Source organism: Empidonax traillii, unplaced genomic scaffold (assembly GCF_003031625.1).
Source record: "Empidonax traillii isolate 1590-97213 ecotype Southwest subspecies unplaced genomic scaffold, ASM303162v1 scaffold125:size1524877, whole genome shotgun sequence".
In the NCBI taxonomy this organism is placed as follows: Eukaryota; Metazoa; Chordata; class Aves; order Passeriformes; family Tyrannidae; genus Empidonax; species Empidonax traillii.
In genome coordinates, this window is record NW_020955318.1 from 1,294,471 (window position 1) to 1,366,377 (window position 71,907).

Genomic DNA, 71,907 nt, shown 5'->3' on the forward strand with positions numbered 1-71,907 from the left:
CTTTGCATGTTGGATAGTAATCACACTGATTTTCATGGAGCAGTTCCTAAGCAGATTTACCCTAAAAATTGGGATCCAAGTGTTTCAGCAAGACAGAGAGGCAGACCAAAGCTAGAATTAAAGTGTCACAAACACTGTGTCTTACTCAGCACCTGACGAAATTCCCTAATTGCCATTTACACTTTTGGGGTGTATCAATATTTTTACATGGCTCAGTGTCTAAGGACACATTACCACGGCATAAACAATCAGCGTAATTACAGGAGCAGGTATTTTGCAACCAACACCACAGGTGGTAGACTTGGGTTTTTTACACAATGCAAAATGCATAAATTACAGGACACGCAAACAATTTATGGACCAAATGCTGCCCCTGGTGAGGCAATATGTGGCCAGAATTGACATTAGGAAAATTGGTGCACGTGTGTGCTGACTAATGCAATGGCCTCAGGCACTGGGTCTCAAAGGGTTGCCAACTGAAGGCTGGCTCTGCTGTTGCTGTGTAGTACAAACATACAGTATTAACTCTTGCTTCTTGCTTCCAGTTGTTATATTACCTGAAAATATATTCCTAAAGATACCTATCAGTGCAACTTCTCTGTCTTCCTCAAAGGCTGTGCTAGAACAGTCAGAAATACTCCCCAGTGGAGTGGGAAGCATATGGCTGCTCCCTCCCACTAGGTGCAGAGCATCCTTTGGTCTGTGCTTGAGGACAGGTGTGACATAAGGAGCATTTTGGAAGAAACTGGCAGTACCATGGCTCAGATTGTGGGCTCTTACGCTGGAAGTGGAAAGAAACTGGTCAGAGTTATGTCCTGGGGAAATCTGCTGAGCCTGGTTGCTGCCTTTGGCCAGGCGGGGAATGTCCTCACTGCCCTCAGAGCTGACACCTCTGTATGGAAAGATGAAAGAAGAAAGGAGCAGGAAAAATCCCAAGAAACTCATCATGTCTCAGGTGGGACAAACCTTTGTACCTGTGACAGCCCTTCTTCCCTCCCCTCAAACATGCCAATGCTGCTGAAACAAGGAACCCCCCAGCTGATGTTCACCCAGCTTGGGAAAAGTAGAGCCAGGGAATGACATTTTGTTTTGCCCCCTCCCTCCCTCCCTCACATTGCAAGCCTGGGATGTTGGGGCTGGAAGAACAGAGATCCAAAATAGGCCGGAACTTCCAGGGGTGGGATGAGTTGGAACTGATACTGGGGCTGACTGGTTGGTTGGACCTGGTGGTTAAATGACTTCATGTACATCTCAGCAGGCAGAGATTAGTTGGTATTCATCAGCAGCAATTTCAACACTACCTTGAATCACATGGAAAGGATTACCTTTTACTTCCTTTGGAATAAAACAAAATGCCTGGTGAGCCTAGCAAGGCATCCTAAGCCCAGATGCGCAGAGCTGGTGGTCCTTCTCTGGGTACCTCATGGTCATGGATATGATGGAGCACCTCCTGTCCACACCTCCCCGTCAGGTAGGAGACCACCACCCGTGCATTCACAATCTCAACAAAGCCCTCAATAAGATGGGCTCAAAGCATTCACTGAAGTTGCTCAAAGCAAGAAACTCAGTGCTCAGGGGCACCCCATCCCAGCAGTTCATCTTGGGCAGGGGTAGAGGAGGCTTCTCAGCCTCAGCAGGACAGCAGCCAGGCCACCTGTCCTCGGGTGTGCACACGTGGAGGGGTGCTGCTGCCTTGAGTGCAAGTACTTCATGTGGGTACATTTGGGATGTATGTCTGCAGCTGGAAGATTGACCTAAGTGAGACAGCAGTCAGATACCGGTGGCTATAAAGCTGAGATATTACAGGAAGGAAAACAACACTGTTGAAACCAGTAACTGAAAAAGAGTCAGAGAGGTTTGTGGATCATTCAAGGTCACCGTTAACTCCTCTGGAGAATGAGAAGTCTGGTTCTTGGCAAATTTGGAAATTCTGATTCTTAAGTGGCCTTCCACTGTTGCAGTGAGCTGTGCTATGATGGATATGGATATATCCTGATATCCATATCAGCTCTAGGATCCACAAAGGCAAGACGCAACCCCTGGGTGTGTTAGGGCATTTGGAGGGCAGTGAAGACCCAGGAACTGTGGCAGGATGCAACAGCCAGGTATGTTCTCCTGAGGCACTCCCACACTTGCCCCATCAACATGGTGGAGCTGTATCTCAAGGACACCCTGGTTCTTGGGGCCTCCAACATCAGGACTCAGGGCTTGGGGCTGGCTCAGGCACAGGGCAGCATGGAGAGGTAGATCAGCAAGGGTTCTTCCCTCATTTGTTCCATCATAGATTTAAGCCAAAATGTCAGATAGATGAATTTTACGATACTCAGTGCTTTCTTATCAAATTCAGCATTTGAAAGGTTTAGCAACCTTTTAAAAACTGACAAGGGAGACTGGATGGCAGAATTCCTACAGCATACATACATTCAGCATCTTCAATGAAGCAAAATATTGTTAATGGAGAATATCACAGTGCTGAGAAGGGATTTTGCACCTGATACGTAGAAAGAGCCATTTCAACACTACCTATTGATATGTCCTGGAAATTCTCCTAAATGCAAATCCCAGAGGAATTTAAAATTGCCTCACCTGGGCCAAGTACCTCACTCAGCTCAGGAGCACACATCAATATTGGCCTCTGTAGGGCACAATTTTCGAAGTGTGCCTATACCTGAATGTGCACATTATATGATAGGCAGTTCTTAATCTTGGGTCTGCAAATGACTAGTAAGATAACTGGTGCTGTGTAAGATGTCAAAGCAGTCAAAATTGTTGTTTATTTTTAAGTAACCACATGTATTTTTACACATACAAATAAGAAAATAAAGTAGAAATGAAAAATACCTAAATAGCCCTCAAAATGTTACTTAATATCTATTGGATTACAAGTGAATACCATTCAAGGTGGGCCGGAAAACTTCTTTTTTCACTAAAAGCTTCAAGCAGTTTTTCAGCTTAAAAAGGATGAGAAAATTGCCCTAGAGAGATAAAGTATCGCAAAGAGCTAAGTCAGGGCTCCTGGGGCACAGTTGGTGAGGATTAAAAGTAAAATCAAATGATTGAAAACAGCTGAAAAGTGACTGAAGAAAAAACCCTTTGCAATGGGCAGTCAGCTTCTCACTTACTGGTATGAGTCAGAAACAGTTCTGTATTTTTGAGTCTGAAGGTTAGCTCATGGTAGGCAAGGATGTTCTTGGAGACACACTGTCTAAGACTGTGGCCATTTAATGTGAGGTAAGTGTTTAAGTCGTTTTTATTTTGGTGCCTGTTAACTTGGTCTGATCCCACTGTATTGTAGCAGGAAGAAATGAGGTTTCTATTCAGAGTATTTTCTTGAACCAGAAGAGATATGTGAGAAAGGAACGATTTTTTTTTTTCCTTGGGCATTTCAGTGATGCTCTGAAGGATGAGGATCTTTTTGTTGATTTTTTTTTGTTGTTGCTGGAGTGTTATTTTTCTCTTTCCTGGTCATGAGCTAATTTCCATGGAAGTTTTAAGCACAGGCAGAACTAGCTCTGCTAGCTGTGTAGTGGGCACAACGGGAAAACACTAGTTAAGAATTTGTTGCTTCCGTAGGAGAGCAAAAAAAAGGAGTATGGCAATAGATATCTATACATACTTATTATTTATGATCACTATAATGCTTTAGGGACATGGATCAGATTTTTGTGCTTTGGGTGCTACTAAATACAGGGTAGAATGCTTGTCTTTCTGAAGAAAGCTTGCACACTGTGTCATGTGGAAGATGGCATAAAATGAGTCTAAAGATCACTACAAAATGTGGCATACCATGTTAGGTTTTTCCTGAAAGATTTTTCACTAAAAATGTATGCAATATTCTGGATTACAGAAACAAAAAGTCCTTTGGGAAGAGCATTAGGTGCATGTGTCCCAGATCAGATGTCATCAGTAAAGAAAACCCCAAAATCCACCGCCCCTAAATGGACAGATCTTAGCCCTGTATTGGTTTCCACAGGACCATGCAGAAACCGAGAAAACTAATGAACACCAGCAGGGCTCAAAATGCTGGCTCTGGGTTAGGATAGCAATGGAGGGTAAAACAACTCCTGATAATGTTTATGGAGCAGACACACTCTGAAGCCAAGCTCCCATTTATATCCCTGTGGCACAAACACAGGTGATGTTGACATGACTTTCACATTTCCCTCTGATATATCAATAATTTGTAGGGGCATGGCTGTTTTGTCTGGAGCGAGAGATGAAGACGTGAACCTCCTTGGACTAAGAGGCTCTTGAGCTCTGCTTCATCATGAGTAGATTCCCTGGTCACAAAGCTGTTTTTAACAATAAAAAATATGCCTTTTTATATGAAGACAGTAGTATAATCACATAACTCTATCAGTGTGTTAGGTATACATATTTTATTTATATATATGAAAAAAAGGTAGCAATAGAGTAGCAGGTTCTCAGACATACTAGATACTGGGACACCTTCACACTGACACTTTTTTGGCATTTACAGTAACAAGAGGCTGTAATCATAGATAGTCAGAAAGATGTACCACAAATGCCTCTGAGTTTTGAGTTCCTTGGTACTATTTCTCTGAGTCTTCAAGAGTGCTGGAGCAAATTAGAAAAATATGAACATATGCTATTTCAAATGGATGTGAGGACTTATAATTGCAGATGCTAACAAATTTAGGTGTCCAAATTTATGCTGTAAAGCAGAAAAAGACTTGGACTGAGAACTGAATTATTTTGAATTTGTAAAAATTGATTACCTGAGTGTTACCTTTGTGTGAATAAAAGTGTTAGAAATACTAATCGTTAATGAAATTGGACATTCACCTCCCAAATTTGTACTTTAGCTCCTGAATACTCACACCTGCCTAGGCCTCTGGGCCTTTCTCCCATGGTCTTTGAATAGGAAAAATACACCTGTAAAGGCTCAGGTTTACCATCGGGTCTAGCAGAGTAATTCAATTTTCTATCACAAAACACAAGGACAATCATATGAAATGTCTCTCTACAGTGAAGGGAATTGCTCTGGAGAACTGTTTTATTTGTGTGATGGTACAAAGTCCAGTCTTTCTGCAACAATAACCCATTTCTATCAGAAATTGTCCTTCATGTTGTATGCAATATTTCATCTGGAAGTCAAACATCCAAGGAAACAGTCTAATTCATTACTTTTTAATTGGTGGGACACAAATTCTGAGGACATGCTGTTACATGTGCTTCTGGCAAGCAGAAGTATTGAAGGAGGACACTAAGAGAGTGATTCTATGTTCTGAATCTAACGGAGGTAAATCAATTTCTGTTGTGATGTAGATTATGCACCTCATGCATTTGCTTCCCCTGTGCTTATAAATGTACATTAGCATGGACTGCCCTTCAGTGGTTGAGATATATGCTGGGGCAGTGGCACAGAGACTATGGCAAGGCTAAAAATACAGAAAAGGTACTGGGTATAAGCACCAGATCACAGTCAGCCATGTCCTGGGCCAGTTATGGATGTACAAACTCTGTGATGCTCCCTGTGGCATTGCCACTCAACATCAGCCGATCTAACGCTGCTTATGACCTCAAGTTGGGTCAAGCACTATTGCAGTCTGGACTTCACCCATTATTGTTGGCTGACAAGGAAAAGTTATCTCTGCACTGTGGAGTGGAGGTTAACTTCCTAATAGCATCTGGTATAGCCCATGCAAAGAACTACACCAATGAATCCTTTTTGAACTACTTTGTCTTGACTCGTGGTACACAGAGGCTTCCAGGTGAATATTCTGTGCTGTTGTAAACAAAGTCACTGTATTTATCAGAGAAATGCACTAAAGACCCAGAGAACTGCTCTTTTCTTTCTGGATAGAGAAGTGATGGAGAATGTAAAATACTTTGAAGACTCTCAGGACTCCAGCGACTGTTATGTTTGGGTTTTTTTGTGTGTCCTTGTCCCTTTTGTTTTTCCATTGCTTTAATTCATTCATAGCCAAAAAAAAAAAAAATTAGCTTTCTTTTACAGCTAGCCTCAATTTTAAGCACCAGACACTGAATAATGGTTCTGTGTGTTGTGCTGGTCTTGGCTGGGGTAAAGTTCATTTCTTCCTTGTAGCTGGTACGGGCACATGTTCTGGATTTTTGCATAACAGGGAGATGTTTGTATTATTGCAGAGCAGTGCCTATGCAGTGTCAAGGCCTTTTCTGCTCCACACCCCACCCCACCAGCAAGGAGGTTAAGGGTGCATAGGGACTTAGGAAGGGACACAGCAGGACAGCTGACCACAGCTGACCCAAGGGGTATCCCACACCATGTGACATCATACTCAGAATATACAGCTGGGGCAAGAAGGAAGGGGAGATGCTTGGAGTGATGATGTTTTTTTCCCCACATCGCCTTTATGTGTGATGAGCCCTGCTTTCCTGGAGATGGCTGAACACCTCCCTGCCCATGGGAAGTGGTGAATGAATTCCTTGTTTTGCTTTGCCTGTGTGCACAGATTTTGCTTTACCTGTTGACTGTCTTTATCTCAGCACATGAGTTTTCTCACTTTTATTCTTCCAGTTCCTTTCCTCATCCTGGGGGGAATGTGTAAGGCCGTGTGGGCCTTAGTTGCCCACTGGGGTTAAACCACAACATGTGTCAAGGAGATCAAGGGCAAGACAAATATCTGAGATATTTCAGATGAATTATTCTTTAGTTAAGTAGCACTGATACTGTGTATCTTCAAAAGCCACATATTTTAAGCTGAACTTCTTTATCCTAGGCAAGTAGTTGTTAAACACTAGTGCAACCATTTAAATGTTTCAAAGAAAATCCTTTTACTGGATTCTTATTCTTTCTGATTCTTTTTTTTTCTTTGTTTTTGTTTTCTCTCTCTTGCTGAGTTATCATGTCCAAGCTTTCTTGGAAAAGTCCATAGGTATTTTAAGATGCACGGATGTTCTATTACTCAAAATGCTGAACAAAGTAGTTTTTATCCCTGATATCACCAACAGTGTGTCACACTATTCCTCCACACAAACCCGTGCAAGGCTGGTAGTATGCAAGTGCCAAGGATATCCTGGTATTCTCACCGGATATTATTCAAGATATGAAAATTAAGCTTTTTATCTCCTTTTAACATTGGAAAGGCACAGAGGGTATGTTTGCAGAGCACACTAATGCAGTGCCACGTGGGACAGAAGAATTTGCCCTAGGAGAGCCAGAAAAACTGGCTGGGCAGCAGCAAGGCTGCCAGAAAGCCTCTGGCCCCAAGAGCCGCTGAGCTCGCACCTGCACTTGCCAGGGTTATCTCTGCATGGCTGTTACTCCTGTGGTGGATTTCGGGCTCTGTAAGGACATGCTTTTAATCAGTGCAGATAACCACTTTTAACTCTGTTAGTCCAAATTGGGAATCCAAATAATGTGGCCAGAATTACTCTAGGCTATGAAATATTTGGATTAATGTCTTTAATTTGTGGCAGCTTTTCAGGTCAGTAAATTAACTATTAAACATTAGCTTATTGGTGCTTCTGAAGGCTGATGGTGATTTTATGTATAACTTATTGCTTGGGATCAGACACAGCTGATCAGTAAAGCCTTAAAAAGATCTAGGGGGAAAATTTCTCATCACAAAATCACAGAATTGGGTAAGGTTGGAAGGGACCAGAGTGTGTCATGTGGTCCAACCTCCCTCCTCCAAGCAGAGTCATCCCAGAGTACACAGCACATGATTGCATCCAGATGGTTCTTGAATATCTCCAGTGAGGGAGAGTCTGCAACCTCTCTGGTCTGTTCCAGTGCACAGTCAATTCCTGTGCATCAGTTTCTGCCCATTGCCTCTCATCCTATTGCTTGGCACCACCGAGAAGAGCCTGGCTCCATCCTCTTGACACCTTCCCTTCAGGTATCCATAGACATTGATGAAGTCCTTTCTGAGTTATCTCTTCATGAGGCTGAACAGGCCCAGCTCCCTCAGCTTTTCCTCATAGGAGAGATGCTCCAGTCCCTTAATCATCTTTGTTGCCCTCTGATGGACCTGCTCCAGGCTCTCCATGTCCCTGTTGTACTGAGGAGCCCAGAACTGGACACAGCACTCCAGGTGAACCTCACTAGGGCTGAGTAGAGAGGCAGGATCACCTCCCTCAACCTGCTGGCAATGCTCTTCCTAATGCACCCCAGGATACCATTGGCCTTATTAGCCACAAGGGCACACAGCTGGATTATGGACATCTTGTTTTCCAGTAAGATCTCCAGGCCCTTCTCCACAGAGCTGCTTTCCATCACGTCAGCCCCTAGTCTGTCCTGGTGCATGGGGTTACTCTTTCCCAGGTGCAGGACCCTGCATTTGCCTTTGTTGAATTTCAGTCAGTTCTTCTCTGCCCATCTCTCCAACCTGTTGAGGTCCTTCTGAAGGACTGCACAGCACTGTGGGATATTGGCCACTCCTCCAAGCTTTGTGTGAAACAATACTGGGCCTAGTATTGAACCTTGAGGAACAGCACTAGTGACAGGCCTCCAACCAGACCCTGTGCCACTGATTATGTTCCTCTGGGATCACCATTCAGCCAGTTCTCAACCCATCCCACTGTTTACTCATCCAACCCACATTTCCTGAGTTTGCCTATGTGGATATTGTGAGAGACAGTGTTGAAAGCCTTGCTAAAGTCAAGGTAGGTGACATCCACTGCTCTCCCCTCATCCATCCAGGTAGTTATTTCATCATAGAAGGCAATCAGGTTGGTCAAGCATGATTTACCTTTAGTGAATCCATGCTGACTACTTCTGATCACCTTCTTGTCATCCATGTGGATAAGAGATGGCCTCCAGAATGTGGTACTCCATCACCTTTATCTGACTGCAGGCAGCTTCATCTACTTCCTTCTCCTGATCAGGCTGCCTGATCTTCCAAAAATTTTCATATTTGTGTAACAAAAAATAGTTTAGAATTTTCTACATTAGAGCAAGTGTATCTGGGTTTCCCCTCTTGGTATTGTAACCAACAGGACTGCACTGGTCAACTTCTTTCCTAGGACTAGCATGCTGTAGTTGACTCAAATATGAAATCAGAAGAGCTGTCCATGCACAACTGGAGCTCATCCATTTGAGAAGAATTCTCCTAGGCAAAAAATGGCCAGGCACCATTAGGGGAGGTTTATGGACCAGGACTAATTCCAACAAGCAGCAGATGAGTTAAGTGAATATCCAGGAAGAATTCAACTCTTTGCAGCCAGGCAGCAGAACCTGACCTTGATTAGTTCATTAATATATATCTAGGCAGGGAGATTTGCTTCTAACTTGCACAATTACTTGCTGTGTAAATCCATTACTCAGGCTGTGCCGTAACGAACAGACAGAAAATGCCAAGCAGGTATCTCGGCTTTGGCAGACTGTCATAAAAGGGCTCTGGGTTCTGCTAATGGACTTGTGCATTTTTCTGCTCACCTGGCAGAACTGATAAGAGCAAATAGCAATGTTGAGTATTAGGAGCTATCTAGGAGGTTGAAAAGTGATTAATGAGAGGTCACTGGGGACAAACGGAAGAAACAACAGGAATCAGAAAATGCAAACTGGGGAGGGAATTAAGGTCAAGGAGTACGTTAGCAGAAAGATCACTGAGCACAGTTATAAACAAACCTGTTGCAGCCAGTTTTCTTCTAAGGGATTATTAAGATGCCCAAAGGTGGATGGGTATCTGATAGCACTTGCCAAACAACCCAAGTACCTTAAGTCAATGGGCACACAGCATTTCTGGTGCAATTTTCATTTGAAACAACAGTGCTTCAGAATATCTAATCTGCTGCAGGTGGTTGGGTTTTTACCTTTTTTTTTTTTTTTTTTTTAAATACATATTTAATGTTTACTGTAACTGTAACATAAGCATATACTGCAATTATGCAAGTGATCTTCTCCTTTCCATTTTAGTTACTCATTACTCCTGATCTTGCCTAATTTTCATGCTCACTTATCTGTATGTGGCTGCTCAGACACCTTCTATTTAGCAATAGACTCACCGTTACTTTTCTTATTCCAAACAATATTTTGGTCTTTTGGCATAGGAATTAGGTATTTAGGTAAACATTGAAGCTGTGACACATTTCTTCTTTTTTCTTCATTTACAATGTTCTGTTGATTATTCAGGAATTGCTCCTGCCACCTACATCTTAGAAGATAGCATAGGAAATTGCTCTATGCTTGGGTTCCCCTTGATATTCTTTAGTTTCCTTACCCCTAGGCTTTTTCTAAAAAAATTCCAGACTTTTCTTTTACTTTTGTTCTCTTCCCACATCCCAGTCTTCTACTGCAGCTCATTTATGGAAAGATGGAGAGGGTATGTGGGTGGAATTCTCCAGGCAAAGCTTATTCAACTTGTTTTGTACCTTTGTGCTGTCTTTCATGCAGGATAAGGGTCAACAGCCAGTGTTCAATGTCATAGTCCATTAGTCAATGGGGACAGCTTACATAGACAACTATCTGCTATAAATCAGTTCTTTTCACAGATAATCCATGTTTCACACGTGGTTTTTAAAGACCATTTAATCTTTCCCAGTAGCTCAAATGGGAGCTATATCAATGAAGGGTATACTTATAATAGGTAATCAGTACACCAGGACTAATGACCATATATTGTCCCCTTTATAACTGAATAAAATTGCTATTGCAAGATATTAATACAGAACTTTGAATCCGTCCTCGTGCCTATTTATTGGGATGTAATGCTCACGACTGCATGGACTGGGAAGCAGCACCATGCAGTCAGTGGTCGCATCCACTCAAATAAGGATGCCCCCTACATTCGGGGCTCTCCTGCTACTACCATACTGTGCAATTCTTAAATGAACAAACTTTTCAGCGGTTTCAAATCTTTCATAACTGGTTTGAATTGCCTCCTTCATAACCTTGTAGCTGTTAACTAATCAGAACTATTCAACATTGATTTATTTTTTTAAGCTTATCTTCACATATCTAATCCTCCTGTCTTCCCATAGGGCTTTGATACGTTGCATGTAACAAATTCTCTCCCTTGTCGCTTGCTGTAACATGCCAATTGGTTTACTTGCTGCAAACTGCATTAATTTCAGATAACTGGGCACCTATTTTGTAAATAACACAAAATGATTTTCTCTGAAATTCTCTGTTGTCTCTAATTCATTTGCTGAAGATGACTCTGGGCTAAACCAAGGGAGAAAGAGAAAAATGGGCATCACTTGTACTGCTTACACATGACCTGTGTTGTTCAGAAGACTGGACTGCTATGAAATTTGTATAAGCCACGTATACAGAGCATTTTAGCTCTATAATGGTGATTTATTATTTCCTCGTCCCCATCCTGACCACCCAGCACTGGTTGCAGAAACAATAAACTTCAGTGATCTTATTTCATTTTATGAAAAACAGTTTTTGATACAGCATCTCTTTTTGCCTTTCCCCCTTCCCCCTCCCCCCCCCCCAATCCTTGTGGATGTAGCAGAACTACGTGGCTGCTTTGCTTAACTAACCATTCTCTATTTCTCTCTGAGAATTGGTTGATTCTCCGGGTTGTCGAACAGTAGCCCCCTGGATCTTACATTATTATCCTTCACCTCTTGTAACTTATTATTTTAGCCTTAAGGATTGCCAGTTTATTGTGAAGAGCTGCTTATCTTAACATACTTTAAGTATACTTTGGTAGAACTTCTGATGTAATAGGTAACAATAAACAAAGACTGAACTATTAACTGCTGGCGTCAAGAAATATATTGCAGCTTCAGCAACTGCCTTCTGAAATACAGATGTGAAATCATGTTTCTGGCAGACCTCCCCAAGTTAGTTAATTACTAGAGTAGAGAACATTGGCTTTGGAGAGGAAAATGGAGTCAGCCTAACTGCTAACACTTAACTCTGACCTGTATGTACACAATCTAAACTCCTGGATTGCAACACAGGGGTTGCAATAACACCACCACCACCACTGACAAACTCCCGTGGGATTAATATTTCACCAGGGGCTTCAATTTTGCTACATGTGACATTTGTAGTAAAATACACCTTGCACGTGTAGCTAACTGCAAGCAAGATTTGTCATATGCACGTCCAAATAGCTTTTTGTGACTATTTAGCTCTACTTGCCATTTGGTACCTAACACCACGACTGTGTCGTGACAATTGTCTACTTCTCCTCAACGGCTACACTTGACTTTCTGCAATATTTCAGGGTTTACCATCTAAACCTGTCCCAGTTTTAATACAGATGTACACTGCTTTTCTTTTATTAGGTGATAAAAGCAAAGTTGAAAGAACTCTTGAAATATCCATAAATTTGTGTTAAGGAATTTGATGTAATCAAATTTATCAAATTCTGCAACTCAAAACAGACTCAAAAATAATCGGAATCCATTTGAAGTGGATATCAAAAGCACAACATCTAACCCCAGCAACTCAACAACAACTTAGTATGTAAGAGTCAAGCTCCTTTGTAACACATCGCAATACCTACCTATACATAAAAAGAGCAAAAGAGGTACCTACAACTTTAGTAAGAACAAAAAGTACTCTTTGCATAGTTCTTGATCAAATAATGAAAATCTCAGTACCATGGCCCATTATTTACTTTCTGAGCTGGAGGAAGGGGGGACCTTCAATATCTTAATTATTTTCCCATGACTTGTCAACAGAACTGCTGCCTCAAAGCATCAACTCTTCTCTCTACACTTTTTAATTTTCAGTTTTCAGCAAGTGAAACATGCCCTGATGATATGTGTGTGCAGACACTTTATATATATATATATATATAGATATATATATATATGAATCTCTCTTGAAGGTCAGAGCTCTTTTTCCTTTTCAATCATTCTTTTTTTACTGAAACCTCCTGTGTCTTGCTTGAAAAACAAAACAAAAACTCTTCCAGGTCTGGTCTGTGAGAACACTGTATTCCTCAGAGAAAGCGTGGCTGATTGTCCCATTTGCAGCTAAGAAAACAGACATGTAAATAATGATCTGGAAAATTTGCAACTATTTCATTCGACCGGTGCTTTAAAAGAAATTCTTCCACATACAGGCTGAATTAGAAAAATATTTTTATTTACAAGAGTAAATAATGTAGTGCAAGGCGAGTGGATTTAACCCTCAATAATGCATAGATTGATGCAATTTATAGTCTGTGATCTACATCGTTTTGCAGAGGTGATTGCACACCTGCTGTAAAGGTTAGACCTTTCCTACAGCCACTTTACAGACAGCTTTAAATCAGACAGAAGGTATTTGCACTCCATACATGTTATCCATCTATCCCATCCACCATTTATCAAATTAAATAGGTGCCTTTTAGAGTTACTGTAAAACACAAAATAAATCCTTGCCAGCGTTATCTATGGAAGAATCCAAAAAGAAAATATTTGTTCACTTTATGTCACCTGATCACACTTAAATATTCTTTTATTTATTCATTAGGGGAGCTACTTTCTCTAATCAGTTGCTCTTGGCAGGGAAGGAAATATTCTGTTGTGTCCACCAGGGAACTGCTGATGCTGGTAAAACTTTGACTAGGGCTTAGCCAGCAGAACTACTACATTATGACCATACTGCAAATATTCCTGGTGTGCTTTCTTTCAAAATAAAACACTTTTTGCATAATAAAAATAGAATGCAATATAAAATGCAAAACCCCTAAATGTTACCATTGCATGTACTGAAGTCCTGGCTGGTGTGCCACAGAACTTGGAAAGTGCTGGTCACTGAGTTTCCCTTTTATGTAATTTCCATGATTCCAACCTGGAAAACTTTGGTAACTTCACCAAAAAATAAGCTCAAATGCAGTAAAGGCAATTTAATAAGAGATTAGATGTGTAAGTAAAACTTCTTCATCAACACCTGTGGGATGTTTGCTCATTCTTCAGTTAGGCAAAGACTTTGCATATTTCCTTCCAGGTCCTTCCATGACATCCAGTATGATCATGTGTTTGGTACAGTGAGACACTCTGCATTATCTGTTTGGAGTGTTAAATAAATTACAGGGATAGTTTTCCTCTATAACGGAGAAATCAGATCAGTGAATTTCCCTACAAGTTCAGCTGTTGGGCTGCATTATTAATGCCACGTACAGGGTTGGTTGCCAGTTCTTAGATTTGTGGTTGCTCATATCCCATCTTCCCAATGGATGTCAACCTTGAGAAAACTACACTTCAGCTTGCAACAAGAGGATTCTGAGGGTTTGACTCCTGCTGTGCTAAATCATTTGAAAAAGTAGTTTCATCTTGCTGTACAAGTCTGGCAGCATCCTCGCTGCTATTCCCTGAAGAAGAAGGGGCATCATCTGACAATGGTTCTGATCTTCTTCCAGGAGAATTACGGGCTTCAGAAACATGTCAAAAGAAATTATTAAAAAATACCCCACTGTGCCCAGGAAGTCTATTAACCAATGTTTAAATATTACGTGGATATAAAGTTACATATGAAGGTAATATTAAAAGGTTAGGAAATATTGACAGAAGAATATCTAACTATATACTTTATACATATGTTGCATTATTCCCAACCTACATAAATTATAGCTAGTAAGAAAAGAAAGCAGAATTTCAGAATTACTTTCATATTCAGTGCATTATTCACAGCTATATGTCTTAATTCAAATAATATTTTGATTTAATGGTGTTGGTTTTTTTAAAACTATTTCCTATAGGTTTAGGTTGTCAACATGAAAGTAATTTTTTTCTGTATTTTATTACAGAAATATGTCAGAAAACATTCTTTTCTGACATAGAATTAAGCTGCCTACTGGGCTTAAAACACAATGTAAGAAAATTTATTTAGTGGAAGAAATTATTTTCATAACTGGTCATATTCACTTCACAATTTCCTGATCGAGATCAAGTCTTGTGATTTGAAGTGAAACACTTGATTGAAGCTGGAAGTGCTTTTTAAATGATTCCTCATAATTTTTGCATGTGATGGTAGGGGTTTTCTCCCCACTCATCAGCAATGCTGTTTTGTCTGTGATATCTCTTTCAATGTGGTAAAAAAAGTGATGTGTTAACAGACTGAAGTCTGGCATTTGATTTTCTGTCCCTTAATATTCTCTATCTCACCAGAAGAGACAACACAGAGTAAAACTTTCTAGTTTAGGACAGAAGAAATCTGCAACTCCTGACTAGATGCATTTACTGATTCTATTACTGGTCAGAAAAGGCTGAACTGACTCTTCCTAAGTTACTCCAAAGTACCAGCTCTTGGCTGGTACTTTTTCTCCCACCTTGTACCTGAATGGATCCAGTCATATGCAACAGACAACACAGTTGCACTGCATATTGCAGAGACAACAGAGGAAATCAAAGTCATATAATTACTCTAACAATACTGCACGCTGAGAGATAGGAAATAATCTCATGCAGTTTGTATATATAAAAACTTAATGTTTTTATTAACCACGTCCTCTATCAAGGGAAATTGTCCAGAAACCAACAGGCTTAAAGCTAAGCTTTGCTTCATCCACCCTTTTTCACCAATAAAAAAATGACTTGCATGTCAAAGAAGCTACTGTTTAGAGGTATCTCTCTCAAATCTAGAATTCCTACTTTTATTTTTGAAGTTTTTACTGAAATAAAAAGATCACTCCTCTTTCTACAGTTTTACTGTGACACATACTTACCAGATAAAGACTGAAAAGACTGCACTGCAAATGCAACGAGAATCGATAAAAGGAAGGTTCCCATGAAGTATATCTGTGACAGTAATTTTAAAAGACATAATTAAAGCAATGCAGAGCGAAGATGGTGTTCCAAATGAACTGTACCTTTAGTAAAAGAGCAATACATACCAGAGTAGACTGTAAAATATTGTTCCAGACAACTCTCATGTAAAAATAAAGCAATGCTAATGAGCACGGACTAATTGATTCTTGGTTACTACTATTCCAACACCTACAAGAAGAAGATTAAAACAACTCATTAGTCCTTTCTACAATTTTGTGGTATCAGTCATCTGAGAATCTCAATGGGTTTGCAGACAACCTCAATAACCCAGAAAAACAAATAAATATCATCATCACTACTTCATAGATGGTAAAGAAAAAATCAGAGAAATTCCAGATTAAACTTACTAAGCACAGAATACCTTACCCTAGGAGTGTATTTTTTATATTCTTATTAGTCAGCAATGGGTCTAAGCATCCAAGCTACGCTTCCCAAGCAGTCAGAGTACAAGTTCTACTAATGTGAGCCAACAGCAGTAGGACTTGGATTAGACATACAAATTTTAGTTGCCTAAGCAGGATGCTGGAGCCTAAACCTCCTTTAGAGACAATGGAGCACGACAGGATGCAGTTAGAGCTTGAAGAGTGCTTTCGGTGACTAGCACAAGGTATCTCCTGTGGGGTGAGCTGAGCAGCTCTCTCAGTTCTATCAATTAGGACTTCACCTACTAGGGGAGTTAAGAAAGTTAAATCACAGGCACCTATTTTAAGCTTCGACTCTTTTTTTTCCCAGCTGAGGAAGCAGGGGTGGGGTGTCCATATTCAGAAATATAAATTTTCTATATTCATTTTGTTATAAATATACATATAAATTAGTTATAAAGTCATAAATTTTATATATAAAATATATAAAAGTACATGCCCTTCTGGACAAAAGTGTATGATGATGGAAAAACCCTTCAGCACTGTCAGCTCTGGAATTACTCACACAGCAAAGCAGGTGGATTCAGCCCAAGTAAAGGCAGAATTCAGACTCAAGCTTACAATCCCAGATGTTCCAGAACCCCTGTTTATCTAACCAGCAGTCCCATATGGAGTGAAAGTAATTTAGGGTACAAGTTCAGGCTAACTGCAGTGCAGAACAATTTCAGGAGATTGTTGGAGAATAGACAAATGAGGTTTTCATGTCGTATCATCTCCACTTTTTTGGGGTCACACAATACTCAGTAGCAAAACAGATGACAAACCACTTATTCTTGGTTCACACAGTCATGTATTAAACATTAGCTTCTCCTTCCTTAAGTACTTGAAAGGGAAATCCACCAAAGTATAAACTTTCCATTCCCACTGTGCTTTCCAACACATGTTGCTTTACCCAGGTCAAGGAAACCCAAGTTCTACACCAGAACCAGAGCTCACAGACCAGGTGGTTTGTGCATAAATAGCGCTGGCACAGGTAGTTCAGGCAGCAGACATGTAACCTTCTCAGAAATCTAATGCTCTGTGCCACAATATCTGTAACAGGCTGGAACATCTTTGCAGAATCATTAAGGAAGGACTGCTAGTATACCAGTTACACACTTTAAAGTTCTGTATTAAATTATGCTATATTTATCACTGAAATGTTGGTTTGAACTGCACACAAACCACCAGTGCCTAACTTAGGAACTTAAATATATTGAACTGGAAAAGACCTCCTGGATCATTAAATCCAGTCCTGCTATTCCAGGCAAGCACATATAATCAGGTCTCTTTAACAGGCATAAACTGAAACATATTTAGGGAATTCAGGCATTTTGAGTATGTCAGCCTTAACCTGCCTTAAATCATAGAAATGAACAGAGTTAATAATTACAGGAGTTGCTGTTCTCCAGAGTAAATGCTATTTATGTGGAAAATCAGAAGATGCTGATTAAGGGGAAAAAAGACTCACCTGTAATAAAGTTCCTGAAGAAGTGATGTATTACTAGAATGCAATGCTTGATCAATTTCCAAGTGATCCAGAATGTAGGAAGGTATGGAGTTGCCTTCTTCTAGAACAAGGGCCAAATTAAAGAAACCCTAACAGCAAAAAAAGCATGCATGCTTTTTAACCATCAAATTTTCATATGTATATCTAAACATCAAGAATCTAAATAATTATAAATTTCTTTTATAAATTCATCGAATACAATGTGATATTCACTGAATAATTATGAGACCCTTTTCTCCTAACCATATGTGCAGGTAAACACTGAAAATGCAAAAGAAGCGTTTAGATGTTATGACACTATTTTCTTAGAAACCATCAGGAAAAAGACACGAGCTTTATTATTTTTAGTTGCTCTTTAAACACAGCCACCATATCAAGCTGTCATCTTTCACCTACTATGGGAATACAGACTGAAAGCAGAAATGGATTTCTATTTTGTGCAACTCCCCTCCAGTTAGCTCTACATGTCAACAGCATCTGGATAGTGAAAGTGAGTGCAGAAATTTCCTCCAGACAACTTAAGTCCTTAGTCTTACAGTTTTGCCTAGTTGGACAAATCTTATGCATCCCTATGTCTCTTCAGAACCATGAAAATGAACACACAAGACATATTACAGGATTCCCCATCAGTTTGGCTTTCATAATTTAAAGTAACTGTTCATGCATCTCTTCTCTCCTTTGGTAGTTTAGCAGTAATGTCTTGTCCCAGTATCCTCAAAACAGAACCCAACTATGCTACCTCTAATAACTTCACATACATACAAGATACTGTCTGGAAACATTGGCATAGGGACAGGGAGAACAGAATGTTACAACCAGGACAGTTCAGGAGGGTCTGAGACAGGAAACTCAGTGCTGAAACACTGTATGTCTTTGGTAATGTGACATGGTGAATCTTTTAATTATAAAGCATTTTAAGATGAAGCCTTCGTGGTGAACAAATTCACCCTAGGATTTACTCAATATACCAAGGGAAATATGCCAGTCCTCTTTTTTATATTCTAAAATGGCAGAGGATTGGATTGGGATAGAACTCAGCAGTCTAATAATTCTTCCCCTTGTAATAGCAAAAACGCCAAGGTCACAACTGGGTCAATCGTGCCAAGATAGGTAGCACTGAATTAGGCCTTTCACCTTTAGCTGATAAAACAGACTAATTCTAGGACTATCTATTTATGCTAATTTTACCTTCTATTATCCTGAACCAGCAACTACTGACTCACAAGGTATTCTGAAATAATTGTAACTTATTGTAGCAGGTTTCTTCGGTGCAGATGTAGTCAAACAGAAGCATCAGTCTCAGTTGAATTCTCAGATTGTTCTAAACTCCAGTGTTTTATAAACACTTCACAACTGCAGACCCACCTGTGAATCCCCCTCCAGTGCAGCTTGTGCGTACATCCGCATTGAGAGCTCCAGGTCTTTAGACTGGTTCTGGTAACCGTAGTAGTAGAAATCGCCCATCTTCAAATAAGCTGTGCAAGAAACCAGTAGAAGGTCATTTAGAATATTTGTAGGAATAGAATTAACCAACTATTAATGTGATGGAGAAGTTAGTAGTAATTATATTTAAAGGACAATACTAAAAAACAAAATTACTCTTTCTCTCTGGTTGTCTCTGTGGATACTTTACATCAGCCTCCCACTGAAAATATATATATCCTGCATGAAATTTCTCATGGTCTAGAAGCAGTCAATGTCCAGAAAATACTGGACAAACATCTTTCTGTGATATTGCCCAGTAATGAAATGCATCAAAAGAGAAGGCACTGACCCAGACAGGAGCAAGCATGACATCGCACTAAGCTATGCTAAGGAGTTTAAAAACTCCCAGGACTGTGTCTGACCTAAACTTTCCTCAAATGGGTTGAAACATTTCTACACCTTGCACTGTGCATCTGTAGCAGCTGCCTAGAAATCCCACCTGCTTTTTGCAGTGGACTACAGCAGAGCCCTTCCAGGAAGCAAGTTAGTTACCAACCCAACAGCAAGGGCAGAAAGGCTCATGGATGGGCTGGAACGGATGCAGTGGAAGGCCATGAATGCTGTAGATAATCATCAGGAAGAGGGATCCCCTCATCTATACCAACGGCATCATTCCAGGCCTGGCTTGGAGTGCACTCTGCAACAGGCTGTGGACTTGAGGTCACCCTGCATTGCACTGATAAGGTAGCCCTGGAAATCTCCACTGCCAGGATTACACTCTTCATCCCAGGCCCTACACTGGGGATTTGATCCTACACTACTGCAGAGAAGGGTCTGAGATAAAACTCCCCTTCTGCTACTGAGGAAGAGATGAAGTAATAAAATTCTACCCCTGTTGAACCCAGCAAGTCTTCTCTCCTTTACCTGAATGGAATCACAGTCCCATCCCACGAGTCTAACCTTTGGAAGTTTCTCTAACGTAAGATTGTACCAGTGGATCTACTGAAGCGTCAACCAAACTGCACCTTGCTAAGGTGCCTACAAGCTCCTCAGGAAAGCTAAGAGGGTTTGTCAGCTCCTGTGGCCCCAGGCTATATATATCAGTGTTCAGTTTCCACACATTTAAATTTTCCACACTGTGTATTTAAACAAATAGCTTGAATTATTTTTACACTCCACTTTCTCACGTGCTTATTACAAACCACTTAAATGCTCTTGTGAGACAATCAGATCAGTGTTTTTAAATGTTCAGTAATGCTTTCAAAGGCACCAAAATGGCTCAGTTACTAAAGTCATAGATGTAATAAAGTTTAAGGCCTGAGGAATGTAACTTATACGTAAATAGACCTTTTTTTTTTTTTTTTTATCAGAGAATCCTTTAGTTCCCTAAGGTAAGTTCTGCCAACATTGATAAACTCTGTACCCGAACAGAAAAGCTAGTAATAAATTAGATAAGGAATCCTTTAGCCTTTATTAGTTTCTCATGACTCAATTATGGAACAGAAGTATATTTGCTTTTGGATTTTCCCTTCCATAAACTAAACAGCAGGAGCTCCTAAAGTCTACTGCTTTTTTTTTTTCCTTAAACTTTAAACTTCTTAAAATGAGTCAACTGCTCAAACTCCTAAATATCTAGCTCCTCCTCAGGACTTAGCTTTTTTACCTTATTTTATTTTATTCAAATTTTATACATTTAATGCCATAAGAAGGAAATTTTCAGAAAAGGTGTGCTGAAACACAATACGTAAGTTATCTTTTCTTCCTCAAAATTCCTATCAAAACATTAGAAAGGAAATGCATGATTAACAGGGATTAATCTTCCCTTAACTTGCTCACTCACAAAGAAGTCGTGACACAGTTTTTGAAATTTAAAAAAAAGCAAAATTAAAATTCAGAAATAATTCCTTATACATACCAAATGATGGAGCATTGACTTGAGAAACAGAGAAATTGTAGTATCTCCAAACACAATCAGTTGCTAGGTATTTCTTTGCCAGGTCCTTTAAAGAAAATAATTGATTCCTTAACATCACAGGTAAGAGATTAGGATCACATTACTATTAACAAGTGTTCCTTTTGGGATAATAAGTTGTGAATACATTTACTCACTGGTCTTTCTTCACAGATGTGTGCTAAATTTGACTGTGACACTTCAATCCCAGTTTCAGCTGCTAAAACGTAATGCAGCAGAGCTTCATGCCTAATGTTAGATGAAATAAATTAATGAAAATCTAACAAAAATAACATGAATTTTAGTTACAGTAAAAAAAAAAACAACAACTGAAATCACTAAATAAATTTATAAAATCACCTACGAGCAAACTTTTGGTACATAGTAAGAGCAAGAGGCTGGGAAACGCATGCAACAGCGACATGTACTGGCAGTGCTCGGCATAACCAGCCGTGCCGGACCTCGGGAATTCGAAGCCTTCTCCCTCTTGTATTGCAGCTACAACAGCTCGAGTATGCATTTACTCCAAGTGCCAGGCTGACGATAAAAGGGAATTGATATAAAGCCCAATTGTCTATCTAAATGTTTCAGATAAAACATTCTTAAAAGACTCTTCTCTATTAAGAAAAAATCCATAATTAACTCAGCCGTGTATGTACCTGTCTAACATTTATCTGAATACTTCTTCAGTATGCTTTACTGTGTTATTTATATGACTTGTTTTGTTTTGTCTTTTTAGACTACGGGCTTTTTGAAACAGGCTTTGTCTCTCAATGTATTTGTGTTAATAAAACATATCTCAGTCTCTTTAAGGACTCTTGGCACCTCACTGACTAAAACAACTAAAAAAAGCTAATATTGCATTTGCAGTATAGCAATTCAGTATTGTGATACTAGAGGGGAGCAGCTCTCATATTCTCTGTCACTCATCTATTCTATATCATGAAGACTACACATTTAAAATTAAGAGGAAGCCTTTAAAATAACGTGTGTACTTTCAAAATTACAAGATAAACAAAAAACCCACTTGGTGTACTTTTTTCCTGCTAAAATTTACTATTAAAGGGTCATGCTTCCAATGATTTTCTCCACAACACAAAGCTATAGCAAGTTTCAGGTTTCGATGGCTTGTTATACTGGAAGTGAATACAGTCAAATACACATTTGTTCAAGAGTAGGTGCTTAAGCAAATGAAATTATGAAAGCAGTTCTCCTGCAGTTCACTCCTGCAGAATTAGCAGGTGTAACCTCCTGTTTCTGCAAGATTACAAATTACTCCTTGTACTTGCCCTGTAAAAACATCTAGGACTAGGGAGACCTGTGACTACAGAAAGAATTTGGAATTCCTAAGCTGAGAAATTGATTCATCTGATTCTTAGGTCTCAAAGGGCAATTCAGAAAAGAAATTACATTTAAAGCCTTTAAATCAGCCTGTGAAGATCAAACTGCCTGTACCATGTACTGACAGATGTGTAGAACACGTGTCTGCAAACACCAGTGACTGAGGAACATATATAACTTGGTCTGGTTGGCAGTGTTATAATTTACACCTATGCAAGGTACATGAAGAATTGTTCAGGAGCAAACATTTCAACATGACCATACTCCTAAACCCAGAGATGAGTAAGACCAGTATTTATAAGTAACTACCAATCATTGGCATCTCTTAAATGGTGCTCCAGCAGATTTTTCCTCCTGGCTGTTGAGCCCAGACTCTCTGGAATCACAATGATTTACCTGTAATCTATCTGTGGATGTTCATGCTACTGCAAAGTGAGCTGGACAGAGTCACAGGTTTGTACAACACAACATAGTACAAAAATATCAACAGAGTTTTTCAGAGTTGAAAACTGAGCTCAAGCCTCAGGAGAAATGTCTGTGATGAACTGAGTAAAAAGACACTTCTAGGAATGGGTTACTCCAGAACAGTCCACAGACAACTCCTTGTAGATCTCCTAAGCCTGAAGCACTAATTAAGTACTTGCAGGGGGACACTGTAGGACTAAATGAGCCATTTTAGTTGTGTTTTAATCACATATGACAGTCTGATGCCAGCACGTACAGTATCTGATGCTCATGCCTATAGCATTGCCTGGAGGCTATTTTAAAACCTCTTGAGTGGCTCATTGGATATTGTAGCCTCATATTTTACTTACAGAAAAGATAATATTAACCATACACAGAAAAATGAACAAATCTAATTCAGCAGACTGAGTTTTCATGACATGGAATTATACGGAAGAAAAGAGAAAGCAAAATACGGGGTTTGGAACAAAGAGAACCTTTAAAGTGAAAGGTGTTCCTCTGGTTAATCCAGTGCACATCGGACGCCACAATATTATGGACTGAAAACCACGATGAGCTGATTCAACTATTTCACTTTACAAAATCCTTATTTTTCCCTTGATTCTGTCAGAACTGTTGAATTATGCTTTGGGTCAACTCCTCCTTCCCTTTATGTCACTGGACGCTTTGCAAGTGATTTCAGCGGTGCTACTATTTTGTTCTTTCTTTGAGGTGATCCCAAATATTAATTATTTTATCATGCTATAAGTAAATGAAAAATAGAAAATAAACTAAAAGGGAACAGGAGAAACATACCATGAAAGTTCCAGATATGCATTGAGAGCTCTTCTGATTACGTGACCTAAGTAGCCATTCTTCTCTGCAATGTGTTTTGCCCATCTGTGAAAATGATCAAACAAAAAATGAACAGTTATACTCCAGTACTGTTATCCCACCTCAAGCTGATTCAGTGAACACAAAAGGATATGGGATCAACTTCTGACTTCTTCTGTAAGCCAAACTGTGGGATTTAATTGTAATTGCTCATCAGTCTTGTAACAACTGACTGAAGTGAGAACATGATGTCTGTTCATCTCTATGAGCGTGTTAGAGACATCCTGTTTTTTTCTTGGCAATTTTTTTTTTGAGAAAACAAATGTAAGTTAAAAAGTGCTATCAGTAGTTATCTGTCTTTTTTTCCATGCAAAATACCAGTTCTACCAGATTAGGAGTCTGATATTTCTTGAAAATCAAAAAAAGCGCAAGGCTTTGTTAGATATAACCTTTCCAAGTAGTTTGATACGATCTCTACAAATTGTTCTGGAAAACATAAAAAGTACTAGAAGTACTCAAATATCTCTCAAAATCTGCTGGCCATTTAAATAATACACACAGTCACGCAGATCAAACTACTGCAAAAGAACTTTTTGTCAAGGAGGTAAGCACCATGAAGTACAAAGCTTTATTTAGACTATGGACTTAAAAATCACCAGTAACGAAAATATTCCCATCAGAAATATATTGCCATTTAGTAAACGGTCTCATTCCTTACATTACAGCTTTTTCTGGATCTCTAGGGAAGTCTTCCATGTTTCCTGTGATGTAGTACAGAGAGCACCGTAAGGTCCCTTCTATATGTCCTCCTTGGGCAGCTTTATAGAAGTAGCGTGCAGCAACTGTCTGTGAAGAAGTAAGAGACAATCAGCAACTCTGCACTACTAATATTTATTGAGGTTTTTTTCCTCAGGACTTGTTCCACCAAATGAATTAAAATAGGCAATTGGCTAATGAAGGCAAGACAGTTCAGCTACTTTTAATGTACTTAGATGAAATTAATTCCTTTCTTCTAACTTTTTAATAGTTTAGGCCAGGAAAAGTTTTGAAAAACATATATTCTGGTAATATAGGGATCAACAAATAAAAAAGTGTCTAAATGTGTAAATAACACCTGGTATTGAAGCATAAAAGTCTTGTACGTACTGACAGAAGTAAAATTAGTTATTCACTACTAGGAAGATTAACAAGGGATCCTGGAGAACAGGACTTTTGCACTGGTGATGCCAAGTAACAGCTGTGCAGCAGCAGAAATGCTCAGTGTGTCCAGCAGTGCACAACCACTGTGCTCAAATCTTTGAAACTGGTTTATAAAAGATAACACAGGTTGAGTAAGCAGGGCCAGAACTACAAAAGTGGGAGGGTTGTGTGGCTCTCCATGTTTTACCCTCAGAAACAGTAATCTATAAAGTAAATCAAAACAGCATACAGCCTGAAATAATTTATTTGAGGAAATTATTAACCATCAATATATGTTTTCTGTGACTGAGTATAGACTTCAGGGTGTCCATCATAGCCGTAACTTCTCCTTGCCCTCGGCTTTGGTGATTAAAGAAACCTGGGTACTTTTAGGTGTATTCTTGTAATCAGTCCACTCTGAAATGTGTTTTTTGGCCTCCAGGAAAGAAAAAGGTGTTTGCCAGATACACATGTTGTTGAGCTCCACTGCTGCTGGCAGCAAAAATGCTCACTGACTGGAGCATATCCAGATCTCAGAATTCACAAGCCACACTGGAAACATCTTTTAGCTCAAAGCATGAGGTCTGCCTGTGTTTATTACAGCCTACTTCACTGTATTTGTGCTGTTGGTCATAAAATACCTAGTTAATTAAAAGAAATATAACTAAAGTAGACCCTTCCTATTGGGGGAAAAATTATTTCTCACATATCGATGAGAAAAGTTAAGGGGTGGTTTCACAGAAAGACAAAATAAAATACTGCAGTCTACCAGAACTGTAATAAATAGTTACATTTTCAAGTCTGGAAAGAAGGCTCTTCACTGCAGTTCTGAGGTTGGCAGAAGCTACGAGAACGTAGCATAGTTGTTCACGGGTTCAGGGACAAGGTTGTGCTGTTTCAGTTAGTGTGGAATTCTTTCCCTATATACTTTTCAATCTAAAACTGAGAGAAGCCAAAAGATCACGTGATGTGAGAGCACACACTATCTTTCCTGGCTGCTGCCACTAGAAGGAGGAAAGCAGAGGCAGTCACTGGAGCAAAACCTGAACCTGTTTTGTTTCTAAATAAAGGGAGTACAAACACATGCACACAATTCTGACTATTTGAGTAACATCTCTAAGCAATCTGACTGAATCCCCCAGTAAAACCTTTCTTTGTGATAAAAGCTATCACAATCCAATTCAGAGTGAACACAGTAATCTCAAGAAAGAAGAAAAAACTTCTAAAATGGGCCCTAATGTAAGAAATAGTACTGTTAAATATTGACTTACTTGATTTCTACCAGGTACTCCAGGGTAAATCCCATCTAAATATAGGACACCAAGGTTGTATGATGCATCTGGATTTCCCAATTCTTCAGCAATTAACCAGTGTTTGGCTGCTTTCCTGTAGTCTCTTTTAAAGTTGTGGTAATACCATCCCAATCCATTCACTGCCTGGGGCAAGCCCTGATGGAAGAAGAAGAGCAGCCTCAGGTCACACGTTTGATTCTGCTTTGGGTCACTTTTGAAACTAAAGGTTATAAAGGTTTGCTGACTTTTTTTCCTCACTACTCTTCCTCGTGGCCTCATATTTAGAGTGAGGAATAAGGCTACAGTGTTCTCTTATTTGTCTCAGCTGTGTCTGCATTCAGACTTTCACTTGTTGACAAGAACAAATTGTGACAGATTTTTCACCTGTTTCCTCTGCAAGTACAAAACAGGACACTTATTCTTGTGAACTCCCAGAACCCAGTTAGTAGGATTAGCAATCAGAAAACCCAGTTCACTTAAACTAGAACATTTCCTTAAGAATAAATAGAAAGCAATGAATACGGACCTTTTTAGTGCTGCTTTCAAATTGCATTTGATCAACATCACACAGATCTGCTTAAGATATTGCTACTTGCTATTACCAAATTGCGTCTTTGCATCAATAATTATGGATCAAGAGGAGAAAACCTTTTTGAGACAGTTTTTATTTTTATTGCAATGAGTCACCAGCTCCTTGCATAAACTGGTGGATCATATGGGGCTGGAAGTATGACAGCCTGTTATTAATTTACCCATTAGAAGGTAAAAGTAGTTAAACTTTTCAATAATTGTGGTGTTGTTTTTGAATAGAAAATGTGCTCTGGAGTCTCTGAGTTCAAGGACAGCAAGGAAATTGCTGTCGCTAAGATTCTTCCTGGATATCTGTTCCTCGGGTCCTGAGTCAAGGGAATTTTGATCACAGCATGAAAGCCACTCAGTTTATTCAAGCCTTTCCCAAACAGGTAGTAGAACAGGTAGTCTCTCCTGTTTCAAAAAAATCATAGAACAGGCACAGGGCTAGTCTCCCAGTTTGGGAGAATTTGGCTTTCGATATTCATGGTGAAGACACTGAAGAAGCAACAAGTATTTACACAGAATTATGGTAACAGGCGTTTTATATAAATCAGTTTACTATTATTAGCACCTGGCATAGGACTTCTACAATAAAATATTTATTGCATATTACCTTGGCTGCTGCTTTCTTCATCAATTCCAACGCAAGTTTCATATTCTTTTTCACACCTTGGCCCTAGGAAATGCATATGTGAAACAATCAAATGCAGGCTGATAAAAATTCACTTCTGCACATTCAAAATGACTTTTAACACTGATACTATTATTTACTAGGTGCCATTTGGCTTTAAACAGTTACAGCAAAACAAGCAGCTTTGTGTTCATCCCTCCTTCACAGCTTTATAAAATCTCAGTGATTCAGTCTAGGAACATTTATTTCATCAGTATATTCAAGTGATTTTTATGAGTAAATAATATCACAGATCCTTAATTTTTGGCACCTAAGCAAAAATGAATAGCATTCAAAGGGGCATAGGTTGCTCACGGTAAGAGCTCTCAGCTTTCCTGAAAAAGCATGTAATAGAGAGGAAATACACAGATATCATGTTTGTGATATAAATTAACTCCAAACACGGGTCAAACAGATCATGGGTGCTCAAAATTAACACAAGCAAAACTAAAGCAAGCATTTCGTAGAGAACAACCCCGCACTGTCAAAGGAATGGGTGAAAGACTTAAAGGTTCTTCACTGATATCTCTAACCTTCAGTGCTCTGTAGTGTTTTATGGGTGACAGCGCTCAGCTGATATACCTTATCTGACTCAGGTGGGTTGGTTATGCTTCAGTTTAGCCTCTGCTGTCTACTGCTTCTAGCAGGGAAAAACTGTCTGCAGAGACAGTTTAATTCCAAAAAAACCCCAAATCCCAGAGATCTAATAGAGGGCATTTTAAGAAAGGACCAAATTTTTACCTACATCTCTACACCAAGGCCTATGCCTACTAGCCAGTTGGATTTTTGAGGTGACAAGACATTAGGAAAAGTTAGGACTCACTAATTGGGTGGTATTTTGATCCTGAATCTGGCTCAGAACAAAGTGACTAAACTGCTCTTAACTAGCTCTTTTTAAAATTTTGTGCCTTTCTGATAAAAATCAACATTAGCTTCATGTCCATTGATTGATTTTCAGAGTAAATCTAAAAGCACTTGTACACAGTCTTCACTGCAGACAACTTCGAAACATCATGTCATAGGCATGATTATTTTGAAGTGAAAACACGAAACTTGACTTACCTTAAATAACACAATGGCATAATCATATATTAACACTGGATCTTCTGTTTCTATTGCACCCTTTGCATACCATTCTACTGCAGCTTCAGGATTTTTTGCCACTCCTTGTTGGCCCCAAAACAGCATCTGAGCCAACCGTTGCTAAAAGAAAACAACATAAGCAGTAATGTTATAAATGCTAGTATTGAAATGGAATTGCAGGAGCAGACTTCTTCAGCTGAGATGCATTTCAAATGTGTGAACAATATATAGTTATACGTCCTCAACAGTTCAAAAACGATTGGTTATCAGGAATATTCACAGCGCTTCCCAGTGGTGGAATGTACTGATATTAAATCTGGAGCAGGGATATTTTTACAGCTGTCAGCATCTGGATTGATTTAAGTGCAGAGATAAGTGATAAAGACAGATTTGATGCATCTTAAATGGCTCATTATTACACCTATTGCTGCTGGTCTCAGATAAGGAGCAGTAATTGCACTGTATCAAATACAAACTGAGGGAAAAGGATCAGAGAAGGAGGCTGCCAAGACTTGACAACTCTTCCCTTTTGCCTTGCATCATTGTTTTAGCTTTTCATGCTTACTGGATATTATCAGACAGAAACATAGGAAATTGTTCAAGCTCATAAAAAAGAAGCAATTCTGGGTAAAAAGAGAAAACATCTGTCTGTTTCACTCTCCCCCACAACTTTTCTACTAATCCTATAGATGTACATCCCTGACATGTGTCTAAAACCAAGAAAGAGGAATTTTATCACTTTATACCTGTGCAGCTGCATTTCCTCTTGTTGCTTCATGCTTTAACCACATAAAGACATCACCATTTTCTTTTGTTTGAGCTTTTAACAGTTCATCATCCATCAGTCTTATAGTTTCAACAAATGCCTGAAGAGTAGGTGAACCAAAAAAAAATTATTATGCAATGAATTTACACATCTGCTACCAAAATGAAAATGTTTTCCATTTCCTGCTTATCCCCAAAAATTCATGATCCATTCTGGATTTTAAAATTATCATCACTCCTCTGATGACCAGTCCATTAACTATTCTTACATTCAGTGTAAAAAATATTTACTACTTTGTTATAGTACAAAACTGTAAGTCCACTCTACATTGGAAAGGTACACCAAGACACCCCCAATCCATCTTTTAGTTTTACATACTGTTAACAATGACAAAGAAGTGCTTTTAAGCCTTTTAAGACTTTCTACTGGCTGGCAGAAAGCTTGATGAAGACCTGCCCCACAGAACTCTACGGTATGTCTGCTGATTTTTAATTCTTCAGCAATTAAAATCTCTCCATTTTCTGTACAATAGTAATTCTTCCTGATAAGCCAGGACTCTAGCACTAACCTACCTTGAGTATTCTTTACAGATCAAGTTGTGTTACCTCTTCTTTAGCAGCTCATCGTAAAATCATTTTATTGTAACTGTATCAGGTAACTATTTAACAATCAAGCAATTACATTTGATTATAGAAAATGTATAAGTATGGAGAGGATAATTCATCTCTTGCATAAACTTCATTATGTCTGACAGATAATTTGCTTAATAAACACATCCAATTATATTCATAATTAAAAATGTGAGTGAGGAATTAGGGCCCAAGAATAGCAACTGGACTTTGACGAAAGATAGGCATGTGGACAATTCTGAGGATTTGAGCCTAATTTTGATTTTGATTCCCCTGGTTAAGAAACAAAGTAATGATACCTACATATAATTTGAGGGATTTTTAAAAATCATCAAATCATAGAATGATTTGGGTTGGAAGGGACTTTTGAAAATCATTAGTCCAATACCTCTGCCGCTGTCAGAGGCATGAATCAGCTGATTTGTAAATCAAGACAAAAATGTTGTGGCCACACAATTAATATTAATATGTGAAAAATAATTTGCACAGAAGACAAATTCAGATACACTTATAACTCTTTTACCTGTTCCCCTTTTATATTGTGTTGATCCAGCGATGTCTTTATTGCAATATTACTGTAATAAGCATACGACAGCTCCAAATCAAGTGGATAGTTATTAATGCCTTGATAATGTTTATAGCCAAGATTCATCATAGCAAGTCTCTCATTCCCCTGAGCGCCAACCAAACTATACAGCAGTCCCTGACAAAAATCAACAGACATAAACAAGAGTGAATTCATTGCATTCATTGCACATCTCACAAGTTTAGCGCTTTTCAGGAGATTACAGGGAACCAGTTCATACTGGTAGCTGATATACTAGCTATACCATGTAAACATGATATACAGTTACAGAAAGAACAGCCCTAAAATAGTTAAAGTGTCTTATCTATGTATAGAAAGACTTGAAAGAAAAACTAGACTCTAAATATTTTTCAAGTATTGCAGTTATTCTGCCACCTCTAAGTGTGCAGCAATTTTTTAATGTCATTTTATTACATACTGTTTATACTCTTACACTTTTTATACCCAGCAGTGACTTAACTAGTCCACTGATTCCAAGTGGAGCTTTCACACTGAATTCAGTGCAAACATATGGAAGTTAATGAACAGCATTTGAGGATCTTACCCTAGGGATCTGACAGAAGTAGCACAGGACCTGTGGACTGATAGGATTTCAGCACAAATCTCCCTTGAGATACATGTTAATTGGTCTATGTACCACACATTTGCCCAAAACCATTTTCAGTACTACTATTATTTTTCACCTGCACAGATTTAAAAACAATAGTGTTCCATTTGTGCTGGATATTAAATTATTTCCTACACTATGTGAAGCAGATCCAATGATGAAATGACTCAGCCTCCATAATTACCACTAGGTGTACTCCCTAATTAGAGTATAAAAAAGGTTTTTGTCTAAGGTTTCTTGTGTTGGAGGAATTGTAGGTGAGCCTGGTCTCTGAATGGCCTCTCAGAGCTTCTTCCAATTTAGCGTTCTGTAACCACAACAGCCAGATCTGCTATTTTTTATGAGTGTTTTATATCACACTATTATATATATCACATTATTATATATACATATATAACATTATTATGAGTGTATTATATCACAATGAAATATCTGTTGGTAATTTTAGTGCTGCCCTCTTCCCCTGACAAATAAAAAAACCTTCCCTTTATTTGACCTTGAAATTGAATCGCATGGAAACATATCAGTTATTTGCAACCTGCCTAAAAGGTCAGAAGTTCACATACTCTGCAGCTGCTCAGCTGAAGCACAGTCACTTTTTTCCAAAAGAAAACTGTTCTACTTTGGTTACCCTTAATCATTTGACCATAATATACTTAGTGCCACATTTTTGCACACTGTAAAAAGGGACTTCTTTCCTGACTGTACTATGCACCTTTTTCCCTTTACGAAATTTGCCTGATGGAAGACTTTTTTCTTACCCATCTACAAATGACTGTGGGTGTCTGAAGGGCTATTACCTCATCCTTGCTCCACAATGACTTGGAAAAGCTGTACATTCTATGCTTTATGGTTCACTTTACCACCATTTTTAGGTCTTACTAGATCATTGCTTTCCTTGTTCTGGATGAGCAGGATAAAGATTCCAACCATCAAGACCTCATAAAGACATCACTACCATCAAGTTATTTACAAGTAGCTTTACAGGGGAATCCCTTCAACTACTGACTGGATACAGGGGGGGCCATTTCAATTTTTTTAATTCAACTGATCATAAATTCATTCCATTTCTAAATTGCCCTTAAAGGTAATTAGTTTCACAGACATAACCACACATATTAAATATACTACCTTTATATGATCCACAGACACACCGAGCCCTGTTTCAAATATAACTGCAAGAAAATAGGAAGCCTTATGATATCCACAACAACTGGAATCCATTAGGAGAGGGACAGAAGAGCCCATATTGCTGAGGCCATTGGCACTGGAGAGACCTTTCACAACCTTCTCAAATATCCTCCGGCCAACTTCTACAACTGTATCACTGCCATCTTCTAACACTAAAAATAAAATATAAGAGGCATAGTTATTGCAAGCGTTAAAATTAGGAATGGATTTCCCCTCCTTAAGTTAATGGGACTGAGACAGATTCTGTTATTTTTCATGCTGAATGGTATTCTCAATGCAGACAACAAAAATTCAACCAAAATACAAGGTATATTAAATAGGAAGGGTGAATAAAAATCCAAAAGACCGCCTCAAAGTAACTAACCACTAAAAGCATAGAGATATTTCTATGATTCCTTCTACCTAAAAAGCCATCCTTTCATCTGCAGCATATTGCAACACATAAGCTACATGACACTCCTAAGTTAGCTGATGTGAAAAAGCAATGTATAACACATGAACTGAGTCAAAGGATACTAACTTACATGACATATATTGTGGAGTTATTTAAGAACAATAAAAAAACCCCCATGATTACCATCTGGACTACTGAAGTCTATTTCTTGTAACAGTTTGAACAATGTGTGGTACTTTTCCCTGAGTTCTTTTCCCCACATGAAGGCATCGCATTTGGATATTTCTCCGTATTTGTGAATCATCTCCAAATAATAGTTTTCATAGTAACCTAGAGAAAACAATATATTTAAGACAAGAAAGATGACTTTATCGGCCTTGAAAACAAGTTTCTGGGAGGAAAATAGATGTTTCTAGGGTAAACTAAAAAGTCACAGACAAGATGAGCACATTCTTGACACACAGCAGTACTAAAAACTCCTACAGCTAGCATAGGCCATTTAAAAATACATTAAGATTTCTTCTTCCATATTCTGGTCACAATGCATGCAATCGACTGCTAATTAGAAACATAAGCTCGTTTTCAGCACACATTTGAGCTTCATTAACCTGTTAATTACTGACTGTTAGGCAACTGTGGCAGAAACGTTCCTGCAAAACTCAAGTATTTTTGGGAAAGGGCTTAAAATACATTTGCCTTTAGGGTCATTTTGAAAAAGAAAGGCAATTATATAGACTACATGTAAGCTTGAAAGTATTTCTTTGTCCCTTTAGGCATCTGTCTTATTAAATATCAAGATGATTAAAGTTTGTATTCCATGGTACTAAAGTATTTGCAGGGAAAAAAACACAGTTTTAGCTACCAGTAACAAAGCTAAACTCTTCAAATTTCATTTTTTTCTTGTCATGGCTGAATTAAGATTACTTTTGATGACTGATCTCCAGATTATTTTAAGAGGAAAGAAAACAGGTCTCCAAGGATGACATTTTAAAACTCCTGTGTCATAGATCAACACTTACAACTTCTGTGAGCTTTTTCTCCTTGCCTTACAATATATCTGTACTCATGAACTATTTCTTGAATGTCCATACATCTCTCGTAGTAGAGTTCAATTTGCTCCACTGTGTCTTTGTCATGAAGAGGATTAGAAATCTGTAAAAAGGCAAATGATGGATAAATGTATCTGTATCTGTTGTTGTCTATGCTCAGCTAGAAAGAAGCGTTGTGGGTAAATAACAAAAGGAAACAGATTATTCATTACAATCAGTTTATCTGGCACATCATGTGTCAGACAACCTGATGCTGGCCACAATAGACTATGGCTTTAAATAGTCATCATAATCCAAAAATCATGGATGAACTTCCAAAACTGACCAATCCCATGTGACTTTTACCACCAATTTTAACAAAACTATAGATTATCAAATGTGTCCAATACTGTATAATCAGAAACTCGCAACAAAACAATACTGAAAACAAGTCCTTATTAAACATAGATTTATGAACATTGCTTTACACACTCATGGCCCAAAGTATTACTGTTTAGAGTTTGAAGTGGCAACTAACATTGCTAATAAAGCTAATGTGCTCCCAGATACTATTATGCTTCATAGCTAGTTTATCACTTGGTAAGAAGTCCGGTTAAAAAAAATAAAATAGGGTCATAGTTGGCTGCTAATATTTAAACATTCTCAAACAGTGCTTTCACTTACCTGTTCTGTTTCCAACACATTGAGACGATAGTATTTCACAGGTCCAAAGAATGCTTCAATACCACTTACATATCCACTGCCTCCAAGAACAAAGTATCCAGCAGTGTCATCATAATAGAAATCTTCCCTAAAACTTGAGAACATAAAAGAGAAATAAGCTGACTATCCAGAGGCATTGTGAAAGAAAAGAAAGAACTTATTATCTCAGAATTTCTGTAACTGACACTCTTATACTCATTGCCAGGATCTTTTTCTCTGCTTATTTGTTTATTCTCAAAATCTACTCTATCATTTAGTGTGAAAAATTTTGGGAGTAAATTTAACAAATCCTTTGTCTACAAACATATCAAACCAGCAGGGTGTTTTATTTCTCTGACCTGTAAGTATCTTCTAATTTTTTATGCATCATTGCCCAACCTCAAAGATTTCAGTTCCACTTCTCCCTTGCACTTTTCTAAAATTGGTATATGAAAATTTATGTCCTACAGTTATTATTTACAGATTTTCAATTTCTGGTTTGTAAAGCACAGCAGAGAAGAAACAACACTGAAATCTGCCATGCTGTTTACTGCTATGTAGTTTCCTTACTAACAGTGGGGTTTTTAATTATTTACACAAGAAAGAGTCAATCTTAAATTATAGTGAAAGGGAACAATTAAAGATTCATTTTAAAAAATTATTTGGTTGCTTAGAATAGAGAAAGAATACTTCTGATAGCAGTTTTGCTCTCTAACTAAGCAAAGTAGGTAACAATTCCACTAGTGAAATCCTGGCTCTCTCACAGCAACAGCAAAACTTCACTTCAGTAAGGCCAAAACTTCATTCAAAGACTGATCCTAACGACATCGATCTGGTAATCAGTTTTTAGTGAGGGTTTTCAGACTCTAGTACTATATCATGCACTGTGTTAACTCAACCAACTCACGGCATTAAGAAAAACATTCAGCTCATGCCCAATGTAACCACAGTAATGCAAGCTAGTTTTGAAAGCATAGTGTGGAAAAAGACCACAGACGTTTTGAAAATCAACTGGAATCTCAATTACAAACTTGTGCTCTCCTTCTCCCATTTTCTGTATCTGAACACACACACATGTTCCTCCACAAAGGGGAAAATGCTGCTTACGTAAAAGATTGATGATGATATCTTTTCAAATTCTTCCCAACACTGCTTACTTCTATCTAAAAGAACATAGAATATTAATTATAATAAAAGAAATGTTACAGGGTACAATTATTACAGTCTCACGTTGCTCCAGGGGACGTTTAGATTGGATATTAGGAAAAATTTCCTCACTGAAAGGGTTGTCAAGCACTGGAACAGGCTGCCCCTGGAAGTGACGGAGTTCCCATCCCTGGAAGTGTTCAAGAAATGACTGCGTGCAGTACTTAGTGCTATGGTTTGGTTGACAAGGTGGTGTTTGGCCAAAGGTTGGACTCGATGATCCTGGAGGTCTTTTCCAACCTTAATGATTCTATAATTCTTGTCACTCAACAGACACAAATCCTTCACCTCAGGGATGTTCTCAGTCCACTCTCTGCCCAGCCTGTATTTGTGCTTGGGATTCCCCTGACCCAGGTGCCACACCTTGCACTTGTTGAACATCATAAGGTTCCCATGGGCCCATCTCTCAAGCCTGTCTGGGTCCCTTTGGATGGCATCCCTTTCCTCCAGTGTGTCAACCCCACCACACAGCTTGGTGTCATCAGAATGCTTGCTGAGAATGCACTCAATCCAACTCAGTCAATCAAAGCTGATTTCCCAAAGCTGGATGTCTGAACATCCCCTGACAGCTTCTAGTTTTAGATTTTTCATTCTTTTAGTATGTGAGCATGTACAATTTACAGTATTTCTCTCAGTCTCAGCTATTAATGAGCTTGTCAGAGGCATAATGACATAAGACTTATCTCAGCCTTGATCCTGTAATTCTGTAGCAAGCATACCTGCCCACCCTTGAAAGAGAGATCCAGTCGAAACCATTGCTTCAGAGGAAGGCTGAAGCTAGTTTTCACTGCAAGGTCATCACCCCTCATGAGATGCATCTGAATATGCACATAACCTGACAGAAATAAAGGAAGAAAAAGGAAATAAACACCACAGAAACATTAACAGTAAGAATGGGCTTCCTAATGTATTATTCCCAGTGAGTCTGTCCTCTTCATCCTCTTCATCTCCAACAGAAATCTAAGCACGCACCAAGTCATACATCAGCTCTCACAGAATCCCACAGACACACACTCCACATTTCAGTTACACACCTCGGGTACTAACGCTCAGCCTCCCACATGAAACCACAAAATGAAAGCCGACTGTCCGAGGGACAAACAGACTAAACATAAGGCAAACAGGGAGGCTCAAACATCAGAAAGCAGATGTGACTTGCAGTAAAAAGCAGAAAGGAACAGTAGACAATGGTATCCACTCAACACTGACTGGGGGCATGTGAGTGCAATGATCCAGTACAACATGACTCTACCCCCACCCTGCTTAGACCTGCAGACGCTAGACTCGTGGTCTGAGCTCTTAAGACCAGAACAGGCTATTATGATAGTCTAGTCTAACACTGAGAATAAAACTGGCTGCAAAACTTCTCCAAGCAAATCTCATAATAAATCTGGTAACTTCCCTTTTTGTTTGCTTTCAAAGAAAAGCATCCAGTTTCTAATGGATAAACTAATTATCTAGATTGGTTACAAGACAGAGAAAATGAAAACAGCAAAAATAACAGAGGAAAAGATCAGTTGTGAAACTTGCAAAGAAGGGAGGAAAAACATATTACAAGAAAGCCAGGTGTACGCATTTAAAACTCTGCATGCTTATTTCCTCTGTGAGCCTGCCAGCCAGCTCCCAGCTGTCTTCTGGCAGGAATATTGCAAGCATTGAGAGACTAAGATGGTCCTACTACCTCTTAACTTTTTTCTTGGTCAGGGAAACAGACTGGGATTCTTGAACACTGAAATGCAGGCAAGACCTTGAATCATTTTGTCTTTTTCTGAGGCTACTTCAAATTCTAAAAAAAAATTCATGTAGTATGTATATAGGAATTAAGAACAATTTAAAACAACAAATAAGAACAAAGTTTGTTCATTGAGGTAAGACTGTTTAATCCCAGTGTGTGTTCCTAGCCTGCAAGATTTAGTCTGTTCTCCAGATAAAGCAGATATTTCCTGAAGTCAGCCACGAATAGATGCTGTTCAACTATTTCTCAGTTTTCCCCTATTAATTTAGTAGCTACTCTCCTATTGAGACACTATAGTCAAAAAGAAGCATTTTTCAAGGAATCTGTTTTACAAAATATGTCTGATATTATATTTTTATAAATGTTATTCCTAGGCACTGATCTATAAAGACTGCATTAGACCCCTTCTGAAAGCCATTAATAATATCCCTTACCTTCCTCATTTAGAAATACAGCAGGAGTACCATACATTTCTTTCGAATCAATAAAATAGATTATACCACACAGATCCTTTTCACAGTGATGGAGTAGATATAGCCAGATTGAAACGGTGAACCTGAATGAGCAAAAGCAAACAAAAAATCCACTCCTGATGAAAACTCTCTCTCTATAGTTTGAAAAGCATGCATTTCACTTTAATTTAGCAAAACTTTCTCACACATGTAAGCTTCAGAACAGAACACATTCTCTGCAGTGAACACCTTCAGAACAACCACACTTAAGACTCTTGGACCTCTGATCTCTTATTAACTGCAGACTTTTGTGGTAATGACAGAAGAGAGTAAGGAAGCATTATCTAAACCAATTCTAGAATACTGGGTCAGAGCTACTTCCAGATCCCATATCAACAAGGAACTAAAACCACAACAGAGACATCTTGGAGCCAACCTCCCCCATGCAGGCTACAGTACAAAATCTCCAGATGCATGGTCTTGTCATCAAGATTGTTGAAGCCAGTAACAACTTCTGTGTCTTCTACACTAACAGCAAACTGTGAAAGTGTGCTTGGAGTAACAGTTAAAAATTAATCCAATCTGTGGATAGTACAGATAGCTATGAATAACTGTCACAGAGATATCACAGGATAAATAAAGGTAGAGCCTTTGCAAACTATAGAGCAGTGCAAAATAAAACCTCACAAACTTATAAATGTCTATACAAAGCTGGTTGAGGCCCTAAAAGCTGAACTTATACCACAATATCTAATTTTAAGGAGTTCCTCTGTGCCAGACTAAGTCTGCTTCCATGCTTTTAACAGAAATTTGATCACTCATTTCTGTAACATTGCCATAGCAGTTGGGCTGATGCTGAATGCCTTTGAAAACTGAACCTCCAATGTACAACTCAGCAAAGCACTACAATTATTATAATATCTGATAAAATAGTTCACTTTTCTTACTGACTTTTAGAAGGAGATACTCAGCTTTTGCATTTCTTAATTAATTAATAAAGGTCAATATTTCTTTATAATACTTTAGCACTGGTTGAGCTTGTATTGTTTCTCTCTTAAGAAATTCCTTAACATAAGTACTTTTTATTATTTCCTAAACTAAACCAATGTTGATCTGAAAGCCTAGCCTGTTCTCTTGCTTTAAACAAATATAAGGGTGATTAGGTTTTCCCTAACAGAAAGTACACTTTAAATAGCTAATATCACCTTTTCCACCAGAGATGATACGTGGGTGAAGTAGAAAGGTTTGTAAATCACAACCACTTGTATATTGATTGTTACGACCTACAGGCATAAGTGCTTCCAGAAATACTGCTCATGCTCATGTATCGCTCTTTTTACCTTCCATCTCTGCCAATATAGCAAACTCAAATGCTGCAGTCTCCATTTAATCCTTGATTGCCAGGCTGAGACCATATCTGTTCTGGACACATTTCCTGGGACAGAGTTTGGAACAACGCTGACTCATTTCACATCCCCCATTGCTGCAGAATGACAAACAGCATGAGTAGTCCCTTACAGTCCCAGCCTATCCTTGCTGCAGGCTGTCCACTGGTAGTCACCTCAAATGACAGTTGTCTACCTCCAGCTCTCTTTCTCTACAAATCCCTGACTTAACCCAAACAAGTAACTTTAGTTAGATCCATCTGCTTCTATTGACCTTTTGGTGCAGTGGGGAACCACTGGTCACATACAGAGAACTGAAGAAAAACTCTCTTCCTCTTCCTTAACAGAGCTATGCCAGGCTGTCACGCAACCACAACACGTACTGGAGACATCACTTGAAGGAAAAAACTGTGTGGATCAGGTAAAGAGCTTCATAAATTCATGCCATGTATTCTCAGCCAGAGCTTGAGCACCTCAGTGCCAGAAGCTGAATGCAACTGTGTTGGTGAAAAAAGGGCAGCAGGTCGTCACCCATCCTGAAGAAACCAGGAGCTACAAATTGCTCTGTAGTTATGGCTTCAGAGCTATAGTTTGAGGGTTAGTAATTTGCATGCAACCTGTGCTCTCTGGCAAGACATCTTCAGCACTCTTCCCGTGCTCACAGGTCAAATGCAAACCAGCAGGCAAGTTCCAGTTCCTGCAGTCATTTCCTACTTCTGTAATAATGTTGCCACGGTAAGAGCATCTGGTGGAAGGGAGGTATATTTATGTATTTCTTTTCCTCTAAAGTTGCAAAATATGACTGAAGAGTTGTGACAGTTTTGGGAAGGGGAAGAAGAGCAGAGCAAGATGATTTTTTAAGAGCAATTCCTCTCTAACTGAATAGTGTGCAGGGGCTAAGGACTTTTACTCCTGTCTAAGTAGGAGAGTTTACACAACGATGGTGGAAGGAAATAGAGTAAGCTCAAGCTGGAAGACTTATTTAGGCAGAGGATTCTGTCGCTAAGGGCTTGTCAGCTCCAAAATAAACTAGAGTGTGAATTCATAGGGATAAAGCTGCTCCATGCTGCTTGCCCTTGCAAGAAACCTTACTCTGTACTTGGTCTGCAAAAAATGTTACAAATGCAGATCTGTTTGTAGTGCAGAAAACCCCAGGCTAGCTAGTCCTAAGAAAGCAGTCTGATCATGACAGCTAACTCACCCTCCTAACTGTGCCTAGCCCACTCAGTTATACCCACTACTGGCTTCTCTTGCATAGCACCACACAGACACGTACTCTAAGTACCTTTCTGAGGATCAGCTTAATCCAGTCCAAAACTCAGATCAAAAGTAATTAACTAGATTAGTTTTGCACCTTTTCTCAAATTAGTAGGCATTATTCCTTTAACTTGTGGTGTAGCCCAAGATTTTAAGTACATTCTATAGCCTTCAATAATCAACTACAGCCCAGTTCATTTATCTGCCTATACTTACATGGGATAATCAATCTGATGTTGTCTGGCTGTCTCAAGTTCTCTGTTTTCAAATTGTTCAAATTTCTTCACAATTCCTGTTTTTTCCCCACTGGAAGCATATATAAATTCAAGAATCTGGACCCCATCTGCAAAATACAATCTTTCTTAATCTGCCAGACAAAAAGCATTGATAACCAATTAATTAGCTCACACTCCTACAGTCAAACATTTAAATCACAGATTCAAGGAATGACGTCCACTGACATCAGTGGGTTTTGACTGAAGTTGCTTGAATTCACTTAGAAAACAGAAGACCATACTGCTACAAATCTCCAGGCTTTCTGTGATGAAACAAGCTGAAGGGCTCGATGTCTTCAGTCACTTGCAAGGGTAATCTCACAGTTATGAAGTTTACATGTTCAACAATGTTTCCCAAGTAAACCATCCTAGGTAACATTTACTACTTACTATCGGCAGTCACTTTTTAACAGCTTATTTGTGTTCTTTGTGCCACGCTAATTTCCTTGGGAAAAAAAAAAGACATTACACCTACCACTTTCATGAGGGCACTGAGGTATCCTGTTTGCTCGGAGCATCCACAAATAGTCAGCACCCCACTGAAGACAAACTTTGTGGTCCTTATATGGCCGTTCAAAAGGTGGAACTGCCTCTAAAAATGTGTAATTCTTGGCAACTGCAGCCTGGTAGTCTTCATTCTGTCCATCATCATAGTTGCTAGCTGATTTGTGACTAATCCATGCATACAATATCACACTATGCACTATTATTGAGTTTCTGATGATATAATCATCTCTGTAAACCATGATGCTCGGAAATTTCAAGTGTACTTGTCGCGTTCTGCTCGCGTAAAGGTTCTTCTCAACCTTCCATCTCCTTCTATACACTGGTACACCAGTCCTGAACTCGGAGGAGGCTACTGCTTCCAAATTGACAATACAAGGCTTAGAACATAAATACTGAACTGACACCTCAGAATTGTTAAGAACTTTCTTTTCTAAAATGTTTAAATGGATAAAGTCCACATAATCCATGTTTTTCTCAAACTGTGGATTAACTGCTGTTGTCTGTAATGTCTCCTTTCCAAAGGACGGCACAAAATTCTGGAAAAAAAAAACCAAAACACAAGCATGTTAGCCAGAGAATCATGTTATCCAGAGTATTTAAGTTTACACGATTACTCATATACTCACAGCAGTAACAGAACATTGCACAAGCAGAAGGTTTATATAGCATACTTTAACTCCAAAATATGAGGTTTCTTTCACGCAGCAAGTAGATATGGATTACTGGAGAGCTACCATCAAGATTTTAAGGAAAACAACTTCCCTACATCAAGTTCTCAAAGTTATACATGCCTCTACAAACAAACTGTATTTACAGGGTGTATCCTTCAGCCCTTACGCAAGTGGAATCCGGTCTAAGATAGCGGCTTACACGTCATGCTATTTACACATGCTCCTAGGATCAGGCCTAAAGAGTGTACTCTAAAGCATACCGGCATATATTCATCACATAATTGTTCACTAGTATTGCCACTGCTTCATGTTTCAGTATCTTCTTAAAGAGTTAGCTCATTTTGTTACCTGTCATCCAGGTACCTGAAGGGCAGAATAACAACCAAGGCAGCTCACAATGGTTTCCTGAGAATGAATTCATATAATGTTTAAGGGCTTATTTTTGAAATGTTCCTATCCTAAAGATGGACTTGGAAATCTGAGCAGCAAGAACAGCGGGCTGCATTTGCTCAGCTTTTGCTCTCCACAGCTATGTACACTCTAATACACTTTGAGAGCGAGTGCTTGGACACACACCAGAATTATCCTCCATGCTGAAGTTCTTGTCTCTAAGACTTCAAACAGCTCCTTTTCTTTCTGCCCTGCAGTCGGCATCCGGCTTGATGCACTGCCAAGGATATCGGGGATTACTCAGCTCAGAGGGCCAGCCACCAGCATGGCACTTCTGCCAGGTCCCTTGGTCTGTCTAAAATCGGAATTGCCACTTAGAATCATCAAGGAAGCTGGTTGTCAAGATTGCTCAACATGAGATCTGTCTTGGATAACTTTTAACTTTGCTAAGCTCAAACAAATCAAATTGAAATCTACATATCTTGGATTGACAGCTTTTTCACTGTGATTTTCAAAGTATTTAAAAGCTTAGGACTAGTAATTAGTACATTTCTAATCACAGAAATTCTGTGCTGTGCACTTGAAAGACAAGACTTTGCCTGTGATCCAATATAGGGATCAGTAAAAGTCCCTAATGATAAACTATTTTGCTTTTTATTTCCTAAGAACTTGTTGACAGTCCTTGAGAGCTACACTTAAAAAACATCAAGTCAGTAAGACCTGGAAAGATGTAAATACTAGGAAAAGTCAGGACTAGGTTTGGCTATACTACTTCTGTGTTCCTATAGATGAGGATTTTGGATTTAACCATGTGATCAAAAGCTGTTTTCCCCCCAGTTCCCTGCCTTATAAAGGCATAAAACAGCTCCAGGATTGTGAGTGGAACACAACTGTGCATAGAGGCGAGTAATTTACTTCAAGACCTTGACTTTTTTTAGGGCAGACATTGGAAGACATAACGGAATGGGGGGACTTTGGGATGAGAAAGCTAGATATAATTGCTGGTAGATGGGTGGTCTAGATCATTAAATTTATTTAGTGATCCAAGATATTTCTGAATTTGTCACTTAAACCATTTTCCATAAGAGCGACCAAATGCTCTTTATCTCCTTGTGTCTGACAAGACACCTGAAGTGAGAAGGGCAGTGATGTTGAACACCGTTAAACATATGTAAGCACTAAGACATGCACTTTGAACAAATAAAATGCTACAAAAATGCAAAACACTCCACAATGTCAGTATTTAGACTTTCTTCAATAGGTACTCTTGTCAGTGACAGCCTTCCTCTGTGCCTCATTTCCCACTCTGCAGAATGAATATTGTAAAAATGACATGTACAGAATGGGTTGAAAAAGGAATAGCAATAGGAGGTGGGTGTCCATTGAAACACATATGGAATATGCACAAATACTGAGATGAAAGTTGACGAGAGAACCTTGATTTTAATACTAATTTGAGTATCCTTCAGAGCTCGGCTTGACAAAGATACCATTCTTTTAAATTGCCTATACAATTTTTCTTTGGTTATAGATATCTTTAAAAGCATTAAAAGCATATAGCAGCAGCAACGAATTATCCTAAACATCTTGTAGTTGATGGTTATAATTCACATTTCTTGATCTTACAGTAAAGAGTATTTGTAAACAGCTTAATCCTTGTGATACGGAGGCTGTGTCATGAGAACGACGGTAATATATTATGAAAGCAATGCCATGTGGTTGTCAGAAAATGTAAAAGTCTACCAGGTAGACACTACAAAGCATTGTGGTACCACTGTGTGCTTACCACACACACACGTTTACTGTCAAAATACACAGAGCCAGGTCAGGTTTATCCAATACAGAGATATGGGAACTGGTCACCAGAAGTGGTGGACAGCTTGGGTCTGGCACAGTTCACTAACAAAGATGCAGCAGTGTACAAATATGTCCATCTGATTTCTAGTGAATGACAGAAATTTTGTGGTGGGGATCCCAAGGCAGGAAGCTCTGCAATCCAAAGCCTGTTCCTTGTAGAACAATTTCTATGATGTTCCTTAGGAGTGCTTAAGCACAATGCACCATGACTGCTGATACATAAGGTTAGCTTCAGCCCTGCTGGTCTTAGTGCTCTTCCCTTAGTGCCTGTTCTGACAAATGACACCCAAAGAGTTACTCAAGAGACTTTACTTTGTATTCTTTGGTCCCTGGGTATTATCTGAGGCATCTGCTGCCAAAAGGCATGGAGCATACTTGGGTCTGCTCTTACACCCCCCTAATAAGAGGCTCACCCAGTAAAGAGCATGGAGCAAAGGACCCTGAGCAACTCGACACCACTGGAGCTGTGGCAGAAACTGCAGACTATGAACTCCTAGACCATGGCTGAGTCTCTGTCACCGCTTGGTCGCCTCTACGCACTGCTCCCTGGTGCAACGCATAGTGTGCTCATTGCTTAAATGTTCCTCCTAGCGTGTCCCTCCCTGCTGTATCAACACAAGGCAGAGTTAATTATACATCACCTCTGACTACATCAAGCAAGGATGTAAAATTACATTAAACATTGAGCATGATCAGGAGACTTAAATATAAAAGTTTCCCAGTACAGTAAAGAGTCCAGCTACGCTGATTCAAAATTTTACCATAAACTAGGCAGAGTTCAACAAGACAGGCATAAACCCTTTGTTGTGTGGGGTAACTTATCCACAAAAGCTGTAAAGGCTTTTTTCTTTACTTAAATCCCGCTGAATCTGAATGAATTAGTCCAAGTCATCCCACCAGATCTTGGGATAAAAGTCACTGTGGGAGGCAATCACAATAGGTGTTAGGAAACTGAACATCTTCAGATAGACAAAAGATAGAGAAACCATTCTTCCACTTTCTGGAGTCAGATCTCAGCAGGACCCTCCACGAGTTTACCCCTACAGAGATTCCACATAACCCTATGAAACTGCACGTTTGCACAAGCCTGAAGATAATCACAGTCCTTCACCTGTGAAAGCCTGACACGTCATGCTACATTTTAAGATGCGTGAAAAGAAGACAAGACAAAAAGGGGTGTTGATCTATTGCTCTCGATCAGCACCAATATGGTACAGGAACACAAAGACTTTAACCAGAGCTTGTGTTTAGCAGAATAAAATACAAAAAAGCAGCTCAATAGATGCCCCTAAAACGCTGCTGTTTCCGTAAGCCATGCAGCCTTCCGTGCAGCACCATGCTCAGCCGTTCACCTGTAAGCAGATGTCAAACACATCCTCCTTCTTTCCACACCAGAAATTTAACGTCACCCAGGACAGAAAGCTTTTTAACACCTGGATGTGACGACCCGGCACTCCCCAGCTGGATAAGGTCCTGGGGGCCAGGCCGGGCAGTGGCGGGGTCGGCTCGGAGGGGCCGCCCGGCTCTCTCTGCGCCCCGCGCCTCCCGGACAGCGGCCCCGGCTCCCCCTGCGCCAACAACCCGCGGCCCCGCACGGCCCGACCCGCCGCGACCCCGCGCTGGGCCGGGCGCGGGGCAGGTGCGGGGCAGGCGGCACTCACCGTGAGGAGAAGGAGCAGCAGCGAAGGGGGGCGGCGGGGCTGGGCTGGGGTCCGCATGCTGCTACTGCTGCTGCCGCCGCGGTGCCCAGCGGGTCCGGGAGTGCGAGGCCAACCCGGCGACAAGGATGCGGCAGATCCGGCTTCCTGGAGGAGGGGCCGCCGCCCGGGCAGGGCAGTGCGGGGCCCCGCGCCGCAGGTGCGGAGGGGCGGGCCGGGCCCAGCCCCAGCGGAGCTGCGCTGCTTCCCGGTGCCCCCGCGCAGCCCCGTCCGGCAGGCGCCGGGCGGTGTCCCGGCAGCGCCGCGGCCGCCCGCCCTCCCGGCGGCTCCGCGGCGGTCCCCGCGCTCCTCCCCGCCCTGGCGCCTCGGCGTTGCGCTGCCAGCGCGGCCGCGGCCCGGGGGAGCTCGGCGGTCCCGCCGGCGGGCGGGGCAGCCTTAGGGCGGGGCGGCGGGGCCGGTGCTCATCGCTCCGGGCGGCCCGGGCCGCGGGGACAGCGGCACCGCCACCTTGCCCGCACTGCGCCCCTCCCGCCGCGCGGGGGCGCTGCCCCGGCCCGGCCCCGCTCCGTCCCGCGTGTCCCGGAAGGGCTGCGCGCCGTGACCGCCGGGCCATGGCGGGGCTGTCCCGCACCCTCGGCATCTTCGGCGCCTTCGCCGCCGTGGTGGCAGCCGCCTTCTACCCCATTTACTTCCGGCCGCTGCTGCTGCCGGAGGAGTACAGTGAGTCCTGCGCGGGGGGAGCGGGCCAGGCCGGGCCGCGGGCTGGGGAGTGCTGGGGCTGCCGCTCGGGGAGTGGGTCCCGAGGGCTTTCTGCTCGCCTAGGATGTACCTAAAAACGAAATAATAACCCTCGCAGTACTCTCGTTTCAAGTTATTGGCCAGCGCGTGATTAAAAACAGCCTTCAGCTGCTGTAGAGGATTGAGGTGCAGCTAAAGAAGCTGAGATCTGAGGGCTGGATCACTTCTTCGAGGAAGGGCTGAGAGAGTTGGGGTTGCTCAGCCTGGAAAAATGAAAGCTACGGGGAGACCTTATAGCAGCATTTCAACACTTGAAGAGGGCTTATAAGAAAGATGAGGGCAGAGTTTTGAGTAGGGCCTGTTGCAGTAGGACAAGGGATGATGGTTTTAAACTAAAAGAGAGTAAATTCAGAGCAGATAAATGGAAGATGTTTCTTATTGTGAAGGTGGTGAAACACTCGAATAGGTTGCCCAAAGAGCTGGTAAATGCCCCATCCCTAGAGACACTGAAGGTCAGGTTGGACAGGGCTCTGAGCAACTTAATCTCGCTGAAGATGCCCCGATCATTGCAGTGGGGTTGGACCAGGTGATCTTTACAGGTCCCTTCCAACTCAAACTATTCAATGATTCTGTAAGCTGTTCGAGTTTTGTTCTCCAGCTGCAATTGAAAATCTAAATGAACAGGTTTTTTACTGGTTGTGATGATTTGCTAGAGCTGATCTCAGTCTACAGAGCCTCTAAAACTGATTCCCGAGGAAAACCCCGCTCTCCTGCCAGAAACTTGACAAAAACCGCAGCTGACTTTATCCAGGGAACAGTAGGAGGAGCACCTGTTATTCCTCAATTCATGTGAAATACCACCCAAGGAAACAGGAAAGTTCTGGTGGAACCAGCCTTGCCTCCTTGCTTTAAGTTTTATGAAACTAAGCAAAATGTTGGTGATAACTTGTAGATGCATGTGGTTAATCTGCCAAGACAACAGAGGAAGAAGAAAAAAAAAAAAAAAAGGAAAAGGCTAACAAATTTATTGATTTTATGGGAGCGGCTTTGGGTTTGCACCAAAACTGAAATAAAATTTTACTTGCAAAGAAGTTTTTATTGAAGGAAGCTATGCCTTTAAAAAAACCTTATTATTAGTTCATGTTTGCTTAAGCTGTACTTTCCAAAAATATTATACGTATGTCTCAGCATTAAGGAAAGAATAGAACTAATAGACCACTTCCTCCTTTGCCTTTGTGAATTACATGAACAGATGTTCCTTAGTAGGTTAGGGATTTTTAAATCTCTATTTAGGAAATAAAATGAGTGATGCACAGTTAGTGAGTGTGTAAACTTGCAATTTGATACCTGATTCTGAACTTTATTTCTTGCATGCTGCTCAAACTCTCCTCTGATCTCACCTTTATTCCTTTCCTATGTGTTTCTCTTGATGGTCATTGCTGCAGTATGAGAGAGGCACATGCATTCATTATCATAATGCTTTAGGCAAGAACGTGAAATTTCACTATTGTGGTACTTGAGTGGAAGTATTTAATCTTTGGGGTACAAAGGATTTTTCAGAGACAGTCTGATAAGCTGTATGACGACTTCTATAGAAGCTCCCACCCTCTATTGGCTTGATCTGTGGGTGAATACTCAATATTTCTGTGTTTTGGCATGCTGGGTCCCAAAAGTTGGACGTTTTCATTAGCATGAAAACATGGTAATCCTGCAAAAGGCAAGAATGGATTTTAGTTTTCTGGAGTGACATTCAACTATGTAAACAAGAAATGCTGTCTTTTTTTTCTTCAATCTTGTTTTTCTTGTGTGTCTCCCGAATTCTGCACAAAGGAGGTACATTGATATTCAGGAAGAAGACTTTTCTGCACAGCTCTCACACATCTTCTGAGGAGTTCCTAGCCGTTTAACAAATCAAACGGAAAGTACTTGGAAAAACTGAATGTAATCAAATCGTTAATATGAACCTTAAATTGTGCACAGAGGAGTTTGACCTAATTTCATACAGAAATGTTATAATTTTGTAGGTTTTTAGCACCTCATTTTGTGGCCTTGAAGTTTCTAATATTTTCCTGTCTGTAGCTAGCTTTAAGAATGACTGTTTCCTCATATGAAACACGTAGTTTAGTGGCAGTGATGAAACTTCGAGGCCTTGAGCACAGACCTTTTCCTCGTGAATTAATTGAGACATTTGACAGCTGCTGTCATTCATTTGGGGCATTTTCACAGGTTTTGTGATTATCTAAATTGTGAGACTTGTCCCTTTCCCTACCCTGTGAGGTGCCTGTCCCTCTCATCAAGACTGGGTCTTCCTCATCATCCTTTTTCTGGCTTACCTGTTTTCCAAGTTGTTTACAGGCCCCACACCAGTCTCCCTGTTGACTGTTTAACGTCTTATGTGTGTATTTCTCCCCTGTTACTTCTCTGCGCTGATTTCCTTGCCTGACCAGTTGACAAATCTTTCTGTTCAACCCAAGTGTGTTCCTGGACCTCTCAGACTGATTCCTGTTTTGGTTCCTGCCTCTCTTCTAATCTTAGCTTCCACTTAAAATTAAATATCTTTCTCCTCCATGTCCTACAGTAAGTCTCAATCCTTGTCCATATCTATTCTGTTCTTCCTGTCTGGGTTTTGTACCTTTTCCTTAGAAATGAGTTTCTTGAGATTTTGTCTGCTAAAACTGAATGGAATTACCACGCTCAGTGAACAGAGTTGGAGAAGCTGGATATGCCTCTAGTGCCTGTCCCCTTGAAAGGAGAATTAGCTACGCTGATATTCCTGCTAGTCTCTAGTAATATTAGCCTTGTACCTAGACAGCCTGATAACATGTAGTGGCAGTGCATTCCCAGTGGGATAGGATGTTGGAAAATTTTGGTTTTAAGGTGAGCTTAGTTCTGAGCTTCCTCTGAGAATGTGCACCCTACAGTTTTTTAAGGGCTTCAGAAGTTCAGTGGTGTGGGCAAAAGGCTAATCCAGCTGAGCTTTGATTTACTGCTTCAGATTACCACAGTGGTGAAGAGCTTAACTGGAAGTGAAAGAAAAGGAGGGACATTTAAGAAGAGAAAATAGTATAGTTTTCTCAATTTCTCTTCTTGGAAATGGTTTAATCTTTTGAAGAAAAAAGAAAAGCCTGAGACAGGCCCCATCTATGGAAAAATATCCCTCTGATACTGAAATTTACAATGTTTACAAGCAGTAATTTCAGAGGTGCTATCATGAAATCTACTTGCAAGATATTTCAGGACCTGGAAGATGTCATTCTGGAAAGAAAAAAGTATTTTTAATAGTTTCATGTTAAGCAAATGAATGATAGCTTCTAAAAGTACTAGTTATTCCTGAAGTGTTGGGATCATGGCAGGTATTTTGGCATTTTTTATTTAACAGTAGTCATTGTTTTAAGATGTTTATCTTCTTGTTTGTAGTCTTTCAAAATAGACTAGCTGTTAGTTTCTTAGTAAAGTAAGAAAGAATACTACATTTGCATTGTGTAGGTGGATACTTGGCAGAATTTTACTGTGTAGCATCCGGAATTAATAAAATTTTCAAGATCATTTGATTGGGTGCAATCAAGGTATCTGGTATTTTCTTTTTTTTTAACAGTGTCCTTTCTGTTCTGTTTTCCAGAGAAAGAACAATCAATAAACCGAGCTGGTATTGTTCAAGAGGATATTCAGCCTGCAGGTATACTTGATTCATGTGTTTACATTGATTGTTTGAAAGACCTTCTTGAAGTGAGGCCTGAATATTTATGTGGATTTAAGCAATACAGTGAAGACTACCTTCAAAGAAAATCTATATAATAAACTTGCCATGAAATCATTTTTTCAGGCTAATTCTTCACTGGAAAATTATGGTTTTAATGAAACTTGTTTTAAATTGTCATAACTGGCCAAATAAGTTGCAAAATTTCTGTTATCTTCACACTTTGTTAAATAGATGCCAGTTTCCATTTCTGATCCAGCTCAGAGCAAACCAGAACCATGGGTGGGCTGAGCTGCAGCTCAGAACATTATTGCACCCTAGTTTTGTGGAATACTGCTTTACAGCTCAGCTGAAACAGTTTATGAGCACTTTGGCAGTGCCTTCCAGCCTCATGGGTGCATGGGCCGTGCAGAAATCCACTACACATAATGGAAAATTTGGAATGCTGTGCTAATAGCTTTTTGATCTCTACTGTTGCTGATGGAAGGTGTAGAAAAGCATATGAGGGAGATAAAATTCAAGTAGGCAGACTATCCTTGATAGTTCATTGTTTCATAATGGTAAATGGAAGGGCTGTTCATTATGCAAGGTTGGCACTTCTCGATTAAAGACATGAGAGTGCTTGTCGTGATGAAACAGAGGATATTAAAGGATAATTCATTCCTATTTTTGAAAAAGCCTAACACCAGCAGCAGGACAAAATCAAATAGGATTAAAACCATGTCCTTATTACTCATATCAGTTAAATCATGAGTGCAGGACTTACTTTCCAGGGAAGTGGTGAAATGCTGAAGAGTAGTAGGAAGCACAAGTCTGGTAAACCTGTCTATTTTACCAACCATTCCAGTGGACTGGACTGGCTCATTTATCCAAGATATAGTCACTTGATGAGGAGTTCTCCTCAGTGTGACTGTTTCATCTAAATTTAGCTGCTGACGAGAAGTTACGAGATCCATTAGTGGAAAATTGAATCTAGAAAAATTTAAGTGCAAGGTGCAATTCTAGATGATTGATCCAACAATATTAGAACACTTTATCTATGAGTGTGATAGATTTTTCCATTATCTGAAGCTTAAGATCAAGATGAGGTTGTCTTTTATGTATTTTTGCAAGCTTAAGCAGAGTTGCAAGTTAAGTGCAGAAATTGTTGGATTCTTTTATTGTTTAATACACAAGAGTGGATTTTATTTTTTTTTCTCCAATAGTCTAATTATGAACTGCTGATTGATTTGTAGGGTTAAAAGTGTGGTCTGATCCATTTGGAAGAAAGTAATGTTGGCGGCTGTGCGTGTTACAAAACTGAAGATGGACATCTTCAGCTGTTTCTTCTGCCGCTGAAGTGTGTCTTTGGGTGTCGCTGGAGAAGAATTCTGAGTATGCTCTGAGGGCACGTGAGGAGCAACAAAGGCTACTCGTTGGAATCCCAAGAGATAAAAACATCCTAGTTTTGACAGAGGATGCTGCTGCGTAGCTCACAGACTGTTAGAGAGCTGAATGGTTATTGAGTGTAGAAATGAAATACTTATTTCCTCGAGAAAAGGGAAAAGGATTATTTTAAAATCTGTAGACACTTATAGAATAAATTATGAATAGAGTAAATCATGCTGCAGTTTCCTCCCTAGTTTGAGATTTACTTTCTGTGGTTTTATTTTGAAAGTGTGGTAGAAGGGTATAATGGGAGAGATCAGTGCAGAAAATGCAACATGGTACATGTAAATTTGTACATTAAAATTTTTAAACCAATGAGTGCTTTTTTTTTCATTTGTTTTGCAAGTGGATGTGGGAGGTACCTTGGCCACCTGGCAGGTGTCTCTCTGGCCATTCTTCTTACCCCTACTCCTCAAAACGGCAGGGGGAGTAAACAGGATGACAAAAGGCATGAGTCCAGATAAACACAAGGACATTGTTTACCAGTTACTTTTGCAGGCAAAGCAGTCTCAACTTGGTGAAAATTATTGTAGTTTATTGCCAATTAAAATAGATTTGGATAGTGAAGAGCAAAAATTAAACCAACATCTTCCCACTTCCTCCCTTTTTTCAGGCTCAACTTCACTTCTGATTCCATTTTCCTCTCCTGAGTCTCTGGAGTGGTGGATGGGGGAGTTGCAGTCAGTTCTTAACAGTTCTTCTGTTCCTTACTCCTCCCCTTTTTTTCCAGTGCCTGTGCTGACTTTTCACGAGCTGAAATTCCTCCAGGAAATGCCCAGCTGCTGTGGTGTGGATATCTCCTCCAACATGGTCTTCCCTATGGGCTGCAAGGGTCTAATTTCTCCGGTGCCTAGAGCACCTCCTCCCCTGCATTCTTTTTTGATTCTGGTGTTCACCTGCTGTTCCTCACTTATTTCCCTTCATTCCGCTGCTTGTCAGATGTTTTGTCAGATGCTGTGGCCAGCAGGGGGCAACTTCTATAGCCCACCTTCTGTGCTGCTGAAATCTGGACCGATACACCTGATACAGGAGATCAACCAAGTGCTGGGGTTGAAAAGCAGATGCTTGAAAGAATATTTTTCAAAAAGCACTTTTTCATGGTGAGTATAATGATCATTAGAAGAAGTGAGTAAAGGATTGCCTCTGTTGAAAATCTTCACCCAAATTGGGTGTCTGTCTAATAATAGGTTCTGAATAAACTATGTGTTTTGAGATTTCAGAAAAAAATAGTCTTTGACCTATATAACCTATATATGGGCACTGGAACAGGCTCCCCAGGGAAGTGGGCACAACACCAAACCTGACAGAGTTCAGGAAGTGTTTGGACAATACTCTCGGGTACATGGTGTGACTCTTGGGGTGTCCTGTGCTGGACTAGGAGTTGGACTCGGTGATCCTTGTGTGTCCCTCCCAACTCAGGATATTCTATGATTCTATGGTTACAGAATAACATAGCATATTGTTCTTGAGTACAGGTCAGGTAGCATGTATGTTTAGCCATTTTTAGCCATTTTTTTCTGAATTAATTTTAGCACTGCATAAATGATACACAGCATTTTAAAGACCATTGCAGGATCCTAAATGTTTTGAAGAATGTATGCACAGTGAGTGTTATTTCTAAAGTTAGAAGATGTTAGTTTGTAATTTTGTTTTGGACACCACGCTTTTATTGGGACAACAGACGAGCGACTCAATGTTTACAGGGTCCATTTCCAAATTGCCATTCTGTTACTTGCTATTCCATTTCTACATGTCGTTGTCATTACTCTCCCACTCAGACAAACCTTTCTTCCTCTGAGTTTATGTTTTTATTTAGTCTTCTATTATCACTAAGTGTTAGGATATTTTGAGTTTGCTTGCTGGGACAATGTGGCCATATTTGATTCCTTTGACTTCCTGGGTGATTTTTCCTGATGATTGGAGCCAGAGTGAGTGCACACATTCACTGAAGGGACCATAGATTGGTTTGGGTTGGAAGGCATCTGAAAGATCACCTAGTTCCAACCCCCTGTTATGAGCTGGGACACCTTCTACTAGACCAGGTTGCTCGAGGCACCATCCAACTTGGCCTTTAACACTCAGACAGTTGCAGCACAGTTGTTTAATCCAAAATATCTCCTAATTAAAATAAAGCATTGCTTAAATGCACCTACTCCATCTGTCACATGAGCTGCAAAACAAAGAGTTTTAGGAGACAGTGGGAATTGTTCAATAATGTTGCATGTCTCTTGGTAACACAAATACTTAAAAACATCATGGTAGTGTGGAACAATTAACTAAATCACTTGGGGTTAATGTTGTAACAAAGAATATGAAATTAGTTATTTTGGAGTTACAAGATAAGACAGTCTCTGCTGCTTGTTTACTTTGTGAGTCTGGATCTTGCCTAGAAAAATGATAGATGGTTTCAGAACAGTGACTCTTGGTGGCAGGTGCAGGGCCTTTTGTCTTCATATTACTTAAATGTTGTAAAACATTTGAGTACCTGGACTCCTTTATCTAGGTTTATAGAACTGTACATGTCTGTTGGTCATGATCTCTAGTTCATTCTGGTCCAGAAAAGCTTGATAAGTTTTGTAATTGCCAGTAATTGCCTGTAACAGCCGTTCATATCTGTTGAGTACTACTGAAGTGAATCTAAACTCTGAAAATGGTGTACATTGCTTTTAATGATCATCACTTCCTACTCGCTGTGATCCACCTAATAAAGCAGGCTGATTGGCCATGGCTTTAAAGTGTTAGGGTAGTGAATATCCTTTTCAAAGCTTTGATGTTTTATCTGGATAAAGCTGTTAAGTCAACAAGGAATGTACCGCAATAATTATCCAGAATTTACACTGACATTTTCTGAGTGTTCTGGCATTTGCCAGACTTTAGACCCAATTCTCATGTGGTAAATCCTAGTCCTGCAGCTGGCTTTGAGACAATGCTTTGTTCTGCTCGTGGATGCTGGGCATAAGCCTCTCCTTGTCCTAGCTACCCAGTGCCAGGTGAAGTTCAGAACAACAAATTGTGCTCTCTTACTCTGGAATAAAGAGTTTTTTGCCACTTTTGTAGCCTTCAACAACTATTATTTTTCAACACAATCACGCAAAGATGTATTTATAATTATACATAATTTATGTAATTGTTAGTAATTGGGAGGGCCTGGGCCTGCCTTTTGCAGAGGAACTAGGTTTGGTAATTTTCATCAACCTGTTCTGATTGTTCTGACAGAAAGGTTGGGACAAAACATTTGATAAAAATGCCTTCTTAGAATATTTTTAAAGCAGTTATACCTATTCTGTAATATAAATGCATTTTGCTTATTTATTCTACCTGGATCATGAACAACAAATATAAGCTCAGCCTTTGCAAGACTGAAGAAAAGTTTTAAACAGTGCTTTGACATCTGAACAGAAACTAGTTTTACTAAATTTAGGCCTGTGTTTGTCTGCTGATGTTTTGAAATTATTAAAACTTGTTCCATAAAGAGAAAATCTGCCATTTTGGTCTCAACATAGCTTAGTTGTGAAGCCCTATAGACTGTTAATGATGCAATGAAACCCTCAAGTACAAACACTGCCTAAGGAGTAAATACAGCAACAGATACTGACAAATTGTCAGATTATACATGAGCAAGAAGGAATAACCTCAATAATAAATAATATTCAGCAAGAGAAATCTCATGGGATTCTGAAAAATCGAATGGGGTTTTTCTTGATGAATACTCTACATATTTATTGAGATTATTCCAAATGATGAGAGGAGACTTTTTAATCAGTAATACTGAAAGCACATCAAATAGCCTCCAGTTATCATCAATTTTACTCTATGTATACCGTTCTACAAAAAATAGTCCAGAAAAAGAAGCCGTTCTTGTGATTTGCTGTTTGATAAACCGAAATAAAGCATGTGTTCTCCCTTCTTTTAGTCTGGCAATAATTAACTATCCTTTTCTCAGTACTGTGTACCCTCCTACTGACCTTCATGTTAACATGCAGACACAGCAGTAAATGAAAAGCTGTATTGGCTTTTTGAACATAAAAAGTATGTTTGCTAGTGGAAGGAAATTATTTTCCAGCTTCTGAGAAAGTCCTGCAGAATATACACTGTTTCTATGTGCACAATGTATAACAGGAGAGAGCAAAAAACAAAGTTCAGGTCAAAGCATAGTACCCTATGATCTGAGGTCTCTTTGTGCATAGTGCAGACTGTGGGCCTTGCAAGAAAAATGGTGCAGTGTTTAAGACACTGTCTTGGAAAAAAGGACTGTTGTAGTCAGTCCTATACTCCACCACGCTGTTGTATGGCAGCAGGTAAGTAATTTAGCCTTTGAGCTTCAGTACCATCTGTAAAATAGCCATAGTACTCCCCTTCTTTGCAATTGAAGGTAAATACAGGAGTGTGAGCTTTTCTGATCCTCTAGAAAACATTTTTGGTTTTTTGTCTGGGAAGTTTTATTTATGGTTAGGAACAATTGGTCTGGATTTGTGTGAGAATCATGTGTTTTAGTTCCAAGAACTTAAAAGGTTTTGAAGAATCTTTTCCAAAAGAAAACAAGTGAAATTTCCCAGCAGTTTATTATGTTCTGAGTATGGAAGTTTTTTATTCTGCGAGTCAAACAGAAAACTCATCTGCTTTTCACAATACTAATATTTTTTAAGAAGATCTCCAAATTTGAGTATAAACTTCTAGTTGAAATTCAACCCAACATGAATGTTACTACAGCTGTACAAAAAAGCAGAGAATTGATCAGCTTTTGTTGCTGGACCAGGTGACTCAGCAATTTCCATTATTTAGACTCACTATTTCCCATTTCTTCTGTAACAATGGGTCCTCCCTTATGACCTTGGCATACCAAAAGAAAAATAACTGAAGGCCTTTTTTGAGAGCTACAGGTACTGAGCAGGCTGGGGGGTGAGGAAGAACTGGAGATACTGCAGGGAAGAATGTTCTTCCTGTAGCACTGGAGAAACACTTGGAGGTAGAGTGCTGGATATGAAGAGGAGACAGGGCATTTTGGTCAGTTAAATGGGAGCATGAGGGACATAGGACATAATTCCATTGGATTATAGCCTTCAGAGGCTCTGCTGCTCACACAGCAGATTAAGATGCCTCTTTCCCTCTTTTCAGTTTTCTCCCCAGCAGTTTGGAGGTTACCCTTTCTAAAGAAAGTTCCTAGGCAAGACAAAGGTTATCATGAGCAGAGAGCATCTAAGGAGGAATTATGTACCTGTCCTTTTCTCTAGCCTACCTCGAGAGGCCAGATATCATAGAATGACTTGTATTGGAAGGGACCTCATGCTGAAAAGTAACTGTCAGGCTCCAGGTCACAGACAAAGGTGTCTCTTTTGCTATCAGCTTCTTCCCATGATTCAGAAAGGTGAGTATCAGCAATACCAGTCAGGGTAGAGGAGGAAGGAGTTCCTGTTGCTTCAGCAGAAATTCCTGTAGGAGGAGTTCTCAGCAACCCATTCACTCCCTGAGCACTGGCTCAGGCACAGTTTAGGAATATATTCCACTGTGAATGAAGAGAAACCACTGTGGATATTAACCAGAAGTATTTGCTCCCCTGTCTATTATATACAACTTTTGGGGTGCCAGCAATTGTAGCAGGCCAGCATTGGATCTGTAACTCCTCCCATCTACAGATATGAGGAAGGTTCATTGAAGAACTGGAACTTGTGCCATTTATTTCTGGCTGAACAACACCATTAGGAGTCCTCTGAAGCCTGGAAAGCAGGTAATCTTAGTAAAAGAATTTTTGCTCTCTGCCTGTAGCTTCTACTGAAATCTCTGTTCCCCTGGTTCTTCCTGTGGTCATCTTGTGAGTGGCTAACATGGGCTTGCTGAATGTTCCATATAACAAAGAATTTCTTGTAGTTCAGTCCAAAGTCCCGTGTCCCTCCCAAAAACCTTTGGGTATTTCTTCTCCCTGAATTTTCTGTGTGTTTTAAACATCACTTGTGTGATTTTGTAGCCTCTGCTACTGGCCTGTCACTCTCTGCCTCTGGATTAGAGCAACAATGTCAGCAGCACCCTTAAAGGAAGCAGCCTGTGAGGAACTGTGAGGATATGAGGGAGGCATTGCCATACATGAAGTCTGGCAATCAATCCTATAATATGTCTCAGAATTTCTCCTGGTTCCTTTCAGCTGACAAGCTTTTGGTTCATTGCAAAAACTCTTGTTATTATTCCTTATTGCATTTAGCAGTTAAATTTTGTCCCATAGCTACCATTCCAGCTATTCTTTTGCTCTGACATTGCCTTCCAAGTTGTTTAATCAGAACATTTCATTAGGATACTGCAATTTCTGTGCCAATTGTGTTAAATTTGTCCTGGGACAGTTCTTTGAGGAATGCCACCAGTAATATCCCTCCAGGCCAATGACGTCCCATTTGTCATTTCCGCTTTAGCTACTTCCGTGCTTGTCTTACAGTTCTTGCAGCTCCCAATTGTTTCCCATGTGACATCATTCCAATGCTTTGCTAAAGTCCAGAGAGAATATATTCCTTGAAGTTTTGTCATGTTGACAGGCTGGTTGCCTGATTAGGTAGAATGATTAATACAATGGGAATTAGTACCGTGGGAATTTTCATTTCTGTCCCCACTTTTCATTATGTCACAATTTGCCATGATTCTTGGGTGCTTTTCTGGGAAGAGGAACAAATAGACAGATGTTTTCCAAAGAAGTGCCTGGACATTCTCATATTCCTTCTGTCTGAATGCATCATGATGCATATAAAATTAAAGACTGTCTATTAGAAGTACCTAAATGTTGCAAGAGTGACCTGCCTCTCCAGCCCAGGCAGGAAGGAGAGGTTTTTGCTGCTATCAGTTTCTTTCAAAAGCTCAGAAGTTCATATTCATCCTGTCTTTTGTCATTGATTATTGACTCACAAGAACTAGTCTTGGCTAACTGAAAATTGCCATAAACAGTACAAAACCACAAAGCTGGTTTTATTTAGTCAGAAAAAACATTACTCATCAAACTTGGAGAAGAGGAAAAGCAGTGAGCAAGCCCAACTGACAAAATGTGGTTAAATGAATTGTCACATATGCAGTCACCAGCAAAAGTATTTAAGGGGGTGAAAAGAATTTACACCTGGTTCTGGTTTCCACAGATCACTGGTTGCCTATTGCTTAGAAAGGCTCCTGACAAGGCAGACATGACAGCCAGATAATGACTGCTTTGAAGAACATAAGGAGTTTCCCTTTGCCTCAATCCTTAAGAATCATAGAAGAGAGACAGGTAATGGTAAAAATACAGTATTTCAATTGTGCCAATCATTTGAATAATATTGATGGCTCGTTGTGATTCATTTGTGAACTGCTGCATCCTTTGGGAACTCCTTGTATTATGATTTGCATGCTCTGTTGGATCCTAGAAATTTTAAAACTGTCTTATTTCATCCCATTTAATTCCTTATTTACAGTCAGTCACTTTGCCCCACCCTTTTCCAGTAATCTTCCCGTGACGCCATGGTCTAGCTAAAGTTCTGATCACCTCTGAGTCTCAGAAGAGCAAAAGATACTTTGTTCCTGGTACTTTCTGTCTTCCAAGATAAAGTAAGTCACAAGTGTGTGTGACCCTCTGTTGAAGCTATCATGAATCTTCACAACCAGTTCCTAATTCTAGCCCTAAATCTATGGAAGATTTCTCATCTAGATCATTTTTGCTATTACATTTGCAGGCAGACAGCTCCAGCACCAGAATTGTCCATGTTAAGTGTTCTGCTGGTAGAACAGAAGTGTAAAAACACAAATTCAGTTTCATTACAAAGAGACATTTAAGACTGCCTTGTTTAGGAACATGGCTCTTGGGGCAAATATCTACAAAAATTATGAGGCTTTTACCACTTAATTCTGTGAGGATTCAGCAATTATGTCTCCTCTTCAGGTTTTGAGATAAATCCTAGGAAATATTGTAGTTCCTACTTACAGTATAGCAGTCTTCTTCACTCATGGTCTATCTGTCCTGAAATAGATTCCAAGCAGGGTTTTCTTATCCCAACTATCTGAAAATTACTTCTGGCATTTTCAAGACTGCATTCTGGGTGAATAGCCACCTTTGTGTATGAAACAGTTTATGAAATCATATCTCTGCTATATACAAGAAGAATTACAATATTCTTGTCTGCTTTGCTAATGTTACCTGGATGGGAATAGAAGTTGTACCCTCTGTTCTCTAGTGCTAGTTAATGTGTTGACTATTTTGTTACTATTAAACTTCTCTTTCAGAAACAAGGCAGGGGACAGCTCTTGAAATTATCTGTGTATTCTAAGTGTGTATTCTTTACAGTCAGCTTCATATGAGTATTTCTGTGTTGAATGCTAGCTGTTATGTTGAAAGTCTTTCTCATAATTCTACAATCTTGTATCATTGTACAAACATTGATACACAGTGATACTTTATATAAAATAAGGAAGGGCCCTATCCACATATATTTGCAGATACTGGGCATCTGAGGAATTATTATGTTTAGTACAACATTGTTCTGTGTCTTTGCTGTTGTAGAAAGTGACAGGGAAATTTTGAGAGGAATTATGCATATATCCTTGCCTCAAAGAAAGTGAAAGTGTAATGCCACAAGTCTGCCCTGAGTGTTAAACATCTGCCCAGTGTTTTTCCACTGTGCTTGCATTTCATTAATCACAAGGGTCATCAATAATCTTTGCCGGGACTATGTTAATTCTACCTGAATCCCTAATCCCAAATCTGAAGTAGAAGCAGTCTTTCCATTGTTCCTTCAACGATGTGCTGTCTCAAAAGCAGTGGTATCACAAAATCACAGATTATATACTGGAAATGACAGTTGGGGGTCATTTAGTGCAGTTCTCTGCTGGAAGCAGGGCTAACCCCAGAGTCAGATCAGGGTGCTAAGGATTATGTGGTGTGAAGGTGTCTCAGGAATATGTGCTGTCTTGTAGCTAGTCCCTCAAGCTTGGATGAGTCAGTACAGAAGATCATCACCTCTGGGAGCACTGCAGAATCAGTACCTACTTGTCTGAAGTGTAGGTGGAAATATCATTGTGTGTTTTGGTGCAAAGCTCATTAGACTGTACCATGGACTGTGGTATTGATAATCTCTGGACTTAACACTGGAGAAAAAACATCCTTACAGTGGTTATAGGGTTCACCTTTGTCCCTTTGCTGTTAGTTAGATGACATAATCAAAAAATGCTAGACTTTAAACTTCTTTTCTCTCTTGAGGGCACCAACAGTGAGATCTACATGTGAGTGACTGAATTCATCTGTCTTGCCAGGAGGCTCTATTCGGCCTGCAGTATTTTTAAGGAAGTAGAAGGTCATGGTGAAGTGACCTCAGTCTTTACGTGGGCCCGGCCTGGTCAAAGGACACTCCTAGAGAGCTCGATTTGCTTTTCTTACCACAGATGAGGGAGTGGTCTCCTAATGAGAGTATGGATGGAACAGGCTTTCGAAGAGGTGTTTGCAGAGAGGAGGTGAGGAGGTATTTCTGAGTGAATTGGTCAGCCATACTCCCTTTTGAAGCCTCATTGGCAGGAGGGCTTTGGCAACTGGAAGGCAGCCATGCAGTGGGGCATGAGTGGTAGCCACACCTGTCTCCGCCCAGCAAAGCAAGAGCCTGCTTTGTCCAAGCTCACCAGCAAAGGAATGGGGGCTGCTCAGCCCAGCCCAGTCCTGGACAAGAAGAGAACCATTCCTCCAATACACCTTAAACAGTCCATACTGTCTATTGGTCTTTAGCCTAGGCACTATTTCTCTTTCTCTAAGGGAGGGCTGAAACCTCTCTACACAAGATCTTTACAAACAGTCGTCTCCCATTTCCCTTGGGCCAGAAATCATTTCAGATGTGCCAGCTGGGACTCGGCCCCTGGGCTGATTCCAGCACCTCTGCCTAGTTTTATGTCAAAGTGAGCTGGCTGATCCCGTGGGACGTTACAGTGTGCCCTGATGCAGGTGGTGCTTGGGAAGGTGCTACCGGACTTCTGCAAAGAGGTGGAAAGTGACAGTGGCATAGCTGAGTGGTGGCCAAGCAGTGATTTCCAGTTCCTGATGTTTATTTCCTGGTGAGTGAGTGGCATGTTTAAGAATATTTTTAAATCTCATGGTGGTGTGATATACTAGCTGCTTTGCCTATTTCTTTTGTGTTGAATTTTAGAATATCTGTGACTAAGGGTATAGTTACTCCTGCACCTCAGAAGAACCCTCAAAACAGAGACTAATCAGCTGGATAATTTCCTACTCCTAAGTGTCTTAATGTAGGACAAAACTTCTCTTTTGGTATTTTCTGTGCTGCTTGTTTTCCAGTGAAACAAATTTCCTTTTGATATGAACTACCTGATTCAGTCTCTAGGGAACTCTGTCTTTGTATTCTTCTTGTGCATTATTATTAAACAAAAAACAAACAAACAAAAAAACCCAAACCAACCAGTAGCCTCAGCGATCGCAACTGAAGAATGCAGACTTTGTTCCCAGGGAGAAGGTAAAAGGGAAGAAAAATTGTGTTTAGTTCTATAACCAAAAAAATTCTTCCAGAGGAGAACAGTGCTAAATTTTCCCCTTCGAAGATATTGTATGTAACTAACATAATTAATTATAGAATTATTCACATCCAGGAATAAGGATGTTTTATTCAATTTCTTTTACAAAAGGGAAAAAAAGGATTCTCAGTCTGTCAAATGCAATGTAAGTAACATTTAAAGATAGTTTCTGAACACTGATAATGGAGGAGAGAGTGGGGAGTTATGGAATAAGGAGGATTGTCTCATGCACAGCGATGGCAACAAGTAAAAGAAAGACTGAATGGCTTATTTGCAGTTGTGGCCATAACTTTCTGTTAAAATCTCATCTATATTCAAAACTCTTGCCAAACATTTGCTTTTGCCAGTTTCTGGATTATTTATCAGTTTAAATTGACATAGTAAGCTTTGGACCCATGATGTAAGTCAGATGTCTAAATCTGGCATTGCGTAGAGTGGGTTTTCCCAGCCTAGTAAGCCAGAACTCAGCCTGTCAAAGGTGTCTGCCATGAGGGACTAGAATGAAGTCTGACTCTTATCTGTGGAGCCTGCTTTTGAGAGTAGTACTACTCTGTGGCTGTTAAAATGGGCTGGCATACTTTTGGTGTCTTTCTTCAGCAGGGTTGCCTCTTTCTCAACTATCTGTTTATGGCTCCTTTTCTAGCAGCTTCCTAGTGACCAGCCTCTCTTGTTGCTGTCCTCTCAGCACAACAGGGTTGAAGCTTTGCTGTGGGGGTGGCTGCTCGGGGAGCTAAATGCTGTGCATTCTCACTGGAGAGAGGAATCCTGAGCTATGGGAGTTACATTTCTTTGGATGAGTCTTCATGCATGGAGGGTTGTGCGTGAATTCGCAAGCCCAGGCAGAGGTGACACCTGTTTTCTCAAGTGTAAATTCTGGCCCCTCTTCCATTACTCAGTTTTTTATAAACTGAAGAACTAAAGTAGTCTCAAGTTGTGCTACTTGTCCCATGCAGCTCAATTGCTGGGGAAGTCAGGTCTGCTTAGCTACAGGAATCCCAAAACACCTGCCCTTGAGGAAACTAGCTTGCACTGCCAGCTGTTCTGGGCACTGCCTGTAGTCCACGTCTCTGTGCACTGTCACAGGGGACAACTTTTGTGATCATTTTCAGAGTAGTGCATGTGCTTTATGAAATCTTGTGTATGACCCATCACTTGGTATACCAGGATGTCTAGAGCTACTAATGATGATTTCTGTCCTTGTCTGCTATAGAAATGATATGTTTAAATGTAGTCATAATTGCTTCTCAGATTTACCACCTGTGTTGAATGATCCTCAGTGGGGATGCTGTTCCTTCTTCTCCTTTACAGTCTATTCCCTGCCGTGGCTGGTTTATTCTCACAGAGTTTCCTGTGTAACTAGGGTCATAGTTACCTTTGATAGTCATCTCCTCAAAACAGATGGTTGCAGCTCTACTTCCTGAAGATAATATTTGGCTCTGCTTGCTGAAGGGGATGGTTCACCATTCTCTGTTGTGGTGTGACAATAAATCCTCTCTGAACTTTCATGCCTGGGCAGAGATAGACATGCTGATAGTCCTGTCTCTGCTTGGAATCTACAAGACCCAGAAGTCCTTTGAGTAGTAGGCTTCTGTGTCTTGCAGAAAATATAGTTGCATACTGAGTATCTGCCTAAGCAAACTGCCGGGTCTCCACATGACTTTCAGGGTCATGTGGAGAGAGCATGGCTGGGTGTAAGACTGTAAGATCTCCTGGTGAGTCAGCTTGCAGGTGTATTGGGTTACCTGGTGGGCAGCTTGCTGCCAGGATATTTGATGGCCTTTCTCTTGGCTGCAGCTTTTCTCTTGACACATCTGATTGAACTTGCAACCATCGTGGGAGGTTGTGGGGCAGAGGGATGTTACAGTACTAGCGCAGGTGCTGCCCTCAAAGAACATGATGAGAGTGAGGCATGTGCTGAAAGCAAGAAATCCAACAAGTCTTCCTACCTGGGGTAGAGTAAAAGGTCTCTTCAAGTCAGCCCAAACTTTACATTTTCACTCTAGACATTAGCCTGTTCCCTGAAGGAATAGACCCACTTTGTAAGGATGGATGCACTCCATGTAGTGAAGAAAAGTATAATGTCAACAGGCCTTTAGGGTATCTGACTTGCTATTTAGTAAACAAATACTTATTTAAAAAAGCCCTAAGATGGCATGGTAACCTTCTGATGACCTTGCTGAGCTGTAATACATATGGCTGCTTTGTGACAAGGGTTCTGCAGGCTGCTATTTTATAGCATTAATTTACCTCGGCTCACTTCAGAACAAAGGAAGGCATATTTATTTAATCTTTCATGGTTAACAAGGCAATGTTACTGAACAGGCTGCCCTAGTATTTCCTTTGAAAATAATGCATTTTTCTCTTTGGTCATAAACAAGTCATAACCCTATTTCTGCCATGCTAATAATCAGTTTCAGGCTCCAGTTTGGCAGAGTACTTACATGCTTACTGAAATGCTACTGTCAGTAGCACTTACGCATCTGTTTAAAGCTAGATTTGAGAACCTGAGAATTCCACTGAATCGGGGCCCCAGTGGTAATGCTTTTAATTGCAGTGTAAATCCAAGTCTTCTCATTGACCAGCAGATGGGGCAAGTAGGCCTCCTTACAGTTATCGTCAAGATTTTTTTTTCTTTTTTTGAATGCAAAGTTAAAATGTAGCTGTCGTTGGCTCTTAGTTCAACAATCTAGTTTGAAGGCTCTTTACCTTTGTACTGTAAGGGTAAATTATGTGCTTTGACGTAACTGGACTATTTTCTTTACAAACATGTGTCGTAAACAATTGTCCTGTTCCTTGAAATTCTGAGATTTAAAATTATGTTCCTTTCTTTACACAGGAATGAAAACAAATCTTTTGAAGGTTTTGTTGTGCAAAGATATGGAAATGCGTGTTCCCTCCCCAAAACTAGCCAATAGTTAGATGTTTACAACACTCACGCGGATGCAAGGGATCCAAGTTTTAGTCCCTGGTAATCTTCCATGTGCCTGAAGAGTGCACTAACGACAAGATCACCTTATTGCTTTTGGGTCATTTTCTTCAACTCCCTCCTGCAAAAGCTGTTGTCACTTTCATACATTTATTGGGGCACCAGACTTGTACAGATTACATGAGTGGCCAACGTTGCTGGCCACATTTGCTTTCTGCCCATGTTTCTTACTTGCTGTTAACTCTTAATATGATGTACTTATCAAAAGAGAGGGTGATCCTCAAAATAAGTCAGTCACTGAATACTGTCCTTTCTAAGGAGTAAAAGCTTATTCTTGAACACATAGGAACATAGAGCCCTCAGGTTCCTGTTAGCCACAATCACACTTCTCTATGTTGTTTATCACATCAGCTCCTTAAATGTGATCTGCTTTGTCCTCACTCCTTGGAGCTCAGCTTGGTAGTGTGAATCCCGGAGCTGGCTGTGTTCTTACACACAATGGGGTGCAGGTGCAAGACCCATTTTTTGCCTTACACTGAGGCAAACAACTCCTCAGGTGCAAAGCCCAGTGATGATGGGGAGCTTCTGCTTTTCATATAGACCAGACATAATGGCTTGTCTATTTGGGTGTATCTTACCCTTATGGAAGCAGCTTCCATCGTTCAGCCTTGAATAAAAAGTAACAATTCATCTATCTTGTTTTAGAGTGGGGCAAGCTTCCTGAGATAGCTGGGTGGAGGGGTGAAGAAACCTGTATCTATACCAAACTATCCATGCAAATACATCAGGTTAACATAAAAGAAACCAGCTTGGCTAAAGATATAAAAAAAACCCCAACCCCCAAAACCAACAAACCCCACGTCTTTCTCCTCAAATTTTCAAAAACTGAAATGGGGGAATAGATGTGAGCCTACCTTCTCAGATATGTAGAGTGCCTCAGCTGCTGGACTTTAGTTTAACACAGGGGTTTGTGTGTGTCACCATCTGTCATTATTTGTTTGTGATATTCAAAACTTCTCTGGGTGAAAGGGACCACTGAGGAATTTCTGGCTGGATTAGCATGACTTTGTGCTCTTTTTTGAAGCTGTTACATGGTTAACTAAGGGAGGTAATACTGAGTGCAGAGGGGGTTACTAGGTTGAAGCTGGTGTAAACTGAGAGCAGCTCCTTTGCAGACAATAAAAGTAACCAGATTTTGTAGGTCTCTAACCTGGTAAGTCTGGCTCACCTTCTCCAAAAGTACATTATACAGAATCTAGGCATTACCTTAACCTATTCCATATTTTGGAAGAGCAATGTGTGTTATCTATCACAAAGGTTCCTCCAGCTTCTCTCTCTTTTGCAGCTTTGTGACGCCCTCAGACCTCATCTCTAACACTTCCTCCTACGTGGTGAGCAGAATGATTCAGACCGTACTTCTTGCACCCAGATTCCTACAGCCTGCCTCAGTCCTGCTTTTTTTTTACTTTCCATTCAGTCTGCTGACAGTCCTACAGCAAAAATTCCTTTGGCTCCTGCCATATCTACCTTTGCCTTTAATGTTTTTACTGGCTCACTGTGTTTTGAGCGAAACGTAAATTTCTCAGTGCATTTGCAGCCAGTGTTTGCATTTTGTTCATTTGGTGTGTCTTGACTCTCCAGCATCCTCTGACTTCACCCCTATCCTCGTAGTCTTCCTCTATTTATAATTTTCTTCATGTCCTTCCCTGTTCCCAAAGAGATGTTCTTGTCACAAGCTGAGCAATGTTACGAGCTCTTAAAGCCCCTACTTTCCCTTTACTCCTGACCTTCCAGGAAGAGCTGGCCATTTTTCTCTCAATTTTCTGCTTTGTGTATGGAAAGAACTGCTTTATAAGAAACATGCTGCTCCTTGAGTAGGTATAAAACATGGCTGAGACTGCACAGGCTTCTCAGAAACATGGGTTCTGACACAAATGCCTCATGAGGCAGCTGGAAACACCTACAGCATGCGGTGGTTTGGAGTAAGCCAACTGTTCAGTGACATGCTGGCCTCTGAGGAAAGCTATGCATGCTCTTCGCCAGAGGTATCTCAGGAGGACTGGGAGCCTGTCTGCTATTTGGCTCCTCACAGACAGCAGATGTTCCACGAGAAGGTGAAACATGCAATAAATGACTGCATTTACTTGAAGCAAATCAGAGCTAAAGCAAAGGCAGTGGTCCAGCCAAGTGTGTTTACTGCTGTGAAAATGCCTTTGTGCTGATGCAGCATCTTTCGCCCAAAATCCCTGAACATTTGGAAAGTGTTAACAAAAGTAGGCTAATGTCAGTGTTTACAGATCTATTTGAGCCAGGTTTTTGCTGCCTCTTTTGGATGCTGCCATCCATATGGCAAACACTGAGTTTGGTACTGCTGTGGCTACTTGGCTGTGCATTTCCTTAGCTGCATAGATGGTTTCTGCAGCTTTTGTTGAGTTGGTGCTGATGCAGCTACATTGGTCAAGGGACCTGAGCAGGGTAGCTCAGGTAGATACACATGAGCTGTGGTCACTTTAGTGGAAAAATAAATTTGTCCTATTTTTAGGAGGGAAAAAAATCTATGACCCGAACTGAAGACAAAAGACAAGTCCCAGAGATACATTTCTCTTTTGTACTGCTGCTTCTGAGGGGGAGAAATGGGAAAAGTGAAATACTGAGTAGATTATCATTAGTGAAAATAGGTTCAGGCTAGCTTGTGCCATGTCTACCTACTGAGTGAATGTTCAGATGATGTCTGAATGTTCAGATAATCTCTAATGCAGGGAAATGTCCAGTGACACAGAAGAGAGAGAAGTAGTCTCTTCATGGGTGTGCATACTTTCCTCGTGGACCAGCAGATACATCTTTGGATACTTATTTTGAGATCCAGAGGTCACTTGTTAGTCTGCAGTGGCATACAGAAAAGGACTGTATTTTTAGCCAATAGAAGGGTGTTAATGCAAGGATTTCATGTTCTTTTTCTAGTAGGGAACACGCTGCCAAATAAATATCACCTGGTTCAGAGTATGTGCCAGGGGTTTGGCGATGAGTTAGGAGCTCACAGAACTGCAAAGCCCTGAGCACTTTCCAGCAGAGCCCTGGAGACTGATAGCTCCAGGATGACTGGAGGATGGTTCTTCCCCACCAAACTACCCCTGGCAATTGTGGTGGCTGGTTCCTCCCCAAAGGTCTGGTGGTCCTCTCAACATACGAAAGGGGGTAATCTCTGAAAATTCTTGGAATGGATAATCAGTAGATGTCCTTCTAACTTGCTCACATTTTACTGAGAAACTCTTGCTGTCCCCTTGTCCTTTGGTCAGCTCACTCTTGGTGGTTTTCTGTGGACATTTCCCTGAAATGACCTTGCTAGAACCAAAGTGAAACAGAAGGCACTACCCCTGTTCTGCTCTGAGTCCCTTAACTAGAAAATGTTTTCAATCTGTAGAGAGGGCTTTTTCTTCTCTCTTTGGTTCTCTCTGCTCCTTGGCTGCCCACAGTGACAGCCATAACTGCTTGATTTGAGGGAAGCTTTGCATGTGCAATGAGTGGCTCCTTCTGCTAACAATTTGTTCTCTGGGAGCCCGTTGCCACACAGTAAAAATAAATTTCACTGTTTAGTACTTTCCTGTTTTGTTTTTCCCCTGCTGCTGGCAGTGAGTTGACCTACCCTGTTTTGGTTTTCAAATTTGTCTTTCTTTGTCCTTCTTATATGAGACAAAATCACAAGATTAAATTAACAAGGATGCATTACTGATGTGTACTTTTTTTAGTTATCCTGTGTTGCACTAAAGTTCTGCATAAAATGGGGAAAAAAATGCAGATTACATTCTGGAACAATATTCAGTTTGGTTTTCGGATGAGGAAGAAGACAATCTCATTTCAAAAAGTCTAATGGTGTGTGCTGAGTAGATATAGTCTCCATGTAAAAAGCCTTTTTCAGCCATCCTGCAATGTAAACTCAGTCTTTTTATAAACAGTCTTCATTTGGCTCATTCCATCCATGTATGCTGCTAGAGTGACCAGGATGTTTAGCACATCAGACCTAGCTTCACAGGGGTGAATGTAGGTACTGGAAGTTCTCCAGTTGTAGTAGTATGCATGCCCCTGCAACCTCTAGCTCAGAGTAGGGTAAATATTTAGAGTGGCTGAGCCCAATCTGGGCTCTGTGCTGTTTTAACTAGATTATTCCTGCCTACTTTAAAGCCAGCTTAGGCATTTATCCACTACACCAGAATCTCTGGGGAGTATGTGTACCCCTAATTGGGTATGATGAAGGCCACAGTCATGTTTTCCATGGTTCCAAGCCTGATGCTTAGAACACTTGAAGTTGTTTTTACTCTGTGAATGTGACTGCATGTGGATTTTAATACACAGAAAAACATACTATGACCAACTAATGAAGTCAATAGAGTGGTTACATTTGTCTACTTTCTCAGAAATTGTCATCATTCCTGTCTTCCTTGGGAAGAATAAAAGAAATCTATCAATCTAGACAATATTATTTCTGTATATTTTTTGTATCTTTTTATAGCATAAGTAGGTTTTGAATAATATAAATCAAGTAGTTTTTACTTTCTTCACTGACTGCTTCTAAGCAAAGGAGGACATCTCCGTGCACAGGGTAAAAGAGGCAAAGAGAAACTAACCCTTTGCCATTTGCACTTTACAAACCAGATCTTGAAAAAAAATTACTTGAAGGAGGGGAAATTTGCCACCTTAACATTGCAAATTATGTGAAACCAGTATGTCCTCCCACCAGAGCATATGTTTGTGGTGGGTAGGCGGGGAGATGCAGGGAAGAGGTGATGGTATAAAAATACCTTGTAAAAACAAATGTTTGGCTAGGGGAGAGAGTTTGTCACTTCAGCTAGACTAGAGGGGGAAACCAGACAGACAGGGGGCGGATGGGAGGGTGGGGGGGAGGAACTTATGTCACTTCAGCAAGGTAAATAACTTGACAGTGTCTCAGAAATAGCAGTCAAATAATTAGCTCAAGAAGATCAGATATTAGACAAGTAGGTGGCCCAGAAAGTTAAGAGTAAGGAGTAAAAGTTATTTAAACTAACAGTGAAGACCTTAAAAGAGTTAAACGTGTGGCAAATACCAAGCAGAAGGGTGACAGGTAGAAATCCCAAGATAAAGTGCACAGTCTTGCTAGCAGCCACTCTTCCTGCATTTTCATGAACTAAGAAGTATGATTTTTCTCATTTATCCTTATAATATCCTTATTCTAAGATAAATACATACCAAGGGCTGTATACCGTAACATAAATGCAGCTTTGTAATGTCCTGCTAGCATGGCTTTCTCTCTCCTCGTGCCATATGGAACACTTTGTACACTCCACAGCATCCAGTACTGTGCAAATGCGAGCAGACACCAATATGACCAGCCACAAGCCAGGGGAGGGAAGGCCAGGAGAGATAACACTCGATGTCCCTCGCTGCAGTTCCGGCTGGCGGTAGCAGCTGTCAGTGCTGGGAGGGCAGCCTCCTTCCTATGTGTGACATTTATAGTTTTTATTTGATTTTAATTGACTTGCCTCAGTGCTCAAGAAGGTGCCCAGCCCAAGGAAGAGTTGGCGAGTGCTTGAGAAAAAGAGAGAGAGAAAGAGGAGGGGAGAGAGCAGACTGGTGAGGTGCCCTTCACATCCGGTAATTTGTTATCCACGCATATATTTCCCTGTTTTACAGACAGCTTCAGATGCTGCTTTCCTTCTGCTTCTCATCACTCCATGTTACTTTAATGTGTGGCAATCTGAAAGTGGATTGAATGCAGATCTCCATGAAGAGAAGGTGCTTTGCTAAATCAGACAAAACCTGCCCACCTGCATCCTCTCTTATTTTGCTAGGAAGTATGTAATTCTTCTGCCTTGGTGGTGACTTTTGGTCACAGGTCATTCTCCCTTCCCCATGGTGTGGGGAATACCCTCAGGGTATGTGAGAGCTTATGGCAACCCAGCTCTGTGCTGACAGACTGGCTGGTGGGGCTTCTGAGTGAGAGGGATGGGACTGTTTTAAGTGCAGGCCAAGTTTCAAGGGTGACATATACTGTAGAAGCTCCTTGGTTCTCAATTTGCAGTCAAGGATAGAAAAAGATTTAACTCTCTTCTCCTGTGACCTAAAGCATTTTGCTGAGGTCTGTTGCACAGGACTAAACTTTCCGCTGGTAGGTGTTCACACAAATTTGGCTATTTCTGGCTATCTGCATATTTTGGTGAGCAGTCATTTCATACTTGCATTCCACTGAAAAACAACGGGTATTTTCCCCCTTCAACAAATTTCAAAGAAAATGCGCCAACAAAACTTCGTTAGAGAAATTTTGCATGCTCCAGTCAGCAAACTGAAACCTAGAATACCTTCTGAGCCCGTCTGTGCAGCTGCGTTGTCACTTTGTCCTCCAGGGCTGACTTAGGGTAGCTGTGGGGATTAATAGTTTGAGTTCCCTGACTTACATGTGTGTAATATTAATGAAATATTTTGGTGGAAATCTAGCTTTTACATTTCAGATTTGTTTCGTTGCACCAGTTGGTGGATTGAAACTGCCATCACAGCAGCTGCCTGAATATCATGTAACGCAACATGCCTTGATGCCTTGTCGTATTTCAGTGTTTGCTCACAGCGCGAACAGTCCCAAGCATTGTGTTGGTTTTTTATGAAGGACCAGAGTCAGGGAAATAGAGAGGATCTTTTTTCCTCCACTTTCTCACAACCCCCCAAGTTCTCATGCCTTTCCACTATCCCTTCCACCAACTTGGTGATTCACCCTTTACTGTGCAAGTGCTTAGGGTGACTTGCACCCTGGTAAGCAGTGCAATACAGAAAGCCTTTGTAGATGCTTCTGCATGTGTCTTACTGAATATACTGAGGTCTTCCTGGATACAGTGAGCATGTAACACTATAATACACTGAAGAGTGGATGTTATAATAGAGCTGAGAGATTTACAATTAGACAAGAACTTTTTTTTTGC

At 40.3% G+C, this 71,907-nt stretch overlaps 3 protein-coding genes across 5 annotated transcripts in view; 2 read left to right on the forward strand and 1 right to left on the reverse strand.

Annotated features, from left to right (window-relative positions):
* Window positions 1–12,979: 12,979 nt before the first annotated feature.
* SEL1L3 (SEL1L family member 3) lies at window positions 12,980–45,716 on the reverse strand. The gene is made up of 24 exons (XM_027883359.1): window positions 45,669–45,716; window positions 41,058–41,625; window positions 40,524–40,650; window positions 37,648–37,769; window positions 36,198–36,313; window positions 35,380–35,435; window positions 34,255–34,387; window positions 33,562–33,694; window positions 32,726–32,872; window positions 32,089–32,300; window positions 30,288–30,467; window positions 29,116–29,235; window positions 28,349–28,489; window positions 27,230–27,292; window positions 26,023–26,199; window positions 24,291–24,418; window positions 23,555–23,638; window positions 21,112–21,202; window positions 20,918–21,002; window positions 18,943–19,052; window positions 17,539–17,666; window positions 15,732–15,834; window positions 15,564–15,636; window positions 12,980–14,270 (listed from the first exon to the last, which is right to left on the reverse strand). Exons 2-24 carry the CDS (start codon window positions 41,554–41,556, stop codon window positions 14,101–14,103), a joined length of 3,198 nt encoding a protein of 1,065 aa, XP_027739160.1. The 5' UTR covers window positions 41,557–41,625; window positions 45,669–45,716; the 3' UTR covers window positions 12,980–14,100.
* Window positions 45,717–46,205: 489 nt separating this feature from the next.
* Window positions 46,206–51,843, forward strand: SMIM20 (small integral membrane protein 20). Its single transcript, XM_027883371.1, has 3 exons — window positions 46,206–46,385; window positions 50,023–50,079; window positions 51,336–51,843. The coding sequence occupies exons 1-3, from the start codon at window positions 46,277–46,279 to the stop codon at window positions 51,371–51,373; spliced, it is 204 nt and encodes a 67-aa protein (XP_027739172.1). The 5' UTR covers window positions 46,206–46,276; the 3' UTR covers window positions 51,374–51,843.
* A 3,828-nt stretch (window positions 51,844–55,671) lies between these two features.
* RBPJ (recombination signal binding protein for immunoglobulin kappa J region) overlaps window positions 55,672–71,907 on the forward strand; it is a 149,342-nt gene continuing 133,106 nt past the window's right edge. For 2 of the 3 annotated variants that reach the window (XR_003571180.1, XM_027883368.1), the window contains exons 1-2: window positions 55,672–55,826; window positions 61,439–61,563. Coding sequence is in view for 1 of the 3 variants with exons in the window: in XM_027883368.1 (XP_027739169.1) it covers window positions 61,448–61,563 (116 nt within the window). In the remaining 2 variants the exon portion in view is untranslated. The remainder of the gene's footprint in view (window positions 55,827–61,438; window positions 61,564–71,907) is intronic. The other variant, XM_027883370.1, reaches the window with a different exon arrangement.

Coding starts and splice junctions, on each gene's coding strand:
- SMIM20 (XM_027883371.1), top strand. CDS start 46,277: ATGGCGGGGCTGTCCCGCACCCTCGGCATCTTCGGCGCCTTCGCCGCC. Junction 46,386..50,022: donor GCTGCTGCCGGAGGAGTACA/GTGAGTCCTGCG, acceptor TCTGTTTTCCAG/AGAAAGAACAATCAATAAAC. Junction 50,080..51,335: donor AGAGGATATTCAGCCTGCAG/GTATACTTGATT, acceptor ATTGATTTGTAG/GGTTAAAAGTGTGGTCTGAT.
- SEL1L3 (XM_027883359.1), bottom strand. CDS start 41,556: ATGGATTATGTGGACTTTATCCATTTAAACATTTTAGAAAAGAAAGTT. Junction 40,651..41,057: donor TCAGTGCCCTCATGAAAGTG/GTAGGTGTAATG, acceptor TGTATTTTGCAG/ATGGGGTCCAGATTCTTGAA. Junction 15,637..15,731: donor ATATTTTACAGTCTACTCTG/GTATGTATTGCT, acceptor TTACTGTCACAG/ATATACTTCATGGGAACCTT.